The sequence below is a fragment of the Pinus tabuliformis genome, chromosome X, assembly GCF_031772625.1.
Source record: "Pinus tabuliformis cultivar Carrire ecotype Pingquan chromosome X, CPIR1, whole genome shotgun sequence".
Lineage (NCBI taxonomy): Eukaryota > Viridiplantae > Streptophyta > Pinopsida > Pinales > Pinaceae > Pinus > Pinus tabuliformis.
The window spans coordinates 1,351,664,185-1,351,736,273 of NC_142308.1; the positions used below are offsets into that span (position 1 = coordinate 1,351,664,185).

The 72,089-nt window shown below is 38.9% G+C and overlaps 1 protein-coding gene and 1 pseudogene across 1 annotated transcript; one reads left to right on the forward strand and one right to left on the reverse strand.

The window, feature by feature from the left end:
- Window positions 1–29,008: 29,008 nt before the first annotated feature.
- Window positions 29,009–29,629, forward strand: LOC149145081 (21 kDa protein-like; annotated as a pseudogene).
- Window positions 29,630–49,096: 19,467 nt separating this feature from the next.
- On the reverse strand, window positions 49,097–54,645 carry LOC149145082 (uncharacterized). The gene is made up of 2 exons (XM_089452349.1): window positions 53,450–54,645; window positions 49,097–53,318 (listed from the first exon to the last, which is right to left on the reverse strand). Exons 1-2 carry the CDS (start codon window positions 54,643–54,645, stop codon window positions 49,097–49,099), a joined length of 5,418 nt encoding a protein of 1,805 aa, XP_089308475.1.
- Between the last annotated feature and the right edge of the window lie 17,444 nt (window positions 54,646–72,089).

Sequence of the window (72,089 nt, forward strand, 5' to 3'; positions counted from 1 at the left end):
TATCAGCTAATGTGGAATATATCATTTCCCTGGTTTGCCTGTGTAGCTCAATCTGATCCAAGGGGTGGATGTCTTTGGCAAAAATTTCCAGATTAGTTCTGATATAATCGGCAGCTGTTTGAGGTTGCTGCATAGTAGGCCTGAAATGACTAAGAGTCATTTTTTGTTCTTGAATGTCATAAGCAGACATTAATCTCTGCTGATTAGTTGGTGCCATTTTCAATAGTTGGTTGTAGATTTGGTTTTTGAGGGGCTCATTCCTTTTCTTGATATCTATGAACTGCTGCTTGATGCTAGAGTCTGCCTTAGATCGCTGCCTTGAAGAGCTCACCTCTGCCCCAGGTGGCATGTGTTGTCCTTGCTGTAAGGAGTTGGCCGATGTTTCAATGCTACGAGGGGGCACAGTATCAGTTGGTCTCTCTGGTAATTCCTCCTCTGAAAAGGGATTTAGCATCTGTCTTTTTTCACCTTGCTGGTCCGTTGAAGTAGTAAGAGGAGTGCCCTCTTGCCTATCCCTTTTCCTTGTTCTTTCCTCATTAGCAGGTGTTTGTAACACCGAGGATTCAACTGTTACCTCCTGTCTCGGAGGGATTTGCTCTTGTGTTTGTTGTTCTGTGGAGGCAAGTTCCTTGGCTGTATCTTCCTGCTGCTCTACTTGCTGTTCCACATTTGGAGGTGACTCTTCTTGCTGCACTATTTTGCCTTTAGCCATTTCTGCTGCTTGATCAGTTGTTTTGGCAGGCTGCTGGGGAATGGTGGATGAAGAGGCAGCTTCTCCAAGATGCTGAGGGCATGATGACCAAACCTGTCCAAAATATTCCAAGTCAACTGCCTTTTCTAAAGTTTTAATGGCTCTTTCTGCTAATTCTTCTTCAGAATAATCTTCCACTAAGGTGCCTTCCCTCCACTCTAGTTGATTAGCATGTTTTTTCAATTTCTGGAATTCTAAAATGATCATAGGTGGCAAGCCTATACTTGATTCTTCTGAGGCTTATGAAATGGTTAGGGTCATAGGGTGCCCAATAGAAGCTGGTCTTGAGGAGGAGGTCTTTTAGCATTTTGTCTGCCTCTTCCCAAGCTTCTTCCCTCTTATTAAAGATAAATGGACCCAATTGATGCTTAATTTTCAACTGTGCCTTCTTGTTTCTGCTATGGAAGTGAATCATATCTGCATTGCCAAACTGCTTGAAGTATTCTAGTGCAAAGAGTCTCATGGGGACATACTTTGGTAGCCTGTATGGTGCTAACTCACAGCCATATATTCTGATCACTGTGTGGTCTTGGTAAAAGTACCAATCTCCAATGCTATAGTTCTTAGAGAGCTGGAGGATTTTCTGCATATCATCAGTGAGTCTAGGAGGAGGGGAACTCTGCAGCAGTGACAAGGCTGGATGAATGAAGAGGTCAATAAACTCACAGTAATTGTATGGTGAGTAATGAATATGATGGCAAACTGATGTCCAGAACATTACAGATCTTCTATTTCCCTTTGCATCTAGTGTCTTGAGAAAAAGAGGAAAGCCATCAGGCTGATTGTACAATAGCAAATGATATATATAGGAGGTGTATTTGAATACCCTATCTCTCTCCAAGTTCATGAACTGTTCATGAATTTTGTTGGCTATAAATGTAGCATAGTCATACTGGACAGCAGGGGGCTGTTCAGGGGCAAAAATGGACAGCATTACCAATGTGGTCTCATCCACAAACTCACTGGTTTTGAACCCTAGGATGAAGGATATCATGTCTACTAGCAGTCTCCCTATGTCATTGAACCAGACATGCAGATAAGGGGGAGGCTGTCGGGGCTGGAAATCTGGAAGCATAAACAATTGGCCAATTCTTGTAATTTGTGAGTTGGAGAGCTTGGCACCCTGCTCTAGTAAAAGCTGCATAGTAAGAGGAACCAGTGGCTTTGTAGGTTGAAACTGTAGCATTTGGTTTATGGCTTTAGGAGTAATATGGAATAAGACAGAGCCTGAAGGGCTCAGAACAGCCCTTTGATTGGGGTCATAGTTTGTGCAGCACTGGTGAATCAAGTCAGGGAACTCATTGACCTGAGGTAGAAAGTAGATTGGCAAATGGGATTTCCAGATTCCCAGGAGGTCTGTACCATCTCTGTGTTTCTTCCTTAACTCACAAACTATTTCTATGTGGTATTTGTTACACAGCTCTACAGTATCTCTCATCTGATAATCTCTGTCTGCAAGGGCTAGCCATTCCAGGTCCTTATGTGGGGCATTCAATGGTGCAATGTTTAATGCCACCGGGGTCTCCATTGTCAATTGATACTTGGAATAGTATTTGAACTTGATTTTCTGGGAAGAAGCAATATAGAGCGGTGAATTTCAATGAGCAGGGCAATTTGCAGAGGGAACAAGGCAAATTGGGGTAAAACTGAGATGAAATGCTCCTGGGAGAGATTTAAAGGGCAAATGCTGGGACTGAGAATTGCTCTTTTGGTGAATTTGTCTGGCAATGGTTTAGATTTGCAAATGCGCAATAAGCTGTGAATTTGTAATAATTTGGCACAATGGGGGACCTCTGTAGGTGAATTTGGGCCTATAGTGGGAAATGAAGCTCCAGTTATTGAGGATTCCAAGCAATTCCTGTGTTTTCCCTCTTTTCTTGTTTGCTTTAGTGAATTATGCAAAGACCAAGGCGTGCAGAGGAAAACTGATAAATACCTGGGCAGAGTATGAAGATGGTGTTGATAGACAGATGAATTCACGGCGCCAGCAGCGAGGGAGCAAACTTCAGAGTTGGCAGACAAGCAACGTAAACACTCATGCAGGAGTACAGTGAGTATTTCGGCGAAAAAGGGGAAAAAACGACCTTTGCGCCTTTATATAAAAAAATTTGGTATTTGGCGCCTTTTAGTGGATGACGTCATTATGATGTCATAGGTGGGGTCGGGTACGGAATGATGACGTGGCGGTCGGTGAGTAGCTCTACATGGACAGATGATAGGGCAGACAGCTCGGAGCAATGGCGGATCGGGCGCTAATATGATGCTGAAGCGGCAATGACGTGGGGGTGACGTGGGAGTGACGTATGGCGGAAATAGGAGGGCGGTAAGCGGTAATATCGGACCGCTCATGGTACGGGTATGGTTTTGGTAGGAGGCCGCCCGATGAAATCAAGGAGCAACACGCGTCCAAGCCCTGACGTCACCCTTCTGACAATTTCGGGTGCTAACGTTCAGGCATCGGGGGTGGTCCGATATTGCAGCGAGCCGTCAGATCGGAGGGCCCAGATCCGACGGTCGACGGGCTGCGAAGGTACAAAGGCAATACGGCGGGTCCCGGCGGGGATTTTTTTAATATTTTTTGTTTTTTGGTGGGCGCACCGAAACACGGACTTTGGAAAAGCGGAAAAAGTGGGTTTTGTAATGTTTTTAGGACAAATGGATTTTGTTGGTATTTATTTGTAAAACGCGCTTTTAGGGCTGTTAAATCAATCAGATATTGATTTAATCCCAAAATAGGTCTTTAGCGCTCGTTTGTCTTTTGCGCTTAATTCCTTTGCTCCAGCCCTTTTAGAACTTTAAGGCTATATTGCCTAGGGGGGGGGAATATACATTTTTTTGGGTTTTCAATACAAAAGTGATATATTAATAGGGAAAAGGGGAACATAGGGAGTTAAATAATAAGGTTAGTAGTTAATATGGATGGGAGATATGAGAGATTGGAAGTGAGGAATAGAAAACTAAGTTTAGTGAGTAAACCTAGATTTTTAGAAGTAGATGGGGAATGATTTTACACAAGAAATGTGGCTTCTTTTTGGAGAAGAAGGTGAAAACCTGTCATGAATTTTTCCAAGGAGAAATACAAGGAGGACTTTTTGGGAGTGTCCTAAAGTCCTCCAGGGGATGTTAGAAAGAGAGTTTTTGGGGGAAAACAGGGGGAGTTAGACATGCTTCTATACTTTGCCTTCAAAATGCTGCAGAGATACCTCTGCAATTGCTAAGATGTGCCTTCTTGATCAAGGCCAAAATTGAATAGGATTAGGATTCTGCAACTTCTGGCTACCTACCCAACCTAGTACCTAGCATTTTTTGTTACTTCAAGGAGGGTGCACTTAGACTTGCAAACCCTCATATGCTCTTTTCTTTTTGCTGCCCTCCTATCTAGATCTACCCTTATATCTTCCAAGGGCCCAGATTAAGCTAGTGGGCTCCTTCCTTTCTCTATCCAGCTAGTCATCTGTCAAACTTGAACTATTCGAACAGGTACTCATTACCTACTCTAAAACAAGCAATTTAAAACATGGCATGGCCCAGCTTGAACTGTTGAGCCATCCATCAAGATAGCAGTGGAATTTTGATTGGCCAGTTTCCTGGTCTTTCTCTGGGGTTCATTTCAATTATTTTTTCTTTTGACCATTTCATTTTCTTGCCGTTTGATTATTCTTTTAAGGCATACCCTCTTTACATTTTTTAACTTTTAGCTTTGTCCACAAAAATGGAACCTTTGTATCACCAAAGATGAACATTTTTAGCACTTCCACTGTCAATCATGAAATATGACACCCTATTGGTATAGGAGGCTAACAGGATGAAAGCTAACTCAAGAGAGGCTAATCTACTTGCAGAAAGAAGCTGAAAGCTGAAAGGAAATGCAAACCCTAGCAAACCCTAGTTTTACCGACTAACCCTACTGATGCAAGAAAAGAGGTGAAAGCTGCTGAAATGGATGCCATAGACTCTTGCAAAGGTAAAATGCATGTGACTAAGCTACTCCTAAAGTAAAATCTGGAAAAAAATATCTTTTTTTATTTTTGAGTAATCTTGCAGAATTATTATGCATGTGCTTTAACTATTTTTGACTGTGCAGAGGCTAATTGATGAAAGTAAATGGAGTAGGTTCTTGTAGGAGGTAGGGAAGGTGAGAAGAGGGTCTAAGGGTTCCCTAGCACCCTTCCAGAGAGATTCACAGTGATCAGATCTCAAAAAATTACTCACGTGAACTTCTATAGGAAGTCTACAGGGGTTCTACAGGATGTTCTACAGAAAGAGTCGAAAGAGGATTTTAGAGGGTTGATGGTGGAAAAAATGGTGGGAAAGTGGAAATGGAGGATGGATGAGGATGTAAAGGGGTTTGGGACTTGGTAAATGAAGCTAAGGAGTGATGAAGGTGGTTGGATTTGTTCAAAGTTTGAGGGAGCAATGTTGCACAAGAATGGAGAGATTAGGTCAAATTGGGAAAGTGTGGTGAATGAAGCGAAGGAATCTAGAATTAGGGGTTGGGGTAGGTTGTATAATGAAGGAAGGATAGGCAGGGATGTATTATGGATGCGCCACACACTATTTCTAAAAAATGATCAAGGAAAGACTAAAAAAACCAAAGATTTATCTATTCTAACCTATTCTGACCTAAAAACCAGAAACATGCTAAACAAAAGGTTATAGATAGGAAATCATGCAGAGTAACTATGGAAACTTAATCAAGAATAGATACAAACATGCAAGTACAACTGGTATCAACTTCTCCAACTAAAAATCTAACACTAGCAATTGCATGGAAAGGAAAAAACAGTGTTTTTGTGGCAGCAAGTATGCCTTGGTCTCAACTCATGGTCCTAATGAGGGAGAGGTGAGATCAGGGATTGCTTGGTGGCCTTTTTGCAGATATTTTCTATTACCAAACTGTCAAATCAACCTGAAGCATGAAAAGGTATTTTAATCATCAAAAGAAACCTAAGTAACGAAGCAAGATCTTAACCTAAATAGCAAAAATTATTCTATGGATGTAAGGAAAATATATAAAAATACACAAAGGAGGTACTGGCACTTGGGTTGGGCCCAACCCCGAGAGATATAACCCCCTAAGAATTCTTAGAGCTGGTGCAAAGTGAAATTTATCTCCATTACTCAAAAAATAACCATGTCACAAAACTGTTTACAGCAAGAGCTCGAAAATGTGCTGAAAGGAAGAGCAGCACTAAAGTGCGAAAAACAATTGTTCAAGAGCTAGACTACCAAGGCTTGAAGCCTTCCTACTTATGGACCACGAGGAATCCCAACAACCCTCCTTAACTTTAGGGGCTTGGCTGCTCAAAACTGTAGTTAATCAGCTACTTCATAAAATCTGCTCGGCTGCCCCTTGAAATCATCTTTGGTGGGCTGTTGAACTTTGAGCTGATGGTGGAGAACTCAAGGAAGGGGTCATTTGGTGCAGGAGACACCCTTCCTACAAATCCTCAACCTTGTTCCTTCGTATTTGGCTATCAACTTGCTCATAAATGCCTGACCTTGGTCCAAAAGATGTCCAAAAATCTGCGATAAGCACGTATTAGACTTTCTGGTCAAGTGACTATTCTCATTCATTCAATTAACATAAATATATTCAAAAGCATGCATAAAAATATGAAGAATGGTGGATTAATCAAGAATAGCAGGAAAAATGAGCCCAATGAGTTACCTATTTTTGGGGCTCATCATGTATGTTAAAACTTCGATGGCTCCTTCACCCAATGTTTGACAATGTCTCTTGTGTTCACATAGTTGTGGCTGGCATAAAAGAGTGAGTCCATGTGCTCTACTTGCTCAGGCAAGTGATACATTTTTTGAAAGTCTTCTACCCAGAAGGTGGAAAGCTTCCACCCGCTGGAATTTCTCAATGTCATGGTCTTATCATCAATGTGTGAGATAGTCCAGATGATGATAGATTCACATAGGAAGATGGGATAACTGCATACAACCTTGTATTATCTTAACTTCTAGATACTGAGATAAACTTGTCGGTCCTCTAAGTCTGCCTCAAAGTCCTTTGAAAAAGCATCTTTAATATGCTTCCATGTGAGTGATGATCCCTTTTCTATAAACAATTGAGTATCTACATACACTAGAAAATCAATAGATGTTTTCTAAACTACTTTCCCAGTACCTCTCTTAGTGGTGTCCTTTGAAGCAACTCTCTTAGGTGCCATGGTGATAGTGACTGTTGGAGAGCTGTTCAATAATTGTTGTACTTATGAGAAAAAATGGACACTCATGGCAAGAAAATGTTAATCTTAAGGAAATCTAGTTATGAGGCAAATTCAAGTAGTAAACGAGGAATTTGATAAGGTGGATTGTGCAATTTTTTCTGGAAATAGGGATTGGTTTCCTGTGGGAACTGCGCACTGTGCAGACCCAGCAGCAAAGGTGATCTGGATATAAACATGAACAAAACAAATTATAGATACAACCATACATATAGAGATGCAGTAGAAATAATACTTCATTTCATTACTGTAAAATACTGAAATATGCTTACAAATAGAAATGGAAATAGACTAGCTAGGGCAATGGTAGCTTATCTCTGAGAAGAGATGTGGTGGCTACATGCCTCTAAACCATGTTACAATGAGGCTCGAAGGCCTATTTATTGTTGAGAAACAATGGAAAACCCTAAACATCCAAAAACCTAACCCTAGAAGATGAAACACCAAACTGTGGGCCCTGTTTGGGTAAATTGGTACATCAACATCCCGAGGTCGTAACTTTGACATACAATCTCTGTTTGATGCGCATAATATCTCGTTAGAAAGATCTATTTGAGAACTAAAACTTTGGGAAGAGCAACATCAGTACATGGATCTATGTTTCTCCCAACTTTCCCAAAAAATGTCGTTTAGGGCCTCAAAACGACTCTGGAAGCTCAGGACCCGAAAAACTGCTAAAAAACGTAAATAGTGCTACAATTAAGGAAATTGAAAAGCTAAAAGAAACAATGGTGGGGGTCCAAGTGGAATTTGGGGGTGGCCACCAATATCCACCTGGATCATTCCTCCCCCCTTAGGAAGCAATGGTCCCCATTGCATTGAGTTCCTCCATGAGATGAGGAAACTTTTGCTGAACTTGGTCTCTGGTGAGCCACTTGCCCTGGTGAAGGAGTTGGCCTACTTTGACAACTCGATACAGTTGGATATTCTACTGGCAAGTGTTCTTGATCCATGTGTCCATGATCCGATTAGTTGCAGCTTGTTCCATGCAATTTGGATTTAACTTTGTGGGTGTGAGCTATTTTTCAATCTCGGATGTGTCTAGTAATGGTGGAAAATATGGCCGAAGGCAGTCCACATTGAACACTGGGTCGAGGCCAAGGAATCAGGGAATGCTGAGCTCAAATGCATTATCTCCCACAACCTTAGTAATGGTGTAAGGACCATATCGGAGTGGTCTGAGTTTCTGATAGGCTTTGGTAAGGCATTCCTTTTACAAATGCAACCAGACTTTGTCACCTGCTTGAAACTTGTGTGGCACCCGATGTTGATCATGTCGCTGCTTGTACTTGGAAGTTGATTTCTCTAGAATTTCGTGGACCTGCTAGAAAATATGTTGGATGTGCTCAATGAACCTGTTTTCCTTATCTGTTTCGAATTGGACATGAGCCGAATCTGTGTGAGTAGCTGCAAATGGCATGGCCACATCAATGGGACACAGTGGCTGGAATCCCAAGCCCACCTGAAAAGGGTTGTGGCCAGTCGAGCTGTGGAGAGCCCAGTTGTAGCTATGTTGAACATAGGGGAGGCTCTCATCCCATGTGCATGGATGCTTTGAGTTGTACATGCATAGAATGTGTACGATAATCCTATTGAAAACCTCTGTCTAACCATTAGTTTGAGGATGGAAGGTTGTGCACTTAGTGAGTTTGGTGTCCAGCATTGACCAGAGATTGGACCAAAATTTACTATGGAACCTATTGTCGCGATCTGAGATGATAGACTGTGGGATCCCAAAGTCTACCCAAACTCGCTTAAAGAAGAGTTTAGCAGTGGCTTCTGCTATAATATTCTTCTTGCAGGCTGCCATAATGGCCATATTTGAGAACCTATCGACGACCACAAAAAGACAGTGGTTTCCATGCTTAGTAGAAGGAAGGCCCTACATGCAATCCATGGAGATGGATTCCCAAGGTTGACTAGGGGTAGGCAGTGAGGTATAGAGGCCTTGCTTCTCAATGGTTAGTTTGGCAATGGCACAAGCAGTGCATGATTTGTTGTACTTCCTGACATCCTATCGAAGATTCAGCCAGTAGAAATACTTTTGTAGTGCTACCACCATTTTCTCGACCACGAAATGCCCAGTAGCCTGACTGTAGTGTTCTTCCCAAATCATCTTGGCATGCTCACTTGAAGGAACACAAAGGTGACCTAGGTGGCATAACAGGGCAACCTGGAGGTGAAAATTTGGAACATGTTGACCCTCCAAGAGTGTCTAGTATGTGTGGCCGAATTCTGGGTCATTTTTGTAGAAAAGTGTCCAATCAGAAGTCTCGTGCCCATAAGAGTTGAGCTCAGTGGTTAACGCCACGATAGGTGGTTGACTAAGGAAATCTGCAACATTATTGGTGCTACCCTTCTTATACTTGATATTCAAATGGAACTGTTGCAGGTATGTCAACCACTTCTGATGGCGATCATTCTACAATTTCCCTTGGGTTTGTATGAACTACAGGGGTTGGTGGTCTATGTGGATGACCATTTCCTTCCCCAAAGTGTAATGCTTCGATTGTTGGTAGGCCTACACAATGGAATACATCTCTTTCATAAGTGGGATACTTCTAGACTGTGTCTGAAAGTGTCTCACTATGATATGCCACGGGATGCCCGTGTTGAGTAAGGACTGCCCGAATAGCATAGTCAGATGCATCTGTCTTGACCTCAAATGGTTGTTGCAAGTCTGGTAATGCGAGCACTGGTGCTGAGAAAAGGCAATCTTTCAACTCTGTGAATGCCTTCTATTGAGATTCAGACCAAAAGAATTTTTCTTTCGCTCCTCCGTTGGTGACTTCACTCAAGGGCCAAGTGATAAGAGAAAATGCCAACACAAATCTGTGGTAGAAATTGGCAAGACCTAGAAAGTTGCAGAGCTCTATTAAAGTGGCTGGAGATGGCCAATCCCAAATGACTTGGATCTTGGCTGGATCCACATGCACCCACAGTTCATCAATAATGTATCCCAGATACTAAGCCTGGGTGATGCCAAAAGTACATTTCTCCAAATTGGCGCATAACTTGTGTTGCTGCAGTGTTTGGAGAACTTGTCGAATGTGGTGGAGGTGCTCTTCCCAACTCTGGCTAAAGATCAGGATGTCATCCAAGTATACCACTACAAATGAGTTAGTGAATGGCCACAAGATGTCATCCATTAGCCTCATGAAGGTTGCAGGAGCATTCGTCAATCAAAAAGGCATAACCAACCATTCCAAAAGGACCTCCTTGGCTTTTAAGTCAGTCATACACACATCGGAGGGTTTGATTGGTACCTGGTGATATCCTGACTTCAAATCGATCTTGTTGAAATAATTTCCCCCCTTCAGTTGGTCCAAGAGGTCATCAATCCAGGGGATTAGGTACCTATTATGGACAATGATCTTTTTCAGTGCCTGATAGTCAATACAGAGTCTCCAAGTCCGATCCTTCTTCTATACCAACACGATCGGGCTCCGATAGGGCAATGAACTTGGACGGATGTGACCTTTCTGTAGAAACTCTTGAATCTACCTTTTGATTTCATCATTCTCCAGAATGGAGTGCTGATAGATTGGTCCATTGGGCAATGACGCACCTAGGGTCCAATCTATGGAGTGCTTGACCTGACAGAGGAACCCCTGCGGGGGAGGTGAAGATGTCCTTGTACTCCTCCATGAACTTGTCCATCTGTAGTTGTTTTGCAGAGGGTCATTGTCTGGAGGTCGTGGCCACTATCTTCTTCTTTCCTTGAGGGTGTATCATCAGGAAAAAAAATTTCCCAGTTTTGGAAATGATCTTAGTGCATTGTTTGTAGTAACCAAAGAGATGGCAGTAGATGGTGCTACCTCTGGTATCCTATACCACTTATTTCCCAAGGTAACAATAACAACACGGGGCCTTGATTCATACATAGCATGTCACTTCCACAAGTATGGTTTTCCAATAATACATCACAAACATCAAGGGGAGCAACGTCACATAATACCACATCTGTGAAGGGCTTGATGTTGTATGGAAGACGACACTGCTAGCTCACGCGAAGATCCCGTCGTTAGTGAAGCCACTGGATGGTGTATGGTTGTGTATGTGTTGTGGTTAGTAAGCCCAGCTGCTTCACGACCTCTACCGAAATGAGGTTATTTTGGCTCCTGCTGTTGACAATGAACTGTAGTGAGGAGCCCTTTACCCACATCTAGGAGTGGAAGAGACGCTCCTCCTCCTTTGGATCTATGGGTTCCTCCTTCTGGATCTTCATGGTGGCAATGGTGGCATTGGGCTCCGCATCAATAATCTGCTTCCCTTTGTCATTCCCCTTGTCAAGTTCTGACTCAGAGTCAAAACATGCATCTGATTCTGAAACCTTTAGCTCAGCCATCAGTGGTTGCTTGGCCCGACACTCACTTGTGTTATGAGTGGAGCTCTTATGGAACTCACACCACTTTCTCGTGTCCTTTTTTGGCTTCACGGCATTGTTCTTTTCTTGCAGCTTTGGTGGGTTGTCTTAGGTGACCTCACCTTGGCTTTGTCCTTTGTTTTGTGGTTTGGGGGCACCTTTCCCTTGCTTCAGATTTGCAGATCCAAAGTCTCGCTTCTTTTGTTTAAACTTTTTCTCAATCTTGAAAGCATATTGGTATGTCATGCCGAGTGAGGAGATGTTCAGGAATTCTATTTCTTCCTGGATGTACCTGTGCAAGAAGCTGCGGTATTTGAGTACCAAATGCTACTTCGAATCCTTGATACCAAATTTGTGCGAAGGGTATGGAAAATATTGGTAAACTCTGACACGTCTTGTTCCCTTCCTTTTTGCAGCGTGGTCCACTTTATGTATTGATATTAATAGCTTTCGATAGGGTAGTACTGCTCCTTGATGGAATTCTGGAATGAATTCCAAGTGGGTGTGGCTGAAAACAGTGAGGTCGTACTTTCATCCTGTTGACATGGCTAATGTTTGCTATGCCAACAAGGGGAACTAACTCGATCGCAAGCCACAGTTAGAATTGCTTTCGTTTGGAATGGCTGGCTCCGATGGGTTTTAAGGGACCCTGTAAACTATTTGAACATGTCGAAAGATTGCTTCTGGGAGGACGACTTCAATTAAATCAACAAAATAAAACAGCTAACCTCTATGTATTAGATCCTATCTATACTACGTCTAATTACTCTAATCTAGTCTTAACTATCTTAGTTTATCCTGCAGAAGCATAATACAGAGGTTTAAACATCATATATATGTTCGGCAAGAGCGTGATAAAGAAGATTAAACATCATGTATAGATTCAAGTCCAAATGAATCAATCACTGAATTCATAGCTGGAAAAGACTGTATTAAAGCTAAATTGCAATCCAATCACTCATATAGGAATCCACATTCTTTTATGGAATTAAACTTGCAATTGATGTTTAACTTAGTTTCAAATCAGAGACCATTCACAAGTTAACCATGAAGCTGAATCACATTCAATTTAACAAGAATAATAGTGAACTGTAAGTCATCAATATGCATAAATACAAATCACATTTACATTCATGCCAACAACAACACTTTGATCCAAAACATATAAAAGAACAATCAAATAAGTCTGAAACTAAAGGCTCCTTCTTCCCCCAAAATAGTCCTCCTTATTCACAATAAAGTGAAACTGTTCTTCTCGAAAATCAAAAGCCATTTCTCCTCTTCAGAGGTAATACTTATGCACATGCCCCTGACTCTAGGTCTATCCTACGTCTTCATCTTCCCACTATATCCGATATTTAAATCGAGTAAAGAGATCTGATCGTCATCGTGACCACTGACAAGTAAAAAGCAGAATGGCCGAATCGATTCATTTCCTGAGGAAGTGAATAGATGTTGGTAACAAGGGTGACTATATGTTGCACTCCCATAATGAAGAATGGGACAGCCTTGCTTTCGGAATGTACAGGCCACGTGTGGGATCCCGACCCAGAATGCTTGAGGCCAGACCTTCAAACACAACACTTTTGTATATATTGCTTTTCGAATCCACTCCTACATCCTTTACTTCTCACCTGGAAGGATAACTATCATTAGTTTCATGATTGTGAACAATATAATGGAAATATTCACACATAACATAACATTGCCTTCATTAACTTTTATAAACTATGGGAGTAAGTGAGAAAAGGATGAACACATAAAACACAGGAAACACATAATTTCCCATTCAATCCATAGGTTGGGCACGATTTTCGAGGGCTTCCTTTAATCGCAATCGGGTATCGGCTCCTCCACGGGTCACAGGATCTATGCCTTCCACTGCCCCGATGTACAATTACACTATCGGGACTCCACATGCCCCCCTCTTGCACTAAGACCCCATTCCTTTGTTACATCGCGAATTTTGAAAAACATGGGAAAACATAGAAAATTCTGCCCTGATCACTTAAGCCAGACCTCAAACTTTATATAATTGGGCATATAATTGTCGTCGGGTCTGGCTCTCGCCTCTCCACTAGCTTCATGACCCTCGGGCTCCGCCGATATGCAATATGCAATGGGGCTTCCAGACTCGATATATATAGATATCGTGGTTGATAAAACCATTGGGTCTTGCAGATGGAAGCGCGCTATATGTGCATGAGCTTTGGGACAAGGTCAATAGCGATGTGTGATATAGCTCTGAACCCGAATATATATGCATTTAGGTTAATAAAACCTGTCAGGTCCGGAAACCATGAATACGTTGTGTTAATTGCAATAGGCCCCAAAAAGGATTTATGCATGTTTTGTGAAGGATTTTCACTATAAGGCATTGTAATGGGAATAATGATGCGATGGGGGTTTTGCGAGTTAAACCAACAAACGATTATAATAAGGGTAGGGGTGATGGTTTGTGTGGGCACAAATGTACCAGGCATGTTTGTGAAGATTGAAGGATCCTGATGAAGGGAGAGAATAAAGGGCCAGGCTGTGTCATGAATGACCCATGCAATAGAGGTTTATTTATTGGCTTAGCCATCAGGCCTTGAAAATTGGACTCGGCAAGGAGTTAACATTCATGTGATAAAATAGATCATTCTGAAAGATGAAAAATCAAACTTCCAGGGGTGTTGTCAAAGTATGTTTCAATAGGGTGGTAGTTGTGGCCACAACACATCCTTCTGCTCGCAATAGGTTTCCCACCAGTCCTTGATGTGGGGGGCGGCTTGAAGTAATATTTTCCCGGCCGGAAAAATCATGAAGAGAAAAATACTCTTCTAGTAGATTTAACCATTTATCTACGACGTCTGCATCTATTTGACCCTCAAATATGGTAATGTCAAAGTTAACTTGTACCTTAAAGGGTGTGGTGCTTCCAGAGTAGCTGCTAGAAGTAGATGTGTCACCCCTGGGTAGCCGCTGAAGGATCTGGGCAAAGTTGTCCATCATCGCGTTCCTTTGTCGCTCGAGGGCCTCTTCGAGAAATATTTTGATAGGATCTCCTACCCCCTCATCTTTCTTTTCATCTTCCATGGGAGGTCGTCGAGATTTGGAAGGCTGGTCTTGTAAAGGTTCGACCAGTTCAAGCCCTAACTCCTTATATCCCGACCTTGTTGGGGACATGTAAAGAAAGACAGAGAAAGAGAAGACCACTCTGATACCACTGATCCAAATTTAAAGAGGAACACAACAAATTACAGATATAACCATACATATAGAGATGCAACAGAAATAATACTTCATTTCATTACTGTAAAATACTGAAATATGCTTACAAACAGAAATGGAAATAAACTAGCTAGGGCGATGATTGCTTATCTCTAAGAAGAGATGTGGCGGCTAAATGCCTCTGAACTGTGTTGCAATGAGGCTCAAAGGCCTATTTATTGTTCAGAAACAATGGAAAACCCTAAACATCCAAAAACCTAACCTTATAACATGAAACGCCAAACTATGGGCCCCGTTTGGGTAAATTGGTACATCAACTTCCCGAGGTCGTAACTTTGGTATATGATCTCCGTTTGACATGTACAATATCTCGTTAGAAAGATCTATCCGAGAAATACAGCTTTAGGAACAACAACATTGCTCCATGGGCCCATGTTGCTCCCAATTTTCCCAAAAAGCGTTGTTTAGGGCCTCAAAATGGCTCTAGAAGTTCAGGACTCAAAAAAATGCTAAAAATAGTAAACGGTGCTACAGTTAAGGAAACTGAAAAGTTGAAAGAAATAATGGTGGGGGTCTAGGTGGACTTGGTGGGTGGCCACAAATATCCACCTGGATCACAAGGTGGAAGCTTGATGGTTGAAACTGCACAATGCGTAGTTCAGCTTGGCAGAGGCTTGAGAGAGACTCCGCATTGCACAGTCTTAGTGGGCAAGATGATAGGTTGGATCCAGGAATTGTGAAGTACATATTTGGAGCTAGCTTTGACTGCACATTGCAAATTCTATAAGCCAAGCTTCTGGCTTGAGCTTGAGGATTGCGTAGTGCTAGCTGGGAAAAGTGAAAACCAACCAAGAGAAATCTAGATCTGCCCAAGGGAAGTGTGGAAAGCAAGTAGATATGAGAGATAGTGTGAAACTGATTGAAGATATGACTAAGTGTGATTAAATGCATGTGAATAAGGTACAATAATTAATCAAACATAAGGAAAAATGAAGTATGTGAGGAGAGTCGCTGCAATGATGACCATTGATGAAAAAATAGGAAAACTAGTGCGACACTTGGGAAAGAAGATCTAAAAATTAAAACAAAACATATACAAGTTAGAAAAATAAAAATACCAACAACCATCAAGAGAAACAAGTGAAACAACACTCACACAAACCAAAAGACAAAAAGAGATAAAAAAGGTAAAATACGACAAAAGCAAAACTCACCTAGAAAAGCAATGATGATTGTGCCAAAGATTCCTTGAACTCCTAGGGAATGCTATAGCTCCAATATCCAGTGTGAAAGTGAGCTCTAGAAGCATTGATTAAATATATTTGAAAAAATTAGGGTTTACGACATGCATGTCTAAAATAAAGGAAAAGGTGACACTTGGTAAAAGTTTCTAAATATAGCACAAGTGTGTCCTTTAGGATACTAAAAGTAGATCCTTATTTTTAGGGATTATTTTTTACTTTTTTGATTTCTTTCTTTTTATGGGAAAATTTTCATGTACACTGTCAGGAAACATTGCACAGTTCTAGGGAACTAGGTAACTTTCCGACTAAGTGCACTGAACAGTTTCAGAACTTAGTGAGGGTTGTGTAATTTATGGGCCCAGTGTTGGGCTACCTACCATGATTGCCCAGTTTCTAAGCTCAAGGTTGAATTGAATTTAGGACTATGCAATTCCCATCATCAAGGTTTCCTACCCTCAAGGATTGTGTAGTTTTTGAAGGCAAGCCTCGAATTGCTGTGAGACCAAGTTGGGAGATCAAATTGTGACTTAGAATAATCAGCTAAGGAAACAAAAGAAAAAATGAAAAGATAAATCTCAGTTGAAGCATGAATACCTCGATCAGTGAAAGATATACTATTGTGCATAATAAGGGAGGCTCCAAAATTGAAGCTTAAGAAAAATTTTGTAGGGTGGATGTAATTGCTACAACTGGTCCTCAAGTTGTCTTCCGCCATATAAGAGTTGAAAGCTTATAGAGTGGATTCAAAGTCTATCCTAGATTCTAGCAATGAGTCTAAAGATGAGGTCCAAGGCTTTGACCAACATACAAAAGGAATCCCCTAATATTGATCATATAAAGACAAAAAAAAATCACCAGAATTGGGATAAAATCCTCATCTGAGATGCAAGAATAAATTTGAAGTGAATGAGAAATCCTCTTATTCACTAGATATTGAGGCTAGAGTGGGTCAATATTGGGATTCATAATCATGTTTAAAAACCTAGTTGTGCCATTAGCTACATGGTTCATCATAGTGGTGATGTCATCCATAAAAATCCTAACAACTAAGCCCTGAACACCGTCGTTCACTCTGATATCTTGATAGTATATGACACTAAAACCCTCCTCTATTAGGGCACCTAGAACATACTCATTTTTTTGCGAGATTTTGAAATCAGAGAAGCCAACGAGGTCACTAATGAGGTCTTCAGGGTTCTCGAACTATAACTATGTCATGAGCTTGTTGAGGCCAAGAGTCCTGAAGTCATGGGTACTCTCAAGAGACTTGTCCATTTGTTTCGAGGTCTTTGCACTAGACCTCCATAAGGGCCTCCTCGTTGATGCCTTGTTCTCTGTCTTATCATTTTCCGAGGGCTGCCAAAGCTTAAGTCTCCCTTGCTTTTAGATTATGACCTCCCAAGAGGAAAGGGGAGAGTGCAGAGGTGAGGTGGAAGCATCATCCCCAATATCAGTAGTCATATAGGCCATGGTTTCAAAAAAATAAATAAAATTATGCATATATTTTTACCTAATGATAACCCCATATTTATTCTTCTTGATTCTTAAAACTATAATCTTGACATAAGGTGATTTCCAATGAATTTCTTTAGATGTTCTTTTAAAAATATTATTAAAATTAGGATAAAACACCAAGAGAAAAATCACCATGCTCTTGGAAGAAGCTAAAAGCGAAAACTACTTGCCAAAATCTGCTAAAAATATATGCAAAAAAACCACCCAAAATATTTTTCAAGGAAATTCCACAAACTTTGTGATGGGCACTACTGCCCCCTGCATATCCCCTAAACAAGGTAGAAGGATATCCCCACATGTGGCCCCCCATGTGCATGGTTCATATAAATTTAGCATGGAGTTAGTCGTGAAAGAATATAATAATACTCCACATTATTCCACTTGATGTTTTATTTGCATATAGTGGATCGCAAGAGTACATTGTCAACAATATAGGGTAGTAATGCCTATTGTTCTGTTAGGGTCCCACCCTAACCCCCTTACTTATGTAATGGGATCACGTCATAGTCAAGAGTCAGTAAATCCCATATTAATAATTGTAAGTGGTTAATCCGCAATTAATGACGGAACCATAGTTAGTTGCAAATGGGCCGTAGTATTAGATAGATGGTATTAATAAAACCCACGGTATTGGCCCGTGGTATTGCATGTATGAGTCATATATAAAGGATAGAGACTCCCTGCGAGGAGCATCGTGTCTTATTTTGTAATCGATCTCTACTCTATTGGAGGTTGCCCCCTCGAAGAGGCAAGTGAACATTACTCTCTAAATAATAAAATCATTGCTATTCTGTGTTCTGGGTATATTTTCTTCGCATATTCTGTATTTGGGTATCATTTTGCAGGTTAAGAGCATAACAAGTGGTATCAAAGCACTTTCCAGGGCCGTTGGGATCTCCATTTCTTAACAATTTTTTTTTTTTTTTTTTGGCTAGAGACGTGTTCCGGCGTCTTTAAACCACGGGATCTGTCATTGAGCGCATAAACCTGCGGATTTGGGGAGGCATGCACACAGGAAATACAAGAGGTGCTCACGTCTGTTGGACTCCCTTGTAACCCCTGTGGGTACCCCTTCGAGTAGTAGCGCATTAGACAGAACCGCGCACGGACTGTCTTCCACGTACCCTCTGGGTATATCGGAAGCCCCCTAGGCTCCCTTGAAACCTCACCATAGATAAACCGTCGGCCGTCTTGCGGCTACAATACACCGAGAACAGCACTCGGAGAGATTACTCGCCCGTACGATAGGGTAGTCAGGTTGTACGGCTAAGGGTACAGTCGATCCTCCTTAGTTAGAGCCCTGAAACATTGGGACGAGTACTACTGCCAGACCCTTATGTATATTGCGATCTGTAGCACCTGACACTCCTCAAGACGATAGTTCCCTTTTCTATTGGGGGATCACACATCATCTCTTCCAGATCCGCTTGTGCAAAGGGGTGCAGTACCAACAGACATCAGTCCCGCAGTCTCGAGTTCGTAGATCAGCCATTCCGATCTATTAGATCCATCAGATCCACAGAAGTAGTCTGTTCTGCTGCCCAGAGCTATCAGATCCGCCATTCAGATCTCTCAGATCCACCAGATCGGAGTCGTGTGAAGGGTTCCTATACCGGGGTATAATTTTCGAAGGACTTTTGGCCGCATTGACATTTTGAGGATTTGGCCACTGCAGTCTGAGATCTTTCGGGGTGCTTATTGGTGATCTAGCCCATCAAAATCAGGACGACAAGTTGAGCATGGTGGTACCATTCACTTCTTAGTGAAATTTTTTTTAGGCGGTCCCAATTTTAAAAAAAAATCAGGTTGGTGTATGGTAGAAACTAGAGCTCAAGCGATGGCCAATGAACGGATGTACAAACTTGAAGAATCAGTGCAATCCCTCCACATTCAGCTTAGCGGACTATGTAGCATGGTCGAGAAAATAGTCCCAAAGGGTAAGGAGCAAGCCCACGAGGAGGCATATAATGGCAATGAACACAATGAGGGTGAGTCTAGCCACTCTCCTCACGTCTGGCATACCCACCAACAACCCAGTCAGCAACCTCCCAAGTTGGATATGCATAAATTTGACGGTTCTCACCCGTCAGCATTGATAGCACAAATGGAGCAGTATTTCAAACTGAATCACATCTTCGATGATGAGACTCAGCTTATGTTGGGGAGCACGTACTTGGACAATGAAAGGTGGCAATGGTGGGAATGGCATCAACGTTGCACTGGACCTTTTAGGACTTGGACCAAATTCACCAAAGCTCTTCAAGACCGCTTTGACCAAGAATCATCTTTTTTGGGTCGTCTTACTAAGCTCCAACAAACTGGTATAGTGGATGAATATATTACAGCTTTTGAAGCCTTAGCCTTCCGCACTTGGGGTCTCTCAGATGTGTTCCACACGGAATTTTTTATCAGTGGTCTTAAAGAAGCTATCAAAGCCCAAGTCCTACTGCACCACCATCCCACATGGACGGAGGCTTGCAAGGTAGCTCGTAACGTGGAACGTGCATTAGCAGCCCAATACAGTCGCCCAAATTTCTCCGCTAAAGGTCGCCCCCCACAGGCTCACAACACGACTCAAACACTTAAGGTCCAAAAGGTGTCACCTATGGAAATGGCCGAAAGAAGAAAGCAAGGCATATGTTACTACTGTGATGAAAAATACTCCGCAGGTCATAAATGCAAGAAGCCCAAATTTTTTCAAATTGATGCCACTAACTACAGCTCAACAGAGGAAGATCTACCACTGGAGGAACATGAGCCGCTAGAAGAAGACAACCAAAAGGACAATGTCTCTAACGAACTAGTTATTTCATTGCATGCTTTGGTAGGAATTTCTTCCCCTCAAACTCTCAAAATCAGAGGTTTTATTAAACATCGCCCAGTAGTAGTCTTGATTGATAATGGAAGAACACATAATTTCATCCATCACAAAGTCACAGGAGCAGTGCATTGTTTTGTACGAGCAGTTTCTAACTTCCAAGTTCAAATTGCGGATGGAGGCACAATGAAATGTGAAGGCCGCTGTGAAAATGTCAAACTTCAAATGGGGGATTATCAGTTGAAAACCCACATGTTTGCCATACACATGGGGGGTTGCGACATTGTCCTTGGCGCTAAATGGCTCCGCACTCTTGGGCCAATCACAATGGATTTCGAGGAGTTATATATGAGTTTTAAGTAGAAAAACTACACACATACCCTCCGTGGACTCCAGGCGGGAGCCCCCTCTATCATCAGCTCGCATAGGATGGAAAAATTGTTAAAAAAGGGCAATTATGGAGTTGTAGCTCAATTTAATGCCATCCAAGCAGTCGAAACCAAGCCTCTGCCAATTCATCCTGAGATGCAACAGATTTTAAATAACCATCTGCCGGTCTTTGACAAGCCTCATGAGCTTCCACACTCGCGAGGGGAACATGATCATAGCATCACCTTGGTTCCAGGGTCCAACCCCCAAATGTGCGCCCATACAGATATCCGTTCACCCAAAAGAATGAAATAGAAAAAATCATCAAGGAACTTTTGGAAGTAGGTGTCATTCGTCCCAGCATTAGTTCTTATTCATCCCCAGTGGTCATGGTGCTCAAGAAAGATGGGGAGTGGCGGATGTGTCCCGATTTCAGGGCCGTCAATAAGTTGACAGTCAAAGATAAATTTCCCATCCCGGTGGTTGATGATTTGCTGGATGAACTCAATGGGGCTCAATTCTTCACTAAGTTGGATCTTCGCTTAGGCTACCACCAAATTCGCATGAAGGAAGTCGACATTCCCAAGACTACTTTCAGAACTCATGAAGGCCATTATGAATTCCTGGTCATGCCATTTGGTCTTTGTAATGCCCCCTATACTTTTCAGAGCCTTATGAACCACATTCTCAAACCATATCTCAGGAAATTTGTCCTTGTCTTCTTCGATGACATCCTCATCTATAGTTGCACTTGGGCCACACATCTTCAGCATGTAGATCTACTCTTGCAACTGCTCCGCAAGCATAAATTATTTGTCAAGATGTCCAAGTGTTCGTTTGGCATGGCAGAAGTAGAGTATTTGGGCCACATTGTGGGGCGTGAAGGTGTCAAGGTGGATCCCAAAAAGATCCAGGCAATGCAGGAATGGCCTCAACCTAAGACCTTGAAGAGCTTGAGAGGATTTTTGGGTCTCACAGGCTATTATCGTAAATTTGTCCGCAACTATGGTCGCATAGCGAAGCCCCTCACCCAACTCCTAAAGAAAAATTCATTCTTTTGGAATGAGGAAGCACAACAAGCCTTTACAGCTCTAAAAAATGCCATGTGTTCCACTCTAGTCTTGGCACTACCTGACTTCACCAAATCTTTTGTCATTGAATGTTATGATTCGGGTACAGGTATTGGGGCGGTCTTAATGCAAGAAGGGTGACTGTTGGCCTTCACAAGCCAACAACTCAGTGGGAGGAATCTGGGCCAATCTACCTACGAGAGGGAAATGATGGCCATCTTACATGTCGTCGAGACCTGGTGACCTTACTTATTGGGGCAACGTTTCCAAATCCACATAGATCATCACAGTCTTAAATATTTTTTGGAGCAACGCCTATCCACCCCACAACAAAATAAATGGCTCGCCAAAATGTTGGGATATGATTATGAGATCAGTTACAAGAAAGGGAAAGATAATAGTGTAGCAGATGCATTATCTCGCCAATTGAGGAGGAAAGTACTCTACTAGCAATTTCCCTCCCCATTCCAGAATGGATTAAAGAGGCTCGCAGGGAATGGTTTTCACACCCTGGGCTCTCCCAACTCATTTCTCAATTGCAGGTAGATCCAAATTCCACCAAGGGCTACTCGTGGCAGGATGATATTCTTCGCTACAAGGACAGAGTTGTAATATCACCAACATCCACCCTCAAAAGTTGCATTTTGGCAGAATTGCACTCATCTCCCATTGCAGGACATTCGGGCTTTCAGAAGATGTATGCTCACACCAGAAGATCATTTTTTTGGACAGGCATGAAAAAGGACATCCTTACTTTCGTAGCAGAATGCGATGTCTGTCAACGCCACAAAGGGGAAACCGTCAACACACCAGGCACATTACAACCATTTCCCATTCCGGCATCAATTTGGACGGAGGTTTCTATGGATTTCATTACAGGTCTTCCAAAGTCAGGGAACAAGTCAGTCATCATGATGGTTGTGGACCGACTGTCGAAGTATGCTCATTTCTGTGCCCTACCCCCCCCGTTTACACCAACTTTGGTTGCTCAATCTTTCATGGATCAGATCTTCAAATTGCATGGCATGCCCACTTCTATTGTGTCCGACCGCGACCCGATCTTCACCAGTAATTTTTGGCAGGAACTCTTCAGAATACAAGGCACTCAACTAAAACTCAGTACCTCCTATCATCTGCAAACAGATGGTCAAACCGAAGCCATCAACAAATGTCTAGAAACCTACCTTAGGTGTTTCACTTCAGAAAAGCAACACCTTTGGGTACAGTGGTTACCTCTGGCTGAATGGTGGTATAACACCAACTATCATGCCACCACCAAAATGACTCCCTATGAAGCAGTATATGGTCAACTCCCACCTTCACCTACTTTGTATCTCAAGCGATGCTCAAAAGTACAAGCAGTGGATCAACTCCTACAGCACCGTGCAACCATGCTCACCCATCTTCGAGAGAATCTTCATCAAGCTCAGAACCGCATGAAGCAACAGGTAGACCAGCATCGCTCAAAGCGCCAATTTCAAGAAGGGGATCAGGTCTTTTTACGGCTACAACCATATAAGCAAACATCACTCAAAGACAAGGGGTGTCAGAAACTCTCTCCCAAATTCTACGGACCATATCAAGTACTTCAGCGCATTAGAGAAGTGGCCTACAAGTTGACCTTGCCACCTACTGCAAAAATCCATCCAGTTTTCCATGTCTCATGCCTCAAGAAAGTGATTGGGAACAATTGCAGAATTCAGACCAGTCTACCTGAATTGGACGAAGAAGGGTCCATCTAGCTTCAACCCGAACAGGTCCTAGACACACGAGACAAGCAATTGCGTGGCCGCATGATTAAGGAAGTCATCAAATGGAAAGACACCTCTCCGGAAGATGCAACTTGCGAACCAGCCACTATTCTTCAGCAGTTTCCGCAGCTTTAGCCTTGAGGACAAGGCTAGTCTTAAGGGGGAGGGCATGTTAGGGTCCCACCCTAACCCCCTTACTTATGTAATGGGATCACGTCATAGTCAAGAGCCAATAAATCCAATATTAATAATTGTAAGTGGTTAATCTGCAATTAATGACGGAACCACAATTAGTTGCAAATGGGTCGTAGTATTAGATAGATGGTATTAATAAAACCCACGGTATTGGCCCGTGGTATTGCATGTATGAGTCATATATAAAGGATAGAGACTCCCTGCGAGGAGCATCGTGTCTTATTTTGTAATCGAGCTCTGCTCTATTGGAGGTTGCCCCCTCGAAGAGGCAAGTGAACATTACTCTTTGAATAATAAAATCATTGCTATTCTGTGTTCTGGGTATCTTTTCTCTGCATATTCTGTATTTGGGTATCATTTTGCAGGTTAAGAGCATAACAATTTCTCTACATGAAGAGAAATTCTCAATGCTAATAGATTTTCTTAATCAATTACAAACATTCTTCAAAGTGTCCAGCTCTACTAGTAAGACCTTCACTTCCATAATCAAATTACTCAAAAAGTGATATTGAACATCAATATACTATGCCTTCAAACAATAAGCAATGTTAAGAATTGAGCACAAGGAATAGTGTGATAAGATATAGCAGAAAAGGACTAAGAAATTATCAACACATTATTGACACCAGGATATGAATTTGTGGAACATGAATTTCACCATTCTAGATCATGATTTAGCACTAACAGCTCATTAGTCAATCATGACAATCCATCATCATAAATAAGGATTAACAACTCATACTAATGTGATCTCAAACTTTATGATTATATATTAATCACATTATAACATTTTAGATATTATATAAATAAAGGAAACTCAAACAAAACAACATTCGATCAATAACTATGTTTGATTGGGCTATTCATAAGATGCGATAAATTAGGCAAGTTTAGCATCACCAAAAGTGGAAACCAGTTCATGGAAATATATTTTAGGTTTCTAAATGGAAAAATTTTCACCTGAGCATATTTCACATTATTTCTTGGATAACCACCCCTAGTATTGTTTCCACTACTAGGGATAGGTCTAGAGTGCATTTGGTATCTAGTGCTAGGCTTAAACCCTCCACCAAAATAAAACTCCATGTTAGGCATGGTTGTAATTTTTACAGGAATTATAGAAATATGAGTGAATGGACTTATAGGTGAAGAGATAGACATATGAGAAAATCTAGTTGTAAGGATAAAATCCAAATCCAAAAATATTTTTAACCCCTAAAAGTAGATATGAAACTAGAAGCGATAATTCCCTTAGTTGATAGTAGAATATAAATGGAACCTAATTATGGACATATAGTAATTATCCCAAGTGACATCCCAAAAGGATCATTTATAGTACTTTGAGGGAAGTTACCAAAAGGATTATTGCCACTAACCTATGTGACAATCGGGTCACTTATGCACCCAAGTTGTAGAAATAAGACTAATGATCCTAGAACTTTCAATACCTCATCAACCAAGACCATGTGCCATAAAAACAAACAAAGTTCTATGTCAAAATACACCCATTTATACTACTATTGGATCTTGTTAATTATCCAAAGGAGGTTGAAAATAATCCATTGTAGAATTATCACTAACCTCCAACTCTTGTAGAACAATATGCCAATTTACACGTTCAACTAGAAACTCCTCAATAACATGAATTTATTCAACTATACTATTAAAATAAATCTTCACTTCATCCTAAGAATCACCTAAAGGGTTAATAATCTACTCCTCATGGAAAGTTCCTTCATGAGCTCAAGGGAAATATCTTAGTTCCTTTGAGACCAATGGAGGTACTAATCAACCACTTTAGAAAATAGGAACTGACCTACATAAGACACAATTTTCACTCGATACGAAAGTCCTAAGTTCAACTATGTGAACCACCTATCATCACTCCATTCAAACATTCCTAAACAGGAAAAACAACATAATGCACTGATCAGGTGCTCAGTATTTAGCTCAAAAATCAAAGTTCTCACAATGGCTCAAAATCTAAATGACCGTGTCTATCTTGGAAAAATGATCCTAACACAACTCATTTCATCCAAAACCGAGTTCATATGAGAAAGTTATTGTGTTTAGATCACTTTGCTAAACAAGAGAAATTTGCAAAAAAAATTGCCAAGTTACTGCATAATCAATAGTCCATACTACTGACGTGGCAGCTGACTAAGCATGGTCAACGTAAGTCAACAATGAATTGGGATAGACAAGTGGCATTATCTGGTTGGGTTGTACAGTGGTGTGCTAGAGCATTCCTATTGGTTAATTTCTAGACCAATGGAAGAATGCCACGTGGCAAGCTCGGAGGACGCCACGTGGCACCTCCCAAAGGTCAGGTTGGAGGTTTTTATAGTGAGGTATGCAAACCATACGCCTTAAGTGCCTACGCTACCGAGTAGTTCTTACCATAATAGTTCTCTGCGCTATTTTAAAGTTTATTTTTATGGAGTTTGGCAGTTAGGGGAGGGCCACCCCACAGGCCAGCCCTCCCCCCATGTGAACAAAACACAACAAACCACAACAGTTAAGGTTATGAACTAAGGGCTATCCAAACGACACCACTCTGACAGTTAGCGTTACCACATGTGAACGTTGTTACAAACCACACGGTGATAGTTGCATTCACCCTGGTGGCTCTGGCATAACAACTCTGCGACAATTCCTCATGTGAACTCCACCACCGTGACATTAAACGGTCAACTCCGATGGTTCCGGCCACAACAGTTTATGCGACGGTTATTGCATGCGAACAATTTATTCAAACTACCATGTATAACGGTTATTTTTAATACTAATAACGAGATTATGCACTAATACGGGTTTAACTCTAATTAAGCATAGTTTAAATTTGAGTCTAGTCTGGCCGCGGATTTGGTCGTGCCCCTAAATTCAGGCTTACCACCAAATTTAGTGTGCTAACTAGAGTCATTCTAGATTTAGTGGAGCTTTTCTAGGAAAAGACTGATTGAGCCATAGAGAAGTCAATTTTCGACCAAATTGAGCTCAGAAATAGGTGTTCTTAGCTAATTTGGACATTCTGAACACATTGGTGTATGTATTAAGAGCTATAGAGCTTTGTAAAATATCATTTTTCCACATTGAGATAATACAGAGGCCTAAGCCATGGAAGCTAGACCAAGGAGATGTAACCCAAGAGGGGTGAACTCCTTCATCAAAACACTGTGTTAAAGTGTCTCTTTGATAGTTACTACACTATGAATGTTTGTTGTTCAATACTTGTTTATGAAGCTATTTCTCTCATGAATGTCTTTTTAAACTTAAGGAAATTTACCTGATTGTATGCACAAACAATTAATGAAACCTCAACACAAGAAGCAATAAGCAAGCACATGTTTATAAATCTGTAATTGTTATTAGAACAACAAAACTAATCCTAAGAAAATAGATCAAGTTGGTATCAGAGAAAAGGTTTAATTGGTTGATTGCTTGAGTTTGTGCAATTAGGGTTTTAATGGTTCCAAAATTGTGATGCTTACAAGGTTAAAGTTGTAGAAAGGAGAAGGGAACCTATTGGTTGCAACTCCTGAGGTAATGGCTAGAAGAAAGAGAGACATAAGGCCATAATCTCCACCACCCAAAGTTCCAATTCCAGCTGCACTTGAAACTTCTCAAATTTTGCCTTCAACTGAAATTGAAGAGGTACAAGCAATACCAATTTCTGAGCTTGAATCCACAGCCATTATGTCTGGAGAAAGATAGTCTGAAGGTACCTCTTCAGAAGAGGAAGCATTCAAGAAAGATTTTTATACTTTCAATGAGATGGTTAAATTCCTCTATGAAGAGAGGAACACTAGAATGGTTGGAGAGAGTTCTAAAACTCCACATGGAGAAGGAAGCTGAGAGGACAAAAAAGATGAGAAGAAGGATTCCAAAGGGAATGGTGGAAAGCCACCTCCATCTTCACCATCCTTATGATTATGAAAATTTATAAAAGTTTTCTATAAACATTTTATATAAAGAAATCCATTTTAAACCTACATCATTGAGTGACATAGAACTTACAAAGGTGTAATTTTTTTCCATTTAATTACACTTTAACAAATTAAATAGTTATGAATACATGATAAAATCCAAGGTTAAGATGATTTATTTTTTAATTATTATCACATACATAATACCTATTTATTTGGATGAGACAACATCTCCCCATTCTAAACTTTGACATGTGAAACACCTCGACCTTGTACGACATACTTATTTATTTTTGGGTCAAGTAAATTAACATAACATTACCCAACAACATCTATTTACCATGAATTTTACAACTCACAAAACATATGAGTCATATGAATCTTGCAACATAGGATTTAGCATGTATATGGTTTCTTATGAATGTATATAATTTTCTAATTACAAAAGTTAGTGAACACTGATTGGTTCAACTTAATTTCTGGAATCAAATTTTTAGAAGTATTATATGTATTATAAAAAGATAGAGTTAATATTTGGAATCAAATATTTAGAAGTGCTATATATATTTAAAAACAAAATAGTGTAACTAATAGATATAATAGGGTTTTGGTGGAAGTGAGGCCAATACGATTTCTAGAGATATTGTGATTTGTTGTTGTTTGAAACACACTTTTGAATGCATAAATAGATTGCCCCCCTGAAAATCCGGTTGCAAATTAAACGACCTAAACCTGTGATTTTAAAAGTTTGGCACTAGATTTTGAATAAACTTTATGGGGAAAAAAGCTTTGAAAAGGACCATTTTGTCTATTAAATAGACTATGCATAGAAAAATATTGTTTTCTTAATAGATTCAACTAACTATTATGGAAGCATGATACTTATTTAATAGATTCAACCGAATAGGAGGTTGATAGTGTGATCATCTATCCTATTGTGTTTTCTTGAGAACTTGGCATGGCTAGTTCCAATTTGATCCCAGGGACTAAAACCCCTTGGGTGTGATTTGTCCATTGGCCCATGGTATTTGCCTTGGACAGATTCTGTCAACTTTGACCATATCAAAAAAAGAATATTACATAATAAAAATTAATAAATTCACTCCAATAATAAAATAGAGGCAAATATCTATCTAATTAAAAAAAAAAAAATCTAATATTAAGTGAAACAAAAATAGTTTCATAAACTACAAATATACAACCCCACAACTAAATATTTAAAATTTTAAATGTGCAACCCACAACAAAATATTTAAAATTTTATATAATTAAATTAAAATACTAATAAAACACTAAATCCTACCAGAATATATATATTAACATCGTGGGAATGAAAACATCGAACAAAATGAACCCTCCCCCAAAAATCGGCAATCCTCCGGGACAGTAAGGTGTAATGGCGAACTCAGCTATATATGGGCATTAAAGAACGTCTGCCCACTTACAACTCTCCTCCATCCCTACGTTCGCCTTGGGTGCTTTTCGTTTCTGGTTCTCTGTTTTTGCATTGTATTTCCATCATCTCTGGTTCTCTGTTTTTTGTATTGTATTGCCATGGAATCACAAGGTGCTGCAACTTGTTTAATTATCCTAGTCTCTGCGATAATGGCTTCAGTTACGACAGATCAGGAGGTGAATCCCCAGCACATCGACACCAACATCGTTGAATTTATCAAATCGTCGTGCAACGTGACTCGGTATCCGCAGCTCTGTGTTTCATCGCTCTCTCCATACGCAGGATCTCTGGAGCCCAGGCTGTGCGACCTGGTAAAGGCGGCCATGAATGTGAGCCTTCTTAATGCCCGCAATGCTTCCATTTGGGCAACCAACATGGAAAAGAGAGGCGCCAAGATGAGTGAAAGAGAAGGAGCGGCGCCGCACGATTGTATTCAGAATTTCAAGGACATTGTTGACGAGATTCAGAAATCTTTGACGGAGATGGAGTAGCTAAGGAGAAACGCCTTCCACTCTCAAGTGAACAACATGCAGACGTTTATGAGCGCCGCCTCCACCAACTAGGACTCCTGCCTCGGCGGATTTGAGGATGTGAAGGCGCAGGGGAGGGTTCAGGCGATGGTGAGGGTGGTGGTGCAGAATGAGCCAGAGTCGATCAGCAACGCTCTAGCTCTCCTTAACACATTCGCTGCCACCGAAGGATGTGACAATAATGCCTAAACCCCAAAATGGTTGTGTGGCCGTCATCATGGAGTGCTCTACTCTACTCTACTAAATAAAGAATATGTACTCCACAAATTTTATTAATGTCTATTCATAGTTTTTCTGCCTTGTGGTTTTCTTTCTCACTTTAAATGGTGGATCATGGTAGATTAGCGGCACTCTTAGAATTTCAACAGCTTTGTTTTATTTTAAAAGAGTGAGTATATGTTTTAAACTTTCCTATATTTATTTGGTTGATTGTGGTAGACTACCGTATTTTCACAATTTCAACAGCCCTAGTTTAGTCTGTTGTGCATTTGCTAGAATGTTGTGAAGAATGATAACTTCCACCATCTTTTGTTGAGGGGAATTGTTTTAGGGTGATGTGGCATGTGAGCAAACAGTTAGGTCTTCCTAATCATTGGTTTGGGTCAACTTGTAGGCATCCCCTCTGTCTCTTAGTGTTTTTGGGTCAACTTGTAGGGTATCTCTCTGTTAGTATTGTTGTAACACATGAGTTGTATTGTTGGGCGAAGCTAGTTTTTAGAGGAGAATTTGCTTGATTGAAGATTCCAAGAATATCCTGTTGGGGCCTTTGTTTGAATGTGCTCGGGTTGACACACCACGGTCTTAGGTAAGTGTACGTGTGGGAGGTGCCGAACCAAACTTCGCCTAAGAATTCATCCAAGAGAGCCTTGGGTATCCTCTCAGTGGACTAAATGGTGTCCAACATCTACTCATACCAGCTCTTGAAAGCTCTCTCGTTGATCTCCTTTGTGTTGGGATTCCTCGATGGCTTCCACGATTCGTACCTGTGGCTGGTCTTCAGTAATGGTTGCCATTTTCCTTTCTGGTGGTGGCCTCTTCAACTGTGTATCTCTTCTGCAACCGAATCCTTCGTCCTCTGGTGGGTTCAACAAAAACCTTTTCCCTCTTTGGTCTTCCCCTTTTGTATCCCTCTTGGCTGGACTGCCATTTCTCACTCCGCTATTTTCTCTCTTGGTTGCTTCTATGCCTTCCTGTCCACTCCACCACCTTTGCCTCCTGTTGCCACCTTGCCACCACTCCTTCGCAACTGTTCGTTCCACCACCCAACCATTGCTTCCATCTGTCTCTTTCCCGCCCTTTGGTCAGTCAAAACTGGTCAAAATCATTCAACATTAAATGAAGGCCCCAACAGGACCCGACCACAATTTCTTGACTCGTCCTCGAGTCAAGTCATTTTGACCTCTAGTGGTCCTGCTGTTACTTTCGTGTGCTCTACAGGTGGTCGCTGCGTTACTACCGGTGTTGTCTTTGTTGTCTGCTGTGAAGTCATTGTCGACCAGATTCGACCTGTCATACTTCGCATATAGATCATCCACTAATTGAATTTGTTCATCAAGAGCGTTGTGTGGGACTGATATTATTTCTTTATCCATTGCTTCTCTTCTTCTGCCCCTGTTCTTTAGAGTGATCTTGGAATTCTCCTGTGATTTGAAACTCTAGTGTCCCCTGCATCCTCCTACGATTTATGTAGCCAATTCTAACACGATGTCCCCTGAATGACAAGGCTTTAATCAACTAATTACTCTGGCGACCTTTCCATGTATTCTAGCTATATCTTGCCACTGTTAACCGACTTGTATGTGACAAATATGATGTGGTCTGGAAAGTATAGAGTGGGTTGCACGACGTCTTTATTTTGCCATGATGGGTTTATTTATTAACTAATTATATGCTTAATGGGAAAGATTTTGTGACCTTATCTTGATAGTTTCCTTATTTATTACTTAATCGAGAAATAAGTACTAAAACGGTGAATGGCATGAGTACTTGTGCGGCCATCAATTCTGGAAAAGGTTCGGACCTACATGTATTCTGCTAATGAGGATGACATGTGTGGCTACTATCTCTGTTGACTAGGCCTACCAACGCGACCACTGACTCTACCCAATATCTGGTGACTTTGCCTACTTACATGACTGCTAACACTACTCCGCCCCCAACCACAAATGGGTTGCGGTATCCCAAACTAGGCCACAACCTTATTATTTGAACATAAGATTTTTTATTTTTTTTTCACTTGCGAAAGAGTTTCAGGCTCATGCCATTCACCCATCCCTGTAGTAGGAGTCCATCTAGTTGCGCGAGTCTTACCACGCCTTATTCTTTTATTTTTGCAATTATGAATGGGCCTAACCAGTGCATTTGTAGTTTTCCTGGGAACTTCAGGAACTTGTTGTCATAAAGGAGCACCTCATCTCTGACTTCAAACGACTTCTTCTTGATGTGCCTATTGTGCCAAGCCATTTGTCTTCGTTGCTCGACTGATTGATGGAACTCTGCTAGGAACCGAGTTTCAACTAGCATCTCTGGGGTGAGCATAACCCCTTTCACCACCTGAAGTACCTCTGCCATTTGTGCCTCACTGCCTTTGAATGAAAAATTTCCCATGAACTATGCTTCGAAGGTACCCCAACTAGTCGTCTGTCGTCGTAGTTCCTCCTAGATATACCAAGCCCGGGGGATAGTGCCAAGGGTATGTATAAACGCATGTACCCACAGATTCCTTGGTAGTTCCTGGCTTTCCCAGCTGGTCGTGCAATTTTTTATGTGCTTCTCAGGACTTGAATTCCCCATGCATTTCCCTTCATCCTGTGGCCGATCTATTTTCCTGCCAAACCTTTCCTTCATTGCGTGCTTAGCATTCCTCCAGTGTTTTAATACTTTGTTGTGTGCCTTCCGCCATCTTGTTGGCATTGCCATGAGTGCAATGTCTAGAAGGGGAATTCTTTGGTCTTCTGGTATGTCCTAGTCCATCCTGTCTAAAAACTAATCTACCAGCTCAAGGCCATAGTACTTCGGGTAGTCGTCCATTCCCACGTCCCCCCAGCTTACTTGTCTTATCATTGCACATCATTGAGTTATCATTTTGTATCCACCATGCTGCCATGCATCCCATGCAGCTTCTGAACTAGTTTCCGAGCTTTGAATGCTTCTCCATCTGATAGATCCTCTGGCCATAGGATTTATGTAGTCCTCCCTTTTTCTTACTGTGAGTGTATATAGTTGGTCTAACGCCCCTGGTTCATCCCTGTCATCTGTTGGCTCTGTAAACCTAGGCCCTTGGTAGGGATCTAATGGCTGGATCACCCTTAGCCCATCTACTTCAAAAATCATCAGCTCCTTCTTCAAATCTATGACAACATAGTTTTCATATGCCTACTCAATTCCCAAGAGTGCTGGATATGGATCTTTATCCCCCATAATGTCAGTTACTTCGAACTCAGTGTGCGTTTTCACCCTGCTACATCAACCTCTACATTTTTCAATCTCCTGATAGGTAAGATACAATACTAATTCGCCATTCTTAAGTGAATTGGCGAGTACTTTAGTCATGTCTTCCCCATTGCCTCCCAAGTCTTCCTGGGTTGGATGTTTACATCTGACCCTAAATCTAGCATGGTGTCCCTTATCTAGAATCCTGCCACTTGCACGTTGATTTAGAACTCCTTTCCACTCCTTTTCTTATTCTGCTTCTCTCTCCTAGAGGCTTTCTCCGGCAAGGTTTCACATGGTTGTCCCACTCCCTCTTCCTCCATGGATACTATGGCCTTTAAGATTTTCCAAAATTCCTTAAGCATGGCCTCATCCTCAAAAATTTTCAAGAATAATTTAAACCATTCCCCAATCGATTGGGTTGGAGTGGGCACGTGGACTTGCAATCTTTGGGTGTCCTTATCTTCAGTCATCCCCTAGAACAAATTGGCTACTTCTTGATAATACTATTTTTGGAGCTTGGGCTGATATGCCCTCTATGGTGACGTCGCTTTAACGATCAAGGGGGGTCCTCGACGTAGCGGTCCTCCCCTGTCTTCTGCCCTCCTCAGGTGACTATATTTATATTGGTCGTAGGGAAGCCATCATAGGTCCGAGGCTCAGAATTCACCAAGTTTGCCCCTCGCTGTTCAATTCTCTCTTCCCACTTTGCAATGAGTTTTGGGCAGTCCTTTGTCACATGGGTGTTAACTCTACACTACAAATAGCAGGGTCTCCTCGGGAGCGGGCATTCCCTTGTGACATGTCATTCCTGGTCGGAGTTGTAGCACCCTAAGGGCCCTCTTCCTAGCATTCTTCCTCCGCGTCCATTTCCTCCTCGCCCCCATCGACTCGCTTCATTGACCTTGAACGTGGATCTATCCAGTCTTTCTACTAGAGCGTCCAACACTCGGCACTGATCAATGTGATGAGTTTTTGATGCGTAGAACTCACAGTAGCTGTTATTGGGGACATTAGAGTACTTCTGCAGAATTGGGCACATCCGCAGCAGGTGCCCATATGCCCTACAGATCTAACAAAAGTTTGTGTTATTCCTTCATGGAAAGAGTTCTTCTGCTCCGATTGCCGCAACTCCTGTGGTGGGAGGGGCCCCTGATGACCTCGCCACCCCTCTTGGTTGATTAATTCCTCGCAACCGTGGGCATTCTGTTGCAACGTGCCCTTCCACCAGGCAATGGGTGCACCAAACATTGGGCCTAGTTGGTCGTACGGGCTAGAGATCCCTCAGCTTCTCGGTCAAATTCACGATTTGGCTCTACAAGTATGTGATCGTCAGATATTACAGACTTGTGCCTCCCCGTTATTCATGGGGGTATCCCGCCATTGCTTCTATTCGGGATGCTTTCTCCAATGCATCTTGCATGGTTCCTATCTTCTGTTGTGTCAGTAGTGTTCTGGTTAAGGGCAAGAGTGCCTTCATAAACTAGTCCCGTTGGTGGTTTGGGTCTAGGGTGTAACTCAGCTTGGTGATGTCATCGTTAAACCTTTGCATGAGCTCCCAAGCCATCTCACCCTCCCTTTGTTTGATTTCCCACAGCTCTAATAACCACTACTGATCTATCTGTGGCACCTTGAATGCTTGCACAAATCTCCTCTTAATATCATCTATGATGGGATTCTAGTTCTTCTTTGCCCACTTTATGAACCAATGTAGAGCCCGTTCTCTTAACGTGGTCTAGAATTCGACTGCCCGGACATTATCCAAAGTTTGACGGGCCCTCCAGATGGCTTCGGAGAGGTGCCAGTGCTGCTCCACATCTTCGTTCCCCCTTCTTGCAAATTCTGGGTATCTAGTAAACGATCCTGCCATACTACTCTGAGTATGGGCTCACAACACGAAACCTTTGCTTCCCAGCTATTGGGATCCTTGTAGTCCCAAGTTACTGCTATAGTCGGTTCCTGTACTACTTACAATATTGAAACACATCTTGTATTTCTCCCGTGCACTATATACTCATGCTGCCATGGCTAAGCTAATGAAAAATTCTTATGGCTTGTGATAAAGTACCAAGGTAAGGTTGGGGAAAATGCCACTTACATTTTAGGGTTGGGGCTACTGATTTTTTATGGATGCTTCTTCCTCATCGAACAACCTCCTCATCCCATTGCCCAAATTATCATCATCTCTTTATTCATGCTGATAAGGTTTCTGATCTTGCAAGTCTACTTCTGCAACCTGCAGGGAAGGTCCCCCGTCAGTTCCAAGTTGCGATTCCACTTCTGCAACCTTCCGAGACGGTCCTCCTTCAATCTCTTGTTGTGATCCTATTTCTGCAACCTGCAGGAAACATCCTTCTTCATTTTCCTGGTTCCAACATCCCTTTCTCCTGCACTCGAGTTTCCTAGAACCATCTTCTCCCTCCTTCTCAACTCGAGATTTTCCCATCATCACTCCTATTTGGTGGGGCCCCCTCCTTTTCTTCCCTAGGGCCTGAGCCACTCTTGCCTACCACTTTTCCGCTAGCAGCGCCATCCTCTGTGCTCTAACATCCCTATATCTTTTCAATTCTTCCACATCCATCCCCTCACAACATCCTTATCCCTCTGTAGACAACATTTCCCCCCTAATTCCTTCCCTCGGTACGGTGTTTTACACTTCCATCCCAACAGTGGGTAAATATAGTAGTTCTTCCTCTACCAAAAACATCTTAATCCATGTCGGCACTTCTCTTATCAATTCCCTACTCAGCTCGGAGCTAAACACAATTTCTGCCTTTGAGAAAGACTGGTAGCTCTCCGCAGCAAACTTGACCACGTACCCTTCCACCGTAGTCTTTACCTAGAAATCGACTACTCTCGTCCGATCGGTATCCAGCTATTGTAGCAATGCAATATCAAGCAGATTATGACTATGGCGAACTATCGTTGATCCACTTAACTGACTCTGCCTCTTTAGCGCTCTCAACCAATGATATAGGTCCTCGGGGAACTTGCACCAGAAAATTTCATACTGGTCATTTATGCCATCAGCGTATAAAATCCCCTCACGTACTTTATCGATCAATTGATTCCTGTGGCCAGCTTTATCTGCCACAAATTGATCTAATTTATGATTCCACCAATCTCTGATCTCTCTTTTAAATAGCCTTGACACCATATTCTAAACTAGTTCTCTCAACTTCAAGTCCTGGCAAGGGAACCATTTGTTGGCTCGAAAGAGTCATCAAGAAAAAGACCCTGGGTTTGGGCATGGGAGGTCAACAGTGGTCCTCTATATTCTAGGATAGCATCGGTATTTTCACCCTACCCCGAAGGGCAAGGAGTCTCACCCGAGGCGCACCACGACCAAAAGGGAGAAGGGTTCAACATGGGGTCGAGGTAATATCAACCGGGCATAAGCAATCATACACATACATATCCATTACACGTGGAATAGAGATAACAATATCCTTAAATCATACGCATAGATCCATTATAAATAACACAGAAATAACAACATCCTTGCATCAATCTATGAATTACCATCTACGTGCAACAGATAGACTATTTAAAATTTTAATGGGATGGATTCCAGTTTCCAGCCATGAAGAGGGAGGTGTATGCAGAAGAATTTCAAAGGGAGGATGGCAGCAACGCCTCTAGAATTAGAGAGGAGTTCAGGGGGATACAAAGGTCCACGCTATTCCACTTACGAAGTTTGCCCGTATTCGGCACCCAATTTTCTGCCATGCAGTGCAAAAAATTACTGGCAAGCAGGATGAATGGTCGGTCACTACTGTTGGACAAAGAATACCCCATCCATGTCAAGGATATCAATTGACTCACTGGGCTGGCAGAGGTTGGGAATGCAGTCAACACAACGTTCCAGGCCAGGGTCAAGCGGGGAAAGAAGAAAACGAAGGCCTCAACATATCCCCCAATCGGACTCTCACGAAAGAGGTCAAACATTTCCCCCTTCTCCTTACCTTCAAATTCTTGAAATATTATAAGGATGCCCTTGGACCAACTTTATGTATAGATCTCTCATTTTGTGCGAAAGGGGATGTGGCTTTTAGTTTTAGAATGAATAAAAGGTTACCTAGTATAGATAACTTTAATCTTATTTTCCTTTCCTTGTTTGTGATTTATGATAAATTTAATTTTTAATAAAAGGCCATAATATATTTTCCTTTTTATATATTAAGAAGTTAAGTTTTCATTAATAGTTTATTTTAAATTCATGCTTATATTTTCAGAGTTAATATGATTATCAATTTGTGATGAGATTTGTTGATGGTGATATATCAATCTTAACTCGAAAGTGGAAGAAAAACAATTATACAACATATAAATTCACATCAAATATGATTATGAAAATATTGATAAATGTTCTCCTTATTGTTCTTATGAAACATGGTACCATTATGAAAATATTGTTAAATGTTCTCCTTGTTTTTCTTATGAAACATGCTTCATTTTTCGTGGTTTCTCTCTGTTATTTCTTTTTCTTTCATATATGTTTCATTGCTACACATTCTTTCACCATTATGTTTGCACTTGGATCAAGCAATATAAATGAATAACGAATAAATAGAAATGAGTAACGAATAAATGGTGTGATCCTCCTATATATAATACTTCATCATGACACATATTGTTGGACCATCCTATTCATATGCGGATTAAGCAATGGAAATCCATGCACTTGTACCAAGTAACAAAAATAATCTCACTATTTGATTTTTTGTTTCTTTAATATAATTTTGTGTGAGATTGTCATTTTTTGTTATTTGAAATGTACTTTTCAAATGCATAAATAGATTCAACGCCTAAGAGATGTGAGATACTCTTATTCTAGAGATTATAAATCTCAAACTTAGATTCTAACAAATCCTTATTATAAAATATGACTATAAAAGACAAAGGAATGTCACTATAATGGATCATGAATAAAGAAACCCTGTATTAAATTTCATCACTCATTAAATCCAAACTTAAGTTATTGCATTGCATTGTTAATATTAAATTATTGGGGATTAATAATAATAACATTGATAATAATAATAAAAATATCCATTTCCTAGGCAGTGATTTGACTAAAAATGTTGATTGTTCTTGGCCATGGTCAACCATCATATTATGTTATTATTATATTAAGAATGTTTTTTTTGTGGTAAATATTTCATTATCTTCTAAACATGAATCTACATTAAAATATTGGAAATTTTAGGTTGGTCTATCAATAGGAAGACTAAACAATAGCCAAAAGTTTACTCTCTTTAAAGAGGCATGGGATATCAAACTACTCATGATTCAAGAAACGAAGAAATTGGTAACACATTAAGAGACTAGTTTCCTGTCACCGCTCACTTTTAACGACCCTCGAAAGAGTGAATATACGTTTTAAAACATTATATATTTCTTTGGTTGATTGTGGTAGACTATGGTATTATAATTTTGTGATGAGATTTGTTGATATATCACATATCAAGCTTAACTCAAAAGTGAAATAAAATCACCTATACACCATTTAAATTCATACCAAATAATATTATGAAAATATTGTTACATGTTGTCTATATTGCTCTAATGAAATATGTAAGATTATGAAAATATTGTTAAATATTCTCCTTTTTGTTCTTATGAAACACGATTCATTGTTTGTGGTTTTTCTAGGTGTGATAGTATTTTTATCCTAGCCTTGTCATTTCTAGATAGCCTTGATGAGATGGGTTCTCATACTTTGGTTGAGTTGGATTGTTGGATGGATTTGAATCTAAGTGAGGTGGATCTCCGAAATGAAAAAAAACATGGCATAGTGGTCCCTAAACCAGACTGTGGATTACGGTAAAGCCACTGCCCGAGTAACGCTTGAGCTAGAATATGGGTTACGGTAAACCTGGGATTTTGTGCCTCAGTGGAACTAAGAATCCTTGCCATGAATGGCGAGATATACAGTAAAGCCAAGAGGTGGATTTCTCTTTGTTGGGCCTAGTAGCCTCGTGATGGGATGTACAATAAACCCTGAAAAATGGGTCTCGGTATAGAACGTAGTGATCCCTGGATTGGACTGTGGATTACTATAAAGCCTAACAGACTAGGAGGCACTCAAATTCCTCATGGTGTAGGTCAAGAACTCTGATAGCATCCATGCTTTTTTGGTTCTTTTCAGTTGGTTATCAGTCCCACATTCATACTTGGAATATGGTACAGGGGTGATTGCCTGAAGAGAGATTTGGCTCAACAAATCTATGGTCGGATGGAATGTAGCAGTCCCATCCTCGATTGATTTCTACACTCATTAACGAGAAATTCATTCCCTTAGTTTTCATATGTACATGTATTGTTTTATATGTGGATTCTATGGCTGATGTATTTATGGTATTTATGTTGTAACTATGTTGGTTATGTATATGTTTTATTACAATAGATATGTATGGCTCTCTTCATGCTTTACTTTTAAATGAATGGACAATGCATCTATGGACTAATAGATGAAAATGAAGAAAATGGCATGAGGTAACAATGGTTCTTAGCGATTCTCATATAAGTATGAGATCCCTGTGCTTCATTCTGTTGTTTACATTTGTAGATTACATATTTGTGATAGGTTTGATGAAATGCCTATCATGGCTAGTAAGGGTCTGGTTAAGGGCTTGTTCAAGTATTTTCTTCAGCATCATTGTTTCCCTATTATTTCCTATTTTGAATATGTCATGCAATTCTGGGCAGCGACTTGGGCTCTGAGCCTAAAAAATTGGCTTAAATCTCAGGGACGCTGGAACAAAACTGGATAAAATAGTTCCTAGACACTGGCATGCCTATAACATGAGAGCATCCAGAGCCTCTTGGACACTAGCAGGCCTATGTCATGAGAAATTCTAGAAGTAATGTGCTCAAAAACTTCAGTGGGACCTAGGGGCAAGATGCCTAAAGTGTTGGGATGGTTCTCAGGGGTCCTTTAGCTAATGTGTAATGTCTTTATGTTGCGTTTCCATCGATTCCATTTCCTTAAGGTCACATAGGAGTTTGAATCTAATCAGAGTAGCCTCTCATCGCATGTTTACCCTGGTTGGTCGGTTACTTGGGTAGATATGGAAGGAGGGTGTTACAGAGTGGTATCAATGGATGGTGCACCCCTAGGACTAGATGAACAGTGTGTTGGTCATGCATTCATGTTAGTTGCACATGTGTTCCTTATTCTTGTAGTCCATGTGCTTGTTGCATTTGCATGGTTTTGATCATGGTTGTAGTGATGTCGACATGTGAAGGTTGATGGTGTTGTTGTGGGATGTGTCGTCATGAGTGTATGGTTGTATATGCATGTCGTTTTCTATAGGTTGTTATGTATGCATTGTCATGGTTATGGTTATCCATGTATGGTAGGTCAGGCATGCATTGTGAAGTCATTGTATACAATTGGGCCATCATGATGATATTCATTTGTTATGATTATGATGTGTTGGTTGAGATAGAGAAGGAGTTGCAGATCATTAAAGTAAAGTTGCAACAATAGACATTTGGGCAAGAGCATGTGATCATACAGGTATGTTAGTTAATGTATTTTTTATATGCATTAGGGTTATATACATTAGGTTTATGTACATGCCTATTGATGTTATGGTTACATACATGATAGATTCTAGTTGATTAGTGTAGTCATATGCACATGTGTCGGATAGTCATGAGTGGTAGTAACCCGCGGTATCATTTTTTTCATTTTGAAATACAATATATATCATTTTTTTTTTCATTTTGAAATAATTTATGGTTTTTGGGTATGTGGTATTGACAAGTTATCATATTGGCCGATCGAAATCCTTTTTAGAAGCTAATAATATCCATGGTAAAATTGGGGTGAATATTCATGGTTAATAATCTTGTTATACTGTAAATATTAAATTTTTATGTGCTTATTTGTTTATTTAAATTGAAATATGGTTACGAAATCAATATTTTAATTTATATCATAGAATGGCTATTAAATTATCACTAATTCTTATATGTTATATGTTTTAATGTAATATTTATATTATGATTTTCTTTTATCTAAAAAGTGTTCATAATTTTATTAATTAAAACAAAATCAAAATATTAAAAAACCATCAATATCCATCTTAACTCCAGATCTATTAAGCATCGACAATTTGGTTGTCCTAACCATAGGTTTTCTTAGATGATTGACTCCATATCACATATCTGGTTGTGTGTTCACAAGATAGATCAGTGAACCCACTACCTACCAATATATGGTAGCATCAACCTCTTGTCCTGAAATGACATTCTCCTTCCTCTAGTTGGCTACTAGAGGTGTCTCCATGGGCTTACAAATCTCAATGTGAAATCTCTATAATATCTCATTGGCATATCTGCCTTGAGATACAAATAATTCCCCATCTCCTTGCCATACTTCTAGCCTAAGGAAGTAGTGCATGAGACCCATGTCTTTCATCTCAAATTCTTTTACAAGGTCCTCCTTGCAAGAGTTGATCATCTACTCATCACCTATTAATATTAAATCATCACCATATAAAACAATGATAAGAAATTTACATTCTACCAAAATATGATAGAGGTTCACGTCTGCTTCAGCGCAAAAAATATGATAGAGGCTTACGTCTGCTTCACTTTTGGTGAAGCCCAAACTAGTGAGATAACTATCGATCCTAGGGTACCAAGCTCAGGGTGCCTATTTAAGACAATACAAATCTTACTTTATTTTGCACACATGAGACTCCTAATCATATGTTTCAAAACCTTTTGGTTTCTCTATGTACACATCATCCTCAATAAAACAATTGAGAAATGTTGTTTTTAGATCCATATGGTTGATCTCCCACCTCATTTGCATAACCAACAAACTAATTGATCGAATGGATGAATACCTTGCTATGATATCAAAGGTTTCCTCATAGTGAATTCTCTCAACTTGAGATAATACTTGGGCCACAAATGTAGCCTTATACATCTTTTCTCTTTCGTATGCTACATTCTTAACCTTGAAGATCCATCTCAAACCCATAACTAATTTATCATCCAGTCTTGAGACCATTTCCCAAACACTATTCTTTACAATGGATTTGTATTCTTTCACCATTGCATCAACCCAAATATATTTCTCAATTACTTGCTTAAAATATGATGGCTCAGTTTCTACAATTGTAGTCATTAGAGCCATGTAGCTAGTGTACCTTCTCTAGATGGTTCTTCTTAACTATATGTCTCTAGTCTCTTCTCTTCTATTGATGGTTTCTCCAAATCTTCCTGAGAATCCTCTTTTAGAAATAAAAGCTCCTCTTCTGGTGGGATCTGAAGCTCCCTCTCAAGAGAGCATCACATCACTTTCTCCTCATCAAAGTTTACATCCATTCACACAACTGTCACTATGAGGGAAGGTAAGTACACACAGTAATTGTATGGAGTTTTGGTGTTACCCAAAAAAAACCCTAACCTTCTCGTTGGCTCATGCTTCTTCCTCGAATCTTTTGAGACATGGTGGTAAATAGAGACTTCAAAAATCCTAAAGTGAGATACATCTGACTTTCTCCCCAAGAATGCATCCTCCAATGTAATCATACAAACAAGCCAATGAGGACTCTCATTCTGCAAGTAGACTGTTGTGTCACATACCTCTACCCATAAATGCAATGGAAGGCCTTGGTCATGTATGATAGATCTCACAGATATAACAATGCTCTGGTTCTTTCTCTTAGCTACCCCATTCTGTTGTGGGTTGTGGGGGGTTGTCATCTCTCTTCGAATTCCTTCTTTCATAAAAAAAATATTGAAGTCATTTGAAACATACACACCTCCATTGCTGCTCCCAAGGTCCTTAAACTTATTGTCGGTCTCATTCTCAACTAGTGCTTTGAATTCCACAAACTTTGAGAATGTCTCATCCTTCTTCATGAAGTAGATCCAAAACTTCGTTGATAAATCATCAATAAAAATAACAAAGTATTTATGTCTGGTAATGAAGGTTGTCGAAAGAGTTCCAAAAACATCAGAGTGGACTCTTTCCAAGATTTCATGTCCTTTGCTGTCTCAATAATGGGATGTGGATTTTACATACTTCCCCAAGGAATAACCTTTGTGGACATCCTTCTGATCAAGTGCTCCATTAGGGAGGTCGATGGTTATTTTATACATAATCTTTAGCACACCATGATGCAAATGGCTAAATATCATATGTCAGAGCTCACTAAGATCACAACCATGCACTTTCTCTACCTAACTTCTTAATGCATCAAAACCTTCCACATCAAGTTTATACAAATTCTTCACATGAAACCCAATATGATTCACATATCCAATGGCTATGCGTCTCAATAATTCTTTCCCTTTGCTGAATATCACATCATAACCAAAGTCTTCATAAACTACTATAGATATGAGGCTCTTCTCTGGGATTGGAAAAATCATGACATCTTTGAGGTGAAGAGGGGACCTTGAAGCCCTCTTAAAGGTTACTATACCAATCCTGGTAGCACTGTACCTTCCTTCATCCCCAAGTTCAATATGCATCTCAAGATATTTCTCCTCCAAGTCACTAAAAAAGTTCTTTGCCCTATCATTTGGAGCGAGGTATCGAAGTCAAAGCACCACACACTCCCCATCGCCGTGTTGGCCATACATGTGTTAAGGGTGAATCCAAGCTCTAAATTTGAATCCAAGGCTTAATATTTTTCTCCTCCTGATTCTTCTTGCTCGACTTTTTATGTGGGCACTTTGTAGCATAATGCCCAAATTCATGACGTTTGAAGCATTTTATTTTGGACAAGTCTTTCTTCTTGCCCCCTTGGATGGATACTAGTTTGGTTTGAGACTTCATCCCTTTGCCCTTCTTTCCCTTTCCAACCAATGCAAAATTTTCTTCATCCTCACCCTTGGATGAACTTCCATATCTAGTATTCCACCTAATCTCTTCTTGTACCAAATTGGACCACAAGTGCTCCCAATTTAGTAATTTTTCCCTTTTTTTCATCGAGTCTTAGTAGCTATGTGTGCTTTTGGGAAGGGCTAGAAGAGCTAGGATCACCAGGTCATCTTCTGCAACATTCACACAAACCCCTCCAAGGTCATCATGAACTTGTGTAAATATGTTGAGATATTGTGGAATAGTGTCATTCTTTTATATCTTGATATTTCAAATTTTTTCTTTGAGGGTTAGTTTCCTATGGTCACAATTATTCTCGAATAGATCTATCAATGCCTTCCACATTGCAAAAGAAGTTTCCTTCCCATGGAGATTTTAGAAATGTGGTCTCGTACTCCCTCCAATGTTATTGTCCTCCCCTTGGCTACATCTTTCTCTCATTGAGCTAGGTTATGAGAATCAACTAATCCTTGTTTTACAATGTATGTCTTGACATATACCAGTAATCCATCATCAAGCACAACCTTAATGCAATCCTTCCATCTAATGAAAGTTGAGTTGCCTTCCAAGGCATACTCTAATCTCAGACTGTTGAAAGTCGTCTTCCCAACTCTAAAGAGATCCTGCTACACCAAAGCTGCAAATTTGAACCTCCATAGGAACAACTTCAAAATTCCCATTCGAATGTGAATCCAGCTTTGATACAATGTAGAAATATGGTACTTTTATTGTAACTGCTCAGAAATTTTAATATAAATTAAGAGACACAATTCTACTCCACTGCTCTATGAATTTAATTCACAATTTAGAACAACATTCGGAAACATGCAATAAGAAAAACCACACATGCACAATATTATTCTAGGGGAAAGTAATTGGTAAAAACCCCTTAAGACCTGCATTAATAAGATGAACAGGGAATTTATCCCAATTGCTAGCTCATTTTTAGCTCAGCCTGTAACTGAATAACCTATCTCTCTGCTCAATGAGAATCTCTGACCCAGACTTAATGAATTTCTACCTCAACTTGAGCCCCTATTTCCTTACACAAATCTTGAGGAATTAGGCCCCTATTATTTAGAAATTTTCCTACAATTTATTACACAATTCCTAAGGTTCATCATCTGACTACATGCAACACCTATACATTCAAGACTAGCCTAAAACTGATCTTACACTACCTTGGAATATCCACCACAGTTGGGGAACTCAAATTCTCAGCATGCACTATCTATTTTTGGCTGATTGATTAGTTAATTGGATGATCACTGAGTTAGACTATTGTCCCACTGCAAAACTGACATTCCACTAGTTCTTTCAACATTTAGAACTTGGTTAACTGAAAACAACTTGAAATAACATACCTTTATTGCTACAAATTAAAAATAACACATGCTTACCTAAAATCCACACCCTATAACCCAAATTTACTGAGACAGATGAGTGAAAAGAGCCATGTCACATGAGTTAACTACCTCCAAGTTATCTATTCATGTGGAATTTCAAATTTTCCCAATTTGACCAAGGTACAATCAAATTGAGACTTTCTTGCTACACTTCTCAACATTCCCTCCTAGGAAGAAAGGGATTAACAACCACCACTATCATGCACCTATGGAATTCAAACTTCCCTCTTGACAAAACCTTTGTCAACATGTCAGTGTCTTGTTCCTCTATTCAAATGTATTGTAGAAAAATTATCTGCCTCTACACACAACCATATAAATGATGATACTAGATATCTATATGCTTCAATCGATTGTGAAATATTAGATTCTAAGAGAGCTTAATGAAACTTTGATTATAACAATAGATTACAGTTGGATCCATCATTTGACAAAATAGTCGCACAAGTATCTTTCTCATCGATATCACCTCACATGTTTCTTGAGTTGCAACCATGTATTATGGTTTTCCTAAGATGAGCATCACGGATCTCTCCTCCCTGTTGTACCACGAAACCGCTCTGGACCCAACACTAAAAATTCCACCTGATGTATTCTTTCAATCAGATGGACTCCGTGCCCAATTTTTATCTCCGAAGCCACGCAAATTTACTCCATATGTCTATCTGTACCATAATCCATAGTGGGTAGTGCCATTAAGGTACCGTAAAACATGCTTATCTTTCTTCCAATACAATTTGGTCAGCCTAACCATAGGTTGGCACAACTGGTTGATTGCATAGCAAATATATTTTCATGTGTTCATAAGATACATCAGTGAAAACACTAGGTGCCAACAAATGGTAGCATCTACCTCTTCTCTTGAAGTGACATTCTCCTTCCTCCAGTTGGTCTCTAGAGGTGTCTCCATAGGCTTAAAATTCTCCATGCCAAATATATGTAGTATCTCGTTGGCATACATGCCTTGAGACACAAATAATTCCCTATCAATTTTCCATACTTCCAGCCTGAGGAAGTAGTGCATCAGACCCATGTCCTTCATCTCAAATTCCCTTGCAAGGCCCTCCTTACAAGAGTTGATTAGTTGCTCATCACCTATTAATATTAAAGCATTAACATATAAAACAAAGATAATCAATTTACATTCTACCAAAATATGATAGAGGTTTGTATCTCCCTCACTTTTGGTGAAGCCCAGACCTGTAAGATAACTGGTGATCCTGGTGTGCGAAGCTCGGGGTGCCTATTTGATACCGTACAATACTCGCTTGAGTCTACACACATGAGACTCCCCATCAAATGTCTCAAAGCCTTCCAGTTTCTCTATGTACACCTCCTCCTTAATAACACAATTGGGAAATGTTGTTTTTACATCCATCTGGTGGATCATCCACTCCATTTGGGAAACCAGTGCAAGAATTGATCTAATGGAGGAATACGTTGTTATGGAAGCAAAGATTTCCTCATAATCAATTCCCTCAACTTGAGAGAATCCTTTGGCCACAAATATGGCCTTATACTTCTCTATACTTCCAACTATTGCATTCTTAACCTTGAAGATCCATCTCAAACGTACAACTGATTTATCTACCAGTCTTGGGACCACTTCCCAAACACTGTTATTTACAATGGATTCGTATTCTTCCACCATTGCATCAAACCAAACAAGCTGCTAAAATACTTCCTCAAAATAGGATGGCTTAGTCTCTATAAGCTCAGTCATTAAATCCATGTAGCCATTTTATCTCTTAGGTGGCCTCCTTTTCCTATGCAAATTTGAAGGAGCTCCCACATTCTCCCTCACATCCTACACTAATCTATTAGGTTCCTTGGTTCTTTTTCTACCTTCTATAGATGGTTATGCTTGATTGGATGTCTCCAATATCTTCTCCTCTATTTATGGCTGCTCCACATCTTCCTGAGGCTCCTCCTTTGGAGTTAAAAGCTCCTCGTCTAGTGGGATTTGAAGCTCCCTCTCAAGAGAGCATCACATCGCTTTATCCTCATAAAAATTTACATCTATATGCACAACTATCATTCTATGGGAAGGTAACTGCACATGATAATTGGGTGTAGTTTCAATGTAACCCACAAAAACCCCAACTATGTTATCAGCTCAAAGTTATTCCTCAAATCTTTAGGGACGTGGCTGTAAACAAAGGCTCCAAAAATCCTAAAGTGAGACACATGATTTTCTCCCTGAAAAGGCATCCTCCAGTGTAATCATACCAAGAATCTGATGAGGACTCTAGTTCTGCAAGTAGACTATTGTGCTACATGCGTTTTCCCAAAAATGTGGTGGTAGGCCTTGGTCATGTACCATATCTCTTGAAATTGAAACAATGCTTTGATTCATTCTCTCATCTACCCCATTATGTTGTGGGTTGTGTGGTGTTTTCATCTCTATTCGAATTCCTTCTTTCGCACATAAATGATTGAAGTCATTTGAAACATACTCACCTCCATTTTCACTCCTGAGAGGCTTCAACTTCTTACCATTATCTTTCTTTGCTAGTAACTTGAATTATACAAACATTGAGAATGTCTCATCCTTCTTTTGCATGAAGAAGATATAACACTTGCTTGAGAAATCATCAATAAAAATAACAATGTATTTATGTCTAGAAGTGGAGGTTGTAGAGAAAGCTCCACAAACACTATAGTGGAATATTTCCAAGGATGCATGGGATTTGCTATCTCAATCATGGAATCTGGATTTTACATAGTTCCCCAAGGTACAACTTTTGCAGAAATCCTATTTCTTAAGTACTCCTTTAGGGAGTCCAATGGTTATTTGTTGCATAATATTTAAGGTGCCAAGATGAAACTCAACTAATATCCTATGCCATAGCTCACCAACATCATGACTTTGCACTTTCTTTGCCTTACTACTTAATGTAGCACAATCTTCCACATCAAGTTTAAATAGATTATTCACATGAACCCCAATCTGCTTCACCTGTCCAGTGGTTATGTGGCTCAAGAATGCTTTCCCTTTGCTATAGATCACATCATAACCATGATCCTCCAAAACTCCTATAGATACTATATTCTTCTTTAGGTCTTGAACAAACATGACATTGTTGATACAAAGAGGGGATCTTGGCTCCCTCTTAAAGGTTGTTGTACCAATCCCGGTTGCATTGTACCTTCCATCACCCCCAAGCTCAATATGCATCTAGAGATCTTTCTCCTCTAGGTCACTGAAAAACACTCTACACCCTCTCATGTGGAACGAGGCAGCGAAGTCCAAGCATTAGAGGAAATTTCAGCCTAAAACTGCTGATGAAATTTTCACGTAATTTCCATGTCATACTATGTAAAGCAATCACAATCCTTAAAATTTAAAAAGAGGTACATGCCCTAAATAATTTTAAATTGTTTCATTTTGGTATGTGTGAAATATTTTATTATCAATTTGATTATCGATGAAATATGTTATTAATATTATTTACCTACCTTACCCATATGAATTAGAATATCAAAAAATTATTAATGCAATGCAAATATTGATATTAGTAAAAAAATATAAATTAAAAATGTTGCTCCATTTTACATTAATATCCATGCCCCAAAAATATTACCCAAAAAAATAATAACAAAATATAAATTAAAAAAGCTGGACCATTTGATATTAATAATAGTGCACCAAAAATACCAAAAAATAAATAATATTTACCAATTCTTTTTTTTTTAAATAGGTAATTTTGAAAAAATAATAACAATTATCAATTATTTTCTTTAAAAATAGTAATATTTACCTTTTTTTTTTTAAATAGATAATTCACCAATTTTTTATTCTTTGAAATATTATGAATTAATAATGTTTCCAATCACCATGAAACCATATATTATTTTATTTTTTTTTAACTGAAACGGTTGTGTTTTATTGAGAATTCCAGGTTGGGCAAAGCCTAATCAACCAAATTACAATTCATGGGTTTACATGAGCGCCTCTCCCGGTTAAGGGATGATTGCCATTTCCAAAGCTCCTGCGTTTATGCTGATCATTTCACTTTGCTGAGTGCAGCCTGTGTTTGCCAGTCTGTCCGCTTCCTTGTTTAAATCTCTGAGGATATGAAATGTTTGCACCGAGGAGAAGTCCTTCAGAATTCTGTTCACTCTTGAGAGCTGTTTATTTAACAGAGGATCCTTTAACCATTCCTTGTTTCTTAATGCCTTTATCAGCAGTTCTGAGTCCCCACAAATAATGATTTCTCTTTGGTTTTCTTTTCTGGCTAATTGGCAGGCTTTTAAGAGACCAAGAACTTCTGCCTGGTTGTTGGTTTTCGTTCCTAGTCCCCAACTGAAATCTTCTTTTTCTCCACTCGGATAGTAAATTACCCCTCCTGCTCCTGATGTGCCTGGATTGCCTTTTGAAGCGCCGTCAAAGAAGATAGTACACTTTCCCTGGGATTTCCACCACTGCTGAAATCTATCCTCGGATTCTCGGATCTGCCATCTTTCCTTGTGGGTTGGCCGAGTGATTGCTGACGGTCTGGTAATGAATGAGAAACCGTCCAGCCAGGCCTTTTCCTCTGTTCGAAGGGAATTGTCAACTTTGACTGAAGAATAATTCAGGGTTTCAAGAAGGAGTTTCTTTGCCTGTTCTGCCACTTTTTCTGCTGATATTTCATTTTGGTTGAAGATAATTTCGTTCCGGGCAAGCCAGAGCTTCCAGCATACGTATTTTGGAGCAGCAATCCATATCTTGTACCATAGAGATTTGCCAGCAATATTATGTGGGTAACTGGCTTTCCAAGTGGTGAACATTTCTGCTATCGTACAGTGAGCTGAGGGTCTCACATTTAATCCAGTCAGAAAACTATTCCAGGCCTTCTTGGCATACTCACAATTAATAAACAAGTGATCTGTGGTTTCCAGAGCATTTTTGCATAGAACACATCGGTGGGGACCTGCTATGTTTCTCTTGCATAGGTTTTCTCCGGTTAAGATTTTATTATGGAACAGAGTCCAAAAGAAAAAGTTAATCTTAGGAATGCTAAAACTGTCCCATACCTGCTTCCATACTTCTTTCGGATGAGGCGAGTTCTTTTTACTTTGCATTTGTAGATATCCTTGCCTTGCTGTGTACACACCCGTCTTCCCCCATCCCCAGGTGTCTTCTTCATCTCTATGAACTGGAGCGAAGTCTGTAATCGCCTTTTTAAGGGCGTGAAGCTGTGTGGTGAGGTGCGCTGGTGCCTTGGGGAAATTCCAGCGTTGCCACTCTCCTCTGTTGTCCCATCCAGCGATGTCTTCAATCTTACGGATTCCTTTTGACTGTAGCCATAATCTTATCTCTGCAATTTCACTGTTATCTTTGAGGGGAGGGTGTCCCATGACTCTGTCTTTCCATAACAGAGTGTTCTTGCCGTTCCCAGGAATTTTGTACAGGTAAGTTTTGAAAAATTCGATACCTTTGCTGCATAACTTCCAGGCTTGCGTTCCTTTAGGGGCTTTCTCCGGAATGAAGGTTCTGATTGACTGATGTTTGAAGTATTTGTGTTTTAATATCAGGCTGACAGGGTGACTAGGCTCATCGAGCAGCTGCCACAGTAATTTGCATCCCAGCACTACATTTGCTAGAAGAGGATCTCGTATTTGGAGTCCTCCTTCCTCCATAGGTCTTTTCGCTGTTTCCCAATTTATCAGATGGAATCTATTGTCATTTCCTCGCCCTCCATTCCACAGGAAATTTCGCATAAGACTGGAGATCTGATCTGAGATTTGCTTTGGAGCTAGCATTAAGGAGGCCTGGAACGTTGGAAGTGCCGAGAGTACAGCTCTAATGAGCGTGAGTTTACCTCCTGTGGTGAGCCAATAACCCCCCCATCCTGCGATCTTTTTCTTAAATTTGGAAATCACCTCTTCCCACAGTTGGTTCCTGTTGGATCCCTTTGTTATTGGAAGACCCAAATATTTGAATTTGTCCCAATCTGCGTATCCATTGAAGCCCAGGTTGCTGGCAATTCTGTTGATGGTCTGCTGATCTGTGTTCCACCCATAGACAACACTTTTCCTTTCACTGATTAACGCTCCAGAGATGCTGCAGAACTTTTTGAGAATGATCTTGAAGGAGTTCGCAATTTGTGGTGATGCGCCCCCAAGCAACAGTGAGTCATCCGCAAACAACGCGTGGTTCAATGGGTCGATTTCTTTCACAATCTTGATTCCAGGGAGATTAACATTTTGTTTTTCCAAAGATAATTTTCTGCTCAGAGAGTCTGCCATTAGTATGTAAAGAAATGGTGACAAAGGGCAGCCCTGCCTCAGTCCCCTGGTGGCTAAGAAGAAATCTGCTGGTCTGTCGTTTACCATTGGGGCTATCCAGATCTTTTCTAGACATGCTTTGATTAGATTTATAAACTCTTGATTGAAACCAAAGGCTGTAAGGACCCTGTACAGAAAGGAGCGATTAACTCTATCAAAAGCATTACACATGTCCAATTTTATAAGCATACCTTGTTCCTTGCGTGAATGGCTCGAGTGCAAAGCTTCTTGGACTTGGATAACATTATCCAGGATGTGTCTTCCTTTCACAAATCCCCCCTGAGCTGGAGAAATGAGCTTTTGCAAGAGAGGCTTGATTCTGCTCGCCAGAAGTTTGGACACTATCTTATAGGACGCATTGCATAGAGATATCGGCCTGTACCTGTCAAAAGATCTTGGATTTGTCTCCTTAGGAATTAAGGCAAGAAAGGTTGAGTTGATTCCGCCCCCAATCCTTGCCTTTCTCATGAATCCACGTATCATTCTGAGGAGATCTGGTTTGACTAATGTCCAGCAGATTCTATAGAAATGGATTGTAAAACCATCGGGTCCTGGCGCTTTATCAGGCTCCATAGACCACACAATATTGGATACTTCTTCTTCCGTTACTGAGCTCATGAGGTTTTCATTATCCTCCGTACTGATTAGCTTTGGAATGTTAGCGAGGAACTCTAGTGTGTCTTCCTCACTCCCCTCTTTTTCTGCTGTAAGTAGAGTTTGGAAGTGATTTACAGCAGCTTCCTTGATTTGGGCGAATCCTTTGCAAACCTGTCCATTTGATAATGTGATTTCTGCTATATGGTTTCGGCTGAGTCGAGCCCTAAACTGTTTATGGAAGTATGTGGTATTTCTGTCCCCAGCTTTAAGCCACAGGCTGCGAGACTTTAGACGCCAGTACTCTTCCTCGTTTCTAAAAGAACAATATGTTTTCCTTTGTGCAATTTTTTCTTGGTCTAGGTCCAAGGAATGGATGTCTTTCTCTTCCAAATCAAATTGTATTTCTTCCAGCTGTGTGACTGCCTCTTTCCTCTGACTGATGGGAGTTTTCATAGGTTTCTTTATCCACTCTTTAAGAGCCTTCTTTGTATTTTTTATTTTTTGCTCCCAAACATAGCTTGGGGAGCCTGAGACTTCTGTGCTCCAAGCTGCTTGCACTGTTTCCATGAATCCCTCTCTTTCCGCCCAGAGAGGACTGAAGCGAAAGGGGAGGGGTCCTAGATCCTCTTCATCTTTCAGGCAGAGGAGGACAGGTTTGTGATCCGAGCTGAGCTTTGGAAGGATCTTATTGATGACTATTCTTTTTCCCATCATTATAGAGCTGCTGACGAGGAATCTATCCAACCTTGCTGCAATATGATTTTCTCCTGTTCTGTTATTGGTCCATGTATATTTTCCTTTAACAGGCTTGAAGTCTACTAATTCTCTCTGTAATATTATGTTCTCCACTATGGTAAGAAAAGGGTCTCTTGAGTAAGTCCCTCCTCTCTTCTCTTTAGGATCAAGGATGATATTCAGATCGCCTCCTATAATTATGTTCCTGGGATTGTTGTGATCTAAAAACTCTGATAGCGTCTTCCAGCACTCTCTCTTTTCCTCGTAGTGAACAGGAACATACATATTAAACAAGTCTATGCTGAGATTGCTTGCTATATGCCGTAGTTCTGTATATATCCAATGCTGGGTCTCGAATGATCTTTCTAGAGAGAAAGAATTTTTTGCCCAGAATGTTCCTATTCCTCCAGCCGTGCCTCTTGCACTCACAACCTTTCCAGAGTCGAATTTCCATTTGGTGTTACAGGTACTTAGAAGGATCTCTCCTTCTACTTTTGTTTCTTGGAGCATGAGGATGTCTGTGGGTTCCATTTTCAAAAGATCTTTTATGGCTTCTGCTTTTGTGGGATTCCCCAAACCCCTGCAGTTCCAAGAGATCAGCTGCATCATTTACCACTTATAGGGGTAGGCCCTCCTCCTTTGGGGGCCCTAGGCCTGGTATTCCTCCCAAGTGTCATTTCTATGGTGGCTTGACTGCCTAGGGTTTTTTGCCTTTCTGACTCCTCTTCTCTGTTTTCCTTGTTTGTTCTTCGTCCAGCCTTTTTTGCTGGCCTTTCAAATGTTTCCTCATCTGATGAGCCCATGTTCTCTGTGGTTTTCTTCTTTTGTTTGATAATATCTGCATAGGAAGGGGAGGAAATATTGCCTGGGTTAGGGATTGAGTTATTACCTGGATCTATGGTGTCGATATTCTCCGCCTGAGGTGGATCTTCATTCTCTGCCTCTGGAGGATCTGAAGGCGGCGTGAGAATTTCAAAGGGGTTTTTGTCCCCCTCATTGCTGTTTGTGTCTCTGCTTCCGGTGTTTTGATTGCTTGTACTTCCATTTCCTACTTTATTCTCTGTCTCTTTGGCCTTATTTTTGTTGCTCTGTCTGCTGCTTGTTGGTTTCTTTGCCTGTTTCCATTGTTCTCCCTTTTCCTTCTCTGTTGTCTCCTCATTTCTCTTTTTGCAGTATCTTGCAAAGTGCCCGTACTCATGACAGTGTCGGCACTTGAAAGGCAGTTGTTCGTAGTCGAGCTCTTGGATATGTGTCCAATCTGCCACCGATAGCTGTATTGCTTCGGGTAATCCTATTTCCAGGTCAACCTCCACGCAGATCCGAGCGCAGGAGAATTGATCCTTCCTTGGGGCCTGATCTATGAATCTCCCTAGTGCATTGCCGATGGATTGCAGTGAGTTTTGACTCCAGCAATGAAGGGGAAGATGCGGGAGGCGCACCCAGACAGGAACAGCCTTGGGCACATCTTGTGCTGGATCGAAATCTGGAGACCATTTGTTCAAGTAGAGGCCTTGAGGGCCCATGAAGTATGGCCCATTTCTGAAGATCAGGCTTCTGTCCTCTGCATTTTCAAACAAGAAGACGAAGAACCCTTTGCCTACGAAGTGACTCTTTATTCCTTCGTTAACCAGTGGTAACCAGTTTCTTTTAACCCATTCTTCGACTGCTCTCGGGGATGGCCACAGTCCGGTAAACTGGCCAATGAGGCCTCTTTCTGCAAGATTCAGCGCTGATCTACAGGTTTCCTCCACTGGCAAGGTCACCTTGGGGATACTGTCCAGTTTTTTAACAAACTTTTGCTGCGGGCCCGTGGGTTGGCGTTTCCCTGCAGCAGCTACCAGAGATTTGAAAGCTTCGAGCTCCGGAGGTAAGGGTGGAGGGGCCGCAGGGCCACCTCCAGACTCCATGGGGGAGGTCGCGTGAGGGTTCAGACGGCGCGGCTAGGGTTGCAGCAGCGCAGCGTATCACCGCCTTAACAAATTTATGTGTTTATCCGAAACCATATATTATTTTCAAACTCTCGAGGAAAACGTTTATTTTCAAACTCATGTATATTATTTTCACCAAAACATATTTTCATTTTATGGTCTGCAATTCGGATCAATTTTCCTGTAAAAGTTTATTTTCAGTGCAAAAATTTATTCTCTAGTTTATGGTTTGCAATTCGGATCACCATTTCCAAGCAATAGTTTATTTTCAGTCTCATGTATATTATTTTCGCAAAAATAAAATTTCCATTTTATGGTCTGCAATTTGGATCACTATTTCGGAAAAATTAGGTTTTAATTTTCATCGTATGATGCAGAGATAAACATTTGGGCAAAATTATTTTTTTCTACAAGGAAAATACGTTGGAAATTAGGATGTATTCAAACCCTAGTTTCAGCTGGAAAAAATTGAAGCCCGGATTCATCTGATCAACATCAAATTGAGAAGCAGTGACGTTCCAGTAGGAATTCTGAGGAAAATCAACCTATTATATATTTTATTTCTTGTTCTGGCACTCAAGAAGGCATCTGGAGAATTTTGGGCAAAGCGTCGACACTCCTCTTGAAGTTGAATGAGTTAACTGATGCAAAACATAGACCAAATTTAGAGAAGAAAAACGTTTCGTGAGGCCAAATTCTTGCGAATCTTCCCTGTACATATCATTTGAGGTAGGTCAAGGTGCTTCTAGGGCTAGTCATCAGTTCAAACTATAACTGGGATAGCTCGAATTATAATTGGCCCTGGAGGATATACACCTGGTTTTGGCGTTGAACCCTTGCATGGAACTATATATGAATTATATATAATAGAATATCTTGCCTTCGCTATTGGTGGTTTCGAGTAAACAGGCTTTGGGTCCATCACCAATATAAAAATTTTCTTATTCATCTTGGGCTGAATCTGTTGGACCAGGTTAGACATCTGTTACTATTTGGCTTAAATATAAAACCAAAATAAAACCCACCTCGTCGTATATTCAAAATATCGATGTCTATTCAGAATATCCGTTCGAGATTGGATTTCAATGATAGAAAGTGGCATGTATACTGATTGACTCATTATTTTATTCAGGAAGTTTCCATTTCTAATGTGCAAATATAAATTTAAAAAATCTAGCCATCCCAAAGCACCCTCTAGTTTTTTTATGTTATCAATATCAAACACAGTGCGATTAATTATTTATTTGGGTGAAGGTATTAAGGAGGCTGGGAATGATCTGTAATAGATACAAATTCACCCAGCACATTCTGAAGTGACTGCAGACGGTTTCAAAATCACATTGGAAAGGTGTAGTAAAGGTACATTACCAAGTAATACTGGTTAGTTCCTTGTTGCACTAAAATCCTTTTCGATGTTCCAATTAAAAGTGATGATTTGTGTGATTTCCTTCAACAATAGAACCTTTACCTTACAAGAACTCACATTTTAATGTATGATCGTTTGTTTTGCATGGTAAGATTAGAGTATGAGACATTGATCTTCATAATATTAGACCATCTCGTGTGTTATAATATTGCTTATATGGCCTTCTAACCATAATGGTTTACTTCATTTGTTAAAGCATTACCAAACTAAACCAACCTTTGTCACATGAGGTATGTATCCATATATTGATTTTCATCTTCATGGAGACTTTCTTCTGGTATAAACTAATCATAATATTGCACATATAATTTCTTTCAGTAAAAATTGTTCATCATATTGCACATTTATATGTGGGGTTGTAAATCAAGTATGATTCATCAAATGCTAGCATGAATAATGACATTCTCCCAGTTTGCGAGAGAGTGGTATTTAACACAACAAAGGCTCAATCTCTAGGTCATTTAATCACGCAGACCATGCTAAAACTATCTCTTGACATATGCTTAACATAGTTTATATTTCTCAGTTGTGGTATGCCTGCTGCCTCATACCAGAATTTTGATAGTTGATATAAAAGTCGCTAGCATATGTACTTACCTGCAGTGAAATGGGTAGTTGTAGATCTTCCCTAAAGTTGGAAACTATTATAATTGAGAATGCAAAGGATGAAATGGGAAACTGGATCCCATTTCACGTGTTGATTGGATCTTGGGTTACTTTGGCTCCATCAAGGAATCAAATTTGGGCTAAAAGAAGAAGACTAGATGATTTAAAATCACATTGGAAAGGTGTAGTAAAGGTATTTAAGAGGAGCCAAAGGTGTGAAAAAGTGGAAAAGGTGCTCATAGCTCATGTGTATGAGCGCAAGGACATCCTCAAAGAGTCTGTTTCCCAACAACAAAATTTTCCTCAAATTGGACTAAATTGTAAGAGCTCTTCCTTTCATGATCTTTGAATACTTCTTCTAATTTTGTATTAGAGTATTAAAATATAAATTCTGTAGATTAAATGGATGCTTAATGTGGTTTATATTTTTAATGTGTAGGTTTTTGTATTTCTAACTTTGAAGAATGGCAGCCCATGGAAAGTATTACTAGTATTCTAAGTGTTTTCCATTCAAAAATAGGGGAGTTACTCTATGAGGGAAAGAATGCCACATCCTTGAGAGAAGAAGTGGTTTGGTTTTATAAGTATGATTATTTTCTTCCAAGTGCTAGAAGAGTTGGACATATTGAAGAATCCAACTTACCCATGCTTCATGAAATTTGTTTACCAAACTCTAATCCAACATTAATTGATTGCATATGTTCAAAACTAGTCCTTGAGATTCAATCTCGTATGCGGGAGAAGGGTGGTGCATGTGATCATTTTGGTATGCACCTACCATTTTTGGTTTTTGCTGAAATATTCAAGGAAGAGGACTCAATTCGGATGAATAAGAAAACATATGTTTTCACAAACCCCTCAAACAGATTATTATCTAAATTATTTTACTCTGGATGGGATACAAGATTACATATTGTGAATGGTGAGAAATTAAAATTCTAGTTGACTGTAGATACACTGCATTTTTGGTATTGTTTAACAATTTTCATTTTTCCTTTTCTTTGTTTTCACAAGGTTTGAGATCACTTTCTAGCAATTTTTTTAACCATGATTGTAACACGACTAAGAAGGAAAACTCTCTATATTTCTTTTGAATTTCAATGATTTAGGAAAATAAAGGATAATGGAAATTGGATTTGGATGCCAATTGAGCAAGACAACAATGATGGCACCCATTCTTCTCTAATATCCATTAATGTTTTTAAGGATGGTGCACATTTCAAAACATTGTCCATGGAAGAAAACTAGACTTTGTTTGAAGTTAGAAGACATATTGAATTGAAAGAGGAATCAAGCTCCAAGGATGACTTCTATTTTATTTAGAATGGAAAGGGTGAGAAAATTTTATAGTTTATTTATGATGTGTGTTCATTTTATAAAACTAGTTTCTTACTCACATATTAATGATTTCCTCTTGGCAGATTGGTAAAAGGTGAGAGAAGAGCATCATGTGCAAAAGTTGCATTCATCCCCATAAATTAGAAATTAGAGGAATGTGACACAAAGTCATACCATGTCTATCATTTCTCTCAATGATGTTGTAAACCACCATATGTGGTCATAAATTTTCTATAAGATTAGTTATAGTTGGAATTATATAGTTGTTAAACATGATGGCTTACATATGGATTCCTATTTTTTCAAAATAAACTTTTGACAAATTGTAAAGTATATAAGAGAATATTTGTACTGAATATAAATGGAATAATCCATCCATTGAAAAATTTGTTCATTTTCATTATGATTTCTACTTTTGATGTATTTTTCCATGGTGATTTTCTGAGAATCTGATTTCATTGTCATGTTTAATTCTCTTGTTGTTAAACATGATGGATTACATATGGGTTCTTATTTTTTCAAAATAATTTTTTGAGAGAATGTAAAAATTCTCTAAGGGAATACTTGTACTGAATATGAATGGAATAATCTCTCCATTGAAAATTTTATTCAATATCATTATGATTTCTTATTTTGATGTATTCATGGGGATTTTATGAAAATCACTATGCTTATAAAATAAGAGTGTATCAATGGAGATACATTTACTCACATAAGAAAAATATTCGTTTAATATTTTTTTTTAATTTTCAATAGGAAAAGTCATTTTGTCTCAACTACTCTTGTTGATTAGAAAATCCATAAATTGTTTGGTAGTTTCTCTTCAGTTTACATAATAAACCTGGATAAATTGGAATGGTATAACTACTAGTTCCAATGCAATACAACATGATCCAAAGGTGTTGAAATGAATGTTTTATTCATCATTGACATGTGCTAAGTACAATAGCTTGTGATGAAAAATGTTTTTGTAAAGAGACTAGAAATGCACCCAAAGAGCCACCTCCACCACATATAATTTAAGTTGCAATATTCCTCACAGACTTAAACCGCATCATGACAAGAATGTGGTATATGTTTAAATGCCATGACAAATAACCCACTAAACTGAACTTCTTAATCCAATAAATAATTCCTGCAGCACTGATACACCAAGTATAAGCACTGGAATTTGATGTTATCTCCACTAAACATACATTGATGGATCATACATATAGCATGTCCTATTTTCATTTCTAAAACGTTCCCATTTTTTGAGTTAGTAGATCTGATGGTTCCATAAATGCCCAATCTTGTCCACACTTAGTCTTCTCTCACGATACCCTCCAACAGTCCATGAGAGACCAAGTCCAAATTGTAGCATTTTCTCCTAGTTAGGTCACCCCACACTTCAGATACCCTTACACATGGCTTCCCATAGACTCCACCAATCTGCCCTTTGCTCTACAATAGAGGAGCTATTGCACAAATCTAGGAACCAACAACTTGTCCTCTCCTAGGACGTCATCCACTGTGCGATCTTATCCTAGTTGGAATTCCTTCATTCCCAAGGAAACTCCAACAAATGGATCCCATGGGCTACAAACTAACTGATCCAATAATAGTAACAAACTGTGACCCAATACAAGGCAAAGCTGGAGAAATAAAATACCTTTCATTTGTTATTCATGGACTAAATTTTGGTCACTAGTTAGGGCATCCTTGTATCCCATAACAACCTACCATCTGTGATCAACACCTCCACCAAATAATACGAGCTCCTCAATTCTACAAGCCTCTTCCACTAGTTGTCTTGATAGGCACTTACAATGCCTAGACTAGGCTTCTTTAGCCCTCCAAACAACTACCATAGGTCTGCGGACTAGTCTCCACAGGTCTATGATTGCCTCGACCTATTCTAGCATGAGAACCCACGTTAACTAGCCTAGAACAACTTCCCTTGCTTGAGGTTGTCCCTCCTTGAGAGGTTGAGGCAATTTGCTATCGTCATAGTCTCCAAACAAGCCTCATTCTTCCTTCAAGTATTATGACTGCCCTCGATCTCCACCTACAGGTCTATGGAAGCCTATATTGGGAGCCTATATTAGGGATTGTCCACTCTCAATTGACCTTCAAAACAAGCCCATTATCTTATCCTTTCACCTGTGTTCACACCTTGCCTTACTCGGCCTTGATATGGAATGAGATAGCCCTCCACGCAGTCAAAGAGGCACCCAAACCAGTCCTAAACCCCCACGTTGTTATGTCCTCTTCTCCTATGGTAAAACAAAGGTATCTCCCTCTTCACCAAGTTGATGTCCCTCCTCCTTAATGTTGCCTTGATGTTTCAGCTTTGGATGATCCTAACAAAATCACTTTAGGCTTCCTTTTATAGGATCTCATGGGGCTCCAACAAATAACCCTAAGACTGCTACCAACATGTCAAACAACCTAGGGAACACTCTTCTTTTTTACCGTATAGACAATTGGGGGAAAAGGTATGTATGTATATATGTATCTATATGTCTATTTATGTTTTAAGACATTATGTGTGTATTTTGAAGCGATTGTGTAGAAATTCCCACTTCTAATATTCAAGATTCGAGGTAAAAAGGAGTTTGATTAAATGCTTCAGGCATATTGCTATCTACACATTCTTTCTATCATTATTAGTTATGCTGATGGAGAGGTGATTTCATTAGGTACATTATTTTTTTTCCCAAGAGAAATGTTTTTCTAGTGTCTAGGAGGAAGACAACCTGTAGGAAAAAGTCTCTATTTATTTATATAAGTTTGGAGACATGATGTGTCTGTACTATTTTGAAGCAACTGTAAAGAGAATGCCATGTCACATCCATATTCAGTGTCCATTAAAGAGTTGGATTAAGAACTTCAGGCTAATTTTTCAGTTTATGTTCTCATTACAACTATTGATTACTTTGTTTGGAAGGTGATTTCATTTGGTACATTGCACTATTATTCCTAGTTAGATAAACTGCTTGTCTGCAAGGAAACTGTTGACCCAAGAAAGAGCTTCATTCAAGTCAGTTTCTGAAATTTAGAAAGTTATTATGAAAAGTGCTTGAGGTATTCTAAAACCACTTGCAGAGGGGGATACATGGTCTCTATAAAGTCAAACTTCCCCAGAAGATGAAATTTTTCTAGAACATGAATATAGCCTAAATGTCATGGGGAAGAAAACTACATTATCTAGCTATGAAATAGTTGTAAATCCAAGTTTATTAAGGAGAAAGATAGGAGGATACATCCCATTAAGCTAATAATAGGGATTGTGTAGGGTATGCTAATTGAATGTTAAGAAAAGTTTCAGTTGGAACAGATCACCCAGAATGAAGGTTGGAAAATTTCAAATGAAGTTAGATTCCATGTTTATCCTTCACTTGGTATCTTCTGGTAACATAAATTCAAGAAAAAGTAGACCTACCAAGATGATGGGCTCCCACTTATTCATCTAGAAGTACTCAAATTTTTCAAATAAAAAGTGCTATATACCAAAATAATGGAGAATCAACCTACCTTTATATTAGGATTGCCCATGGTCCTTCTTCATTTGATGTAAGAAAGTGTAGGTTAGTATGATCTCACACAACTTACTCTAAGAAAACTATAGGACAATTGTAATTTACAATAAGAAGCATATGAAAACAAGCATGCACACTTTTTTCACTAAGACACATGACAAATAAGCATAATCTTTGTCCTATATTTGAGGATAGTTTTGACCACTTTCACAAAATGAGGATTCAATAGAAAAATGACTAGGGTTTGAAATTGCTAACCCTTGATTTGTTGATTTCTATTGGATATCACAACATGGAACACATGACAACCATTTACATAATTATGATAAAATTCTACAGTTCTATGGGAGCCATTGAAGCTGGGACCAATTAATGCTAGGCACCAACATAGTACACAACAAGTCTCCAAACCATCTAAAAGATGGAGGGCCAGATGCTTTCTTGATGATGGCTTCCAATACATGTGATCTCTGCTTTTATTGTCTTAGTATTTTATGTGATTTTATGATTGAAATGATTAGTAATATCCTTCTTACCAAAAAACTTTTAGTGCTAATGAAAGGAGGATGATAGTGTCATGAGGGTAACTTCCATTCTTAGGAGTATGAGGTATAATTTCATAAGTTTATGAGGACCAAACTAGCTAGAGGAAATAGAAAGTGAGGGGATGATCAAAATAATCCAATTGAGGAAAAATCCTACAGCTATGCTAATATTTTCTCAGATTTCTCTCAAAATGATCATACAATGAATTGCATTTAGCATTTCATTATGTTGTCTATAGAATGATGTTTTACTACATGTCACTGTAATTAAATATCACTGCATACTTTCCTATCCATTATCACTTTGTAAACCGCATTTATGACTGTTGATAACAACCACATGGAATTTGTAAACTGATTTTATGACAGGTCTATGGCAGCCTAGATTTGGGATTGTCCACCCTCAATTGACCTTCAAAACAGTCCCATCATCTTCTCCTTTCACCTGTGTTCACACCTTGCCTTATGTGACCTTCCTGTGGCATGAGACAAACCTCCACACAGTCAAAGAGGCACCCAAACTAGCCCTAAACCATCACGTTGTTTTTTCCTCTTCTCCTGTGGTAAAACAAAGGTATCTCCCTCTTCACCAAGTTTTTGTCCCTCCCCCTTAACACTACCTTAATGTTTCACCTTTGGATGATCATAATAGGATCTCATGAGGCTCCAAGGAACAACCTTAAGAGGGTTTCGAGCCTGTCAAACAACCTAGGGAAAACTCTTATTTTTGACTATATAGACAACTTAGGGAAAAAGTATGTATGTATATATGTATCTATCTATCTATTTAGGTTTTAAGACAATATGTGTGTATTTTGAAGCCATTGTGTAGAAATTCCGACTTCTAAGATTCAACATTTGAGGTTAAAAGCAACTTGATTAAATGGTTCAGGCTTACTATTGTTTACATGTTCTTTCTATCATTATTGTTTATGCTGATGGAGAGGTGATTTCATTAGGTACATTATTTTGTTTTCCAAGAGATATGTTTTTCTGGTGTCTAAGAGGAAGACAACCTGGAGAAAAAAAGTCCCTATTTATTTATATAATTTTGGATACATGGTCTGTGTGTACTATTTTGAACCAACTGTAAAGAGAATGTCATGTCACATCCATATTCAACATCCCATAAAGAGTTTGATTAAGAACTCCAGGGTGACTATTCAGTGCATGTTCTCATTACAACTATTGTGTTTGGAAGGTGATTTCATTTGGTACATTACATTGTTATCCCTAGTCAGATAAATTTCCTGTGTCTGCAAGGAAACTGCTAATCCAAGAAAGAGCTTCATTCAAGTCAATTTCTACAATTTAGAAAGTCATTCTGAAAAGTGCTTGAGGTATTCAAAAACCACTTTCATAGGGGGATACATGTTCTCTCTGAAGTCAAGCTTCCCCAAAAGATCAAAATTTTCTAGAACATGGATATAGCTTAAATGTCATGGGGAAGAAAATTACATTGTCTAGCTATGAAATAGTTGTAAATCCAAGTTTAGTGGATGTCGACAATCATCTGAAACTAAGATTCAATGGCATCCACATATTCTTGGTCATTTCATTCATATTTAATAGTCAGTGCATCCTCCTTTATTATGTCACACAAATATTCCAAGTTTCTCTTATTGTCTCCTGGAGTGCAGGTTGGATCAAATGATAAATGTGGTGGATGCTCTTTAATCTCTAGTTTTCATGGTCTATCCTCATCAAACATGATCCATAGTTCTTCATTTTCCTTAGGATAATATTCTAGACCTTCATGAGTCTTTACTTTTGGAGGAATATATCTATTTCCCATTTCTGCCAAAATATGTTCTTCTTGAGAAGTAGAGACCCCAACTGCTACTAGGATTTGAGATAGTTCTTGGAGTAGTTCAAAATACAGAATTTTTCTTTGCTAGCTGGTATATCTTGTTAACACATGGATTAGAGAGAGGTTTTCTTGCAACACCAGAAAACTAGAAAATCACACTAACTCAAAAATTTCATTTGCAGTTTAAAGGAAACAAACTAAGCTTGTGAGCTCTCTGGAAATATTGTCCAGTATGCTTCAACAAGAAAGAGAATCATAAAAAAAATATCATTTTCACTAAAGCAAACAAACCAATAATTACACAAAGGAACTCATTTGCAATAAATGAAAACAAACTAGACATCAAAAAACTCATTTGCAAAGAAAAGGGGAAAAAGGATGCAGCATAACATATCACCAAGGCCTTATCCTTTGAGTGCCTCCTCAGCAACGGTGCCCAAATGTCGACTGGTATAAATCCAAGATTTACATACCAACATTTAATATGTCAATCCGAGTTTTAAAAACTTAGAGGCACAGCACAGTAAATGCCAGAAGAAGACCTCAGGGATCGATAAAATATAAATCAATCTCTTGCAAACAATTGAAAGGTATCATTTAGGAAAAAAGACATTTCAAGGTAAGGAAAACACACAGGGAACCTATTATTGCCTCCTCTTCTGGTTGAGTGATTTTTTCAAAAAGTCTACCTCAATTCTCCAAGAGATAAGGGAATGTAGGTTTCATTCAAAATAACAATTCGTTCTGGAAATAAAGAGTGCAATTATGTTTCAAAGTCTCTCAAATGATTACTTGATATGTTGTAAAGAAGGAAATCATGTAATAAAACTAAGAATTATAAGACAAATTCATTCCCAACTAATTCAAATATTATCTTGATCTAAGAAAATCATTGAATTCTTTCTTTTCCAATGCAGAGGTATTGCTACTTAGAAGGAATCTAGATTATATGTGCATTGTTTCTCTGAAAATAATGCAGTATTCAATTGTGAGGAAGCATACAAGATTTTAACACATCAATCATAACCTTTGACCAGAGGTATTCTCAAAGAGTTCTGTGGACACTTTACTCTGTCAATGAAACAAGGATAAAATCTCTCCTCATGCTAATCCTGACATCTGGAGCGTAAGAATAAATATCGTTCTCTCAAAACCCCAAGATCAATTTCACATCTGAAATAATGATTTAAAGTGTTTGTGAGTGCTCAAATAATATATATGATAAATCAAATCATAACTCTTGATGATCATACCCCTACTTCCTGATAAGGAATTGTTATCTTCATCAATGAATCCTTGTGTAATTGAAAGTAGATCTCATTATGTAACAAATAAGATCAGAGTAAATAATGCACTGAGATTTTAATCTAAATGAGAGATGCAATAAGAAAGCACTCATATCTATATGTTGTCTTCTCTATCTTAGTTTACATATAGAATCTTAATATGTTGAATATCCATACACAGTGATACATTCCAATAAAGTAACCATACCGTTTCACTCATCAATCAAGCTTGTGCAATTTAACACCAAAGCATAAAGGAGAACTATGAAATAAGATTATAGATTTCTACCAGATCTCTATCTCACACTTATGCATTAATCAAACAAAAACTCAGGAAATCCTAAGAGGTATGGGGCAACAATCTGGATGGTGGGCCCAAATCACCCAACTCGTTACCCTTGTAAAGATTAAATCATGATCCTAGAATATTCAAAAACAGTAAACATGAATTAGATGCCAACTTATATTAATTCTAAAGTCTTGTTACAAAAAAATTAGATAATGCAGAGCTTGGTTCCAGTGGTCCCCTCTAGGGATCATCCCACTAAATACATGGTCTCCTCTCTTAACTCCCTCTCTTTCTTATCGAATTTGTTTCCATTTACAGTACAAGGTATTCCTATTTAGAACAACAGTTTCTCCTGATTATCTGGATCAAAGGTTAAACAACATATATAATTTTAGAGTTTTAAACTGATTTCTGTACCAAAATAAGGAGTTTTCTTATTCTACTAGATTTCCATCAATTCTAAGGTTCGATATAAACAAAGTCACTGGTACAAAATCATGAAATCCTCATCATAGTATCCATGGAAATAACACACTGTTGATAAACCTTGTGACTTATAGAAAATTTGACTGAATTCTTGACCCTCACACTATATGTTGTCTTGAAGACCTGGGTGCGATTAAGGAAACACATCACCATCTTGAGCCTCTACTTTACAAAACCCATATGCTCGTTTCTTATCATGGTAGCTGGATATATCAAAATCATGGAGATGAGAACATGAATTATATTGCACAAACAATAACTATACTGGTGGAGTAGGAACTGTGTTGTTGGAACAAGAATTGTACACCTATCACAGGGATAACCTCTTATTAGTGATATTTTCACACAAATATCTGCAAATCATTAGGACAAAGTGAATTCATAGAATGATAACATGTTACCCCTTAATGCCTCTATAATAGTCCAACAATGTACAGAAAAGGATGATAATAACTACAAAAGCTAGGTAAAGGCATAAGAGATCCTTAGGAAAAGATGTGAAAATCTAGGCAGACACATTTGCATTTGGATGATTTCAATACAAGAATATTTCTATCCAAAAGGAAAATTTTCATTAGAAGTGTTACAAAATTTGTCTCTTCCTAAATCATCTAAGAAAGTAAAAGCGGTTTCATTATCCACTTAAATTTGAGTCCAGTCAACAATTTAATTGAACTGCCTAACAACTACCTTGCCATTTTATACCCATTGGTTAGTTTACATGATATGCCAAATTGGTGAGTTCAGATAAACAGAACACACTCTCTCAGGCCTCCTAATTTACCCATTTAAGGCTAGGATCATATTCTTCTAGGTTTCCAATCTATGCCAAATGATGGGTCATATTTTGTGTGTGCAGATATGCAGTTTAAAATCTGTTGCACAAATAGTAGCTCTAATTTCCCCAACGTACTATCAATGGTCTTATAAATCTCTTAGAGACTGAAATACTCTGAGACTTCATCTCAGATGACCTCTATTATAGGATTATGAACAACACCAAGTATTTGCAATTCAAATATTTCTAATATTTCTAGAATTAATATGGCCCGTAATTCAAAGTCAATTTCAAACTTTCATATTATTACATGTAATTCAAAGTCAATTTCATTGATTCATCAGATTTAATGGATCTGCTTGGAAGTTGTATCGTGGGGAATTTTCTTTGGAGTTTATGTTTTGTCCTCTAGTGATTTGTTTTGTACAAAGGTTGACTTAGAATAGGTCCCAATTCTACTTCCCCTAGACCAATTCGAGATATGGGTCTGCTTAGAGGAGGCTTCATCTCCTCTTGACTGATTTCTTAGGGTTTAATCATAAATATTATTCTCGTGGGATTCATGAACCATTATTTAATCTCATTTTACTTGTTTATATATTAATCACTAAGACCATAGAGCTATTTTGGATGAGACCATAATTTTCACCGGTTAGCTGTACTCAATTTATTTGACTCAAGATCTTTGTTATTACTACTCCCTTAGCTTCATTGGCTACAACTAATAGCAGGAGCAATCCATAACCAAGTGGAAATATTTTGTACTTTGATGATCTAGAATAGTCTTGCAAACTTTAATGTCATTTGTTTTCCACTTTCCACTACTTGAGCTTGTGGTGTCACCCCATGGAAGTTTTTCTAGTAAAAAATGCCATGTTTATACATAACGAATATATTATTTGTAAAAAGGAAGCGGTTTTTAGACATCTAAGACACTTCATCATATTTTATCTGCCTCTTTAGAGCATAGTAAATGCTCATCTATGAGTATGAAGAGAACGGGGAAGAAATTAAGTGCAAAGAGGGGTACTTATTGTACTTCTTTAACACCGAGCAAGCATTGTGACATGTAGTGCAAATGAAATCACTCTCAGCTAGAAGCAAAAGTTGACTACAATCATACACCATAAAATTAATCCAAAATTAAAAAAAAATAACAATATAACAAATTTTCAACTTCTTTATAGCTTGATTTTCCTTTAAACTCCCTACAAACATTTATAGCAATGTTTAACACACTAGTTCATGAAGAATCTAATTTTAAAATGTTCTTTTGAAATGCCACTAGCTAACAATATACAATAATATCCCACACGTACTTATATTTTAAGATAATTAATTCAAGCTGACAAGAAATAGAGGTATGTGATAGTCATTACCAGCAATATATACCATGGAACTGGTATACATAGATATTAAACCCAAAATTCACAAAGGCAGGCGTGGCAAGAGAAAATTATGTTCTCTTCAATTACAAGACACTTTATATCAAAATTATTTCTTCTTTATTTCAATGCACTAATATTACTTAAGCATAGGTCTAGAGGTCAGATAGAAATATGATAGAAGTAACAACCACTAAAAAACAAATAGAAAGGACTGCAAGGAGTGTTTCTTGAAATATAGCACACAATATATTGGAATTACTTCTTCACTGAAATATTCCTGAAAATTTGTTGGAGTTTTCATATTTCAATGTTTTACAATAATTTACAAGGTGCAGTGACGAAAAGAGAAAAAAGGCCCAATCCTTCCACAGAAATAGGGGTTCAAGATAGTAAAAATGTAGTTATGGAATTATCATGCATCCTCAATTAACCAAGCCATTTGTGAAGATATTCTTCTAAATTACATTGTATATTTTCTATGCCTTGTTGACAATTCCATCTCACATAATTTCATTTCGAAGGATTAAATAATCTCAGGGGCCAACCAACCTAGGCCCCTAAATTCCAATGCCTAATACAATTGTAAAACCATAAAGCTTCAATTATTAACCTCGACTGATATTTCTAGCTCTTTATCAAGGGAGGGACATTTAATGTCTTGCAATGTAGCTTCATAATTTTCCTAGAATTTAATGTCTTGTTGATAGTTCCATCTCACATAATTTTTGTTGTTGAGGATGAAATAATCTACATATCCAACTAACTTGGGCCCTTGAATTACAAATGCCTAGTACAACTATAAAACCGAAAAGAACTCTCTTTCTATTCATTCCATGCACACAGGCATCTGTTGGTACAAATCAAATAATCCTCATGTAATTGAGTCTTCTTAGGAGTATCTAGAGCTCTGTTTTCTTTCTCCTTTTCTCCTTGGCCTAATGCATTGGAGTTCCTACCATTACAGAGTCTACTCTAGCATCTTGTTTTTTTTGCAAGGATTGAGATACTTAACGAGCAATCAATATCCTCAATAACAATATTATAGTTGTTAGTGGTATTTATCAACAGTTTCCTCAAATCTCCATTTGTATGGACATCATTGAGCTCTAGATCATAGACATCATAGCTTAAGTGATTGACTATAACTGCAATCATGTTATATTTTCCTATTCCTAGAGGACCATAAAGAAAGTAGCCTCTCTTCCATTTTGTTCCTGTATTCTGATGGATTTATTTTCCTTTAGCAAAGGCCTCAAGGTCTTTTATGATTTATATTTGGATGTTGAAGGGCACTGATTCCCATTGCTAAGACCTTGAATCCATATTTCCTCCTTTAGAATTTGTGTACATCAAGTTCTCTTGATTCTTCTTTTGATCTCTAAGGAATTATCCATGATATGATCTAGATATCAAATCAGGATCTAATCTTTATCATTCCTGTGTATACATAGAACAAATCCTCTCTTCTCTTCTGGAAGAGTCCTCCATGATAAAGATTGATTATATATGTACCCTGTTGAAATAATACAAATTAATAAAATAACTACACCAAAATATCAGTGAAAGAATTGGTGGGATTGGCTAAACAACAACAGAGTAATAAACTCGAGAGCAAGTGGCAGTGTCAAAATAAACCATTGTACTGGTGTTGTCTAAAGACACTATTGCACTGAAGCAAAAGATAGGAAATGCATCAAAGCTCAACTATACACAAGATAGTTATAGAAATTACACTTACCTCATTTTTTGATAAGGAATACACTTAAAAGAATCATTAATGGCTTGTGGAAGGTCATGTTACTATAGGGTCACATCTATAGAAAATAATGATAATCAACCTATGAAATTCAATAAATATATTAAACAGAAAAAGTAAAAAAGTTAACATGAAAATTTCTTACCTTTCACTTGTCATTCTTTTGGTTCTTGTGTAAACATAGAACAAATCCTCTCTTCTCTTCTGGAAGAGGCCTCCATGAAAATCATTGATTCTATATGTACCCTGTTGAAACAATAAAAAATTATAAAATAGCTACACAAAAATCAGTGAAAGAATTGTTGGGATAGGCTAAACAACAACATAGAGTAATAAACCCGAGAGAAAGTGGCGGTGTCGAAAGACACCATTGTACCGGTGGTATCTAAAGACACTATTGCACTGAAGCAAAAGATAAGAACTCCATCGAAGCTCAACTATACAAAATATAGTTATAGAGATTACACTTACCTCATTTTTTAATAACGATTACACTTGCAAGAAACATTAATGCCTTGTGGAAGGTCTTGTTACAATAGGGTCACTTATTCCTCAAGTTCATCCATTACAGTGACCCTATGAGATGAATGGCTAAGTATGCCTATTTACATTGATGAGATGGCTATGGGACCCTTGACTAGATGATTTCCATCACTCCATGTATAGGACCAAAATACATACTTTTTATTAAGAGGCTTTTGAAGGATGAATTCTATAGTGAAAATTTGCTTTTCTCTTGTAGATATTAAATACAACTTCTTGGACATGATATGTAGAGATGCACTTGGTGGTTCATCAATTGAAACAGTTTATTCGCTTTTACCACACACATTGGTGATAGTCCTAGTGACAGTCTCCTTGTTACTCAATTTTGCAATGGAAATCAATGGATAGTTCAGTTGATAATCTATATGTAGATTTTTTGGGCATTTGAAAAGTTTTTTTTGTAATATAGTAGAAGCAATGGATAAATTGCCACAAAGAAAGAGAATGTAAAATTCTATTGTGGAATCATACAGCATGTTTGGATCTGATGTCCGATTTGGTTTCACTTTACCTGATCCATAACTAAATGGAATGGTTGGATTTCCAGACAAATATGAAATTCAATGACCTTAATTGTTTGTAATTGTAAAGCTTGTTGTAGGAAAGAAAATGAAATACTAAAAAATGTTAGATTAAATTTCCATAAACCCTAGTTTTAAATTTTTCAATGAATGCGATTAATCACCTATGTTCATAAAGGCAAATTTGATAGCAGTAGGGCTCCAATTTTGATGATTTTCCTTTAATAGGGTTGTTATTCATGCAATATGTGGGCACGAAATTGATGTCCCTGAGATAATATTGTACTTTACATGGCGATAATCCATTAAAATGTTGGTAGGATAGGTTTTTGCACTATTGGCTACCAGTATGTTTAGAGCAGGTGTTGTAATATCTAGCTCCAAAAATAAATAGAATATGTTAACCAAGGTAACCCTGAAATAGATAGAACATATTTCAATTTGCATTTTACATAGATTGAAATTGATGTTTATGTTGTTAAACAATCCAAAATAGAACAAATATTTTAGGTTGTTTATGCTATTAAACAAACCAAACCTAGTACATGATTTTGCGATTGGGAAGCTTAAACCACAAATGTAACTCTATGCTTATTGGCTTAGAGAATGCTGTCTTAATTTAAAAGTTGGTTCGAAAGTTGCAACTATTGTAAATATATTTTAAAGTGGGTTTTTGTTTGGCTTAAGAGTCAATATAAATTTTAATATAAGGTGACAAAGTGCTAAGACGATGGTTTACAAGTCTCACAAAGAAGATATTATTTTATCTTATCCTAGGGAATTCTGTGTCAAAGAATCTGACAAAAAGTATGGTAGTTTGTCCCTAGGAATATTTAATATCTCCTTAAAAATATTGTGACATGAAAACTATGTGAAGAATACTATGATAATTTGTCTTAGGAATATTATGTGTCCTATGCAATCTTGTGACATAAAATTATGTCAAGAATATTATAATAGTTGTCATCAACAATATCGATATAAGAAAATATTGTCAAGATTTTTTTACTTTGTTCGAGGAATGTTTCAAGATTATAAGATAAAAGTTGTTTAAATCCATCACTCTTTTTGGTAGAATTTTTCAAAAATAAATATATTTTGTATAATATTTTAAAATTTTCTTACTC

Coding starts and splice junctions, on each gene's coding strand:
- LOC149145082 (XM_089452349.1), bottom strand. CDS start 54,645: ATGGAGTCTGGAGGTGGCCCTGCGGCCCCTCCACCCTTACCTCCGGAG. Junction 53,319..53,449: donor AGAGAAGAGGAGTCAGAAAG/GCAAAAAACCCT, acceptor TTGGAACTGCAG/GGGTTTGGGGAATCCCACAA.